Below are 72089 nucleotides of genomic sequence, written 5' to 3'. Positions count from 1 at the left end.
ATGAGAGGCAGCCTGGCTGAGTGGTCCAAGGCACTGGTGTTAGCCACCAGTCCCTTCGGAGGCGTGGGTTCAAATCTTACCGCTGGTATAATGTTTGAAATACTGCAGTGTGAAAAGACATAAAAAATGCAGTTTTTGGTGGAAAAATTTATTCTCTTTTAGAAATAATTTATTTTAGTTACTATAGATTTTTAACCCAATTAATTTCCTTTAAAATGAGCCATTGAACAACTCTCTACGATGTTCCAGTGCCAAGCTATCTGTAGAAAAGAAAGAAAAAAGAAAAAAAAATATCCCGTTTAGGCAGAATGTTGTAGTAGCTGCCACTTTTCTTGATTTTCAAGCCAATATATTTCCCTTGCTGTTCAAGCTAAGGGACTGAAAGTTTCCTATGCAGGAGTTTCTGACAAGGCGGTTCTAATGGTGTACTTTTTGTTTTGATCTGACTCCTTTTTTAGGAACTATGGTTTTTTATATTTCTTAACATTGGACGTGATCGTCTCTTACTAGGTTGCTAGCTACCGCTGCAACCCGGAAACATTCATTATTTATCTAGTAGGGTTTCAGGCAAGGTAGTTCTAATGATGTACTTTTGTTTTGATCTGACTCTATTTTTAGGATTTTTGGGTTTTTATATTTCTTAGCATTGGACTGATCGTCTCTTTATAGGCTGCTAGCTACCACTGCAACCCAGATGAAAATTTTAGTTACTATATGCCTTGGTTTGTTCTTTACTAGGTTTCAGCTATATCAGATGAAATTTATGCTATAAGATATCATAAAACAATTAATTAGCTTTCTACACGTATCTCATATGGTCCAGTGGCTTAGGATAATTGGCTTTCAACCAATTAGCTTGGGTTCGAATCCCGGTGTGGGAATTATTTTTAAAACAAAATCCGGTGAAATTAATTAGCTAATTTGACAAGACATAGGTACCTAAGGGCAAGAGGTCGTTCTTTATTATAACTAATAACCCTAACTGGCTCGTTTTCGTCATAATTGAAAAACATTGCTTTTCCTTCGCTGTTGATAGGTATGCTTGTATATATATTTTTACTGCTGCTGCATAAACTGCAATTACTCCTTCCAAAATTAATATACGAATTTTCTAAGAAGTACGCCTCCGTATATTCACTGTGTTGTTGAACATTTTCCATTGCATATATAAACTGTTCCGCAGTTGCCAATTCATACCTTGGAAGCTTTTCGTTAAACTGACAAAATTTCTTTTGGATATTACTATGAAGCTTTGCCAAGGAATTTCTAGCCGACTTTTCAACAGCATCCGCTCTTTCAAAGAGAATTTTAATATGTAATTTTGAATACTTTTCGTGATCCCGATAAAACATTCGTAAAATGTTTCTCAATTTACAAAGATCAGCCTGCATTTTTGCCATCTTCTTGTATTTCTGAATGTAATTTTTCCCTTTGTCCTTATGCGTTCTTCGGTACAACCTCGCAAAGAATTTAATTTTTTCATTATGGCTTTTGTCACCCCAGTATCTACCCATTGTTCTGGTAGCAACTTTTTTCTTATGTTTGTTTCGGTAATCTTCATCATTATCATACCGTCCCTTACTCTTTTGTTTGGCTGTCTCAATTTTCGCATGTCTATAATCTTTATCATTGTGATAACACATCTTGCTGTTTTGTTTTGCTCTCTCTCAATTATTACTTCTCGATACGCCTTGTCAGTTGAATACCTTTGCTTTTTTCTTTCCATGATGTTGTCTCTGTTTTTTGTATAGTACTGTTTTTTTAAATTACGTATAATAACTCGCTTAAAGGCATCTTATTACAAAACAAGAAATAATATTTTCATCTAATTAACACTTCTTATAACTCGTATCAGGTATCCATAACCTAACAAAAAATAAAACTAATTTTTAAATTTTCAGGTATTTTGTTAGTTTGAATGAAAAAATTAAAATTATTGCTCAGATATCATAAATATTTTTGTAGTTTACATTATAACTTTAGCGATTCTAAACTGAAAAATAAAATATATATTAAAAAATGTAATTTTTTGGTCTGAAAATACATAGTCAATCCCACATCGGGTAGTTAGAACCTAACCAAAAATAAAACTAATTTTAACATTTTAAGGTATTTTTCCAGCTTGTATTGAAATATTCAAACTATTGCTCGGATACCAAGGATATTTTTGCAGTTTACACAAGCTGCAAAGAACGCACAGGCTGATCTTTGTAAACTGAGAAAAATTTTACGAATGTTTTACCGGGATTACGAAAAATATTCAAAATTAAAGATTAAAATTATCTCTGAAAGAATAGATTTTCTTGAAAAGTCAGCTAGAGATGCTTTCGCAAAACTTCATAGTAATATCCAAAAGAAATGTTGCATGTTTAGTGAAAAGCTTCCAAGGTATGGACCGGCAACTGTGGAACAGTTTACAGATGTAATGGGAAATCTTATACATCACTGTGAATATATGGAGGCATAATTGTCCTTTACTTAGTTTCAGCTTAAATTCGAATATCGAGCCTTTATGTACTACATCCAATGACTATGACGTCACTGATCAATATTGTATATACAAAATTAAGTTTTTCGTGAAAAATAATTAATAAAAAAATTCAGTGCAAAAGGCGCTAGATCTAGAGATTTCCTTTAAAATGAGCCATTGAACAACTCTCTACGATGTTCCAGTGCCAAGCTATCTCTGGAAACAAAAGAAAGAAAAAAATATCCCGTTTGTGCAGAATAACGTTGTTAAAGTCAATTTTCTTGATTTTCAAGCCAATATATTTTCTTTTTTATTCAAGCCAAAGGGCGGTAAGTTTCCATTATAGGGGTTTCGGACAAGACGGTTCTAATGGTGTACTTTTTGTTTTGATCTGACTATTTTTCTAGGAGTTAGGGGTTTTTATATTTCTTAACATTGGACGTGATCGTCTCTTACTAGGTTGCTAGCTACCGCTGCAACCCGGATGTGACCTATCTAGAATAAATTTTTAATCTTTAATGAATTACAGCCGTATTTCAAGTATTATCTTTTTTATTGGTCATAACCTCAACACAACAACAAAAAAAACATCAAAGTACTAATCACGGTTAAAAAATAATTACGATTTTCTAATTAAATTCTAAAGCTGTATTAAACTAGGAAGACCTGTGCTTAGGCGTCAAACGTATCTTAAGCTTTTATTCGATTTTTGGGCGAGCCTATCTGAGGCCTAAGCTCTCTTTTTTTCAAATTTCTGAACCAACATTACTTTTTCCGCTCACTCGGGCCTTTATTCCCGCGCAGGTATTCCTTTGCGTTATTTCTCACTATAGTCGCCAACTTGGGCCAAAAGCCCTCGCAAACCTTTATACCGTTCCTTTACCATGACCTGTTATTTAGACTTTTGTATTTTTGTTTTAATATTTCTTAATATTTATAAAGTTTATAAATGTATAAACCAGTGTTTCCCAACCGATTTTGGGCTTCGCCTGTCTAAGCATATCTAAGATACTCATGTCCCTTGGGATATTTAAATTGTGTTACTACTACTAGTAGTAGTAATAACAACTCACCGTAGCACCAAGCTGCCTGAGGCCAACACAGCTACGCACGCTCCTCCATCCCAATCTATTCAAAGCCTCTCTTTTTACACCCTCCCTCGAAGTTCCGTGGGAGGGTGTAAATCTTTCTTTATGACGTCCTTCCACCCCAGACGAGGACGACTGAATTTTTTTATTGAAAATTTTACGCGTATTCACCAGAAAAAATTTAAAGACCATTAACTTGATATTTTTTTCCAGTAATTCTATAGACATGTTTTATAATAATTAAAATTAGTGTCTCTGTAATAAACGTTGTATACAATGCATGGCGTCATTGCAACATTATAATGTATTTTTTCGCTCTTAAAATGCACATGAATGTGATGTCTTTCACAAAAAAACTTTTATTTTTTTCAAAACTAAAGCTCAATAGTATAATCAGCCGAAAGGTGCATGTCCTGCCTAATCCGTGAAAGGTGCACCTAGTCCGCCAAAATATTTCCATAATCCACTGTTGGGGTTTGTACTCCGTGTTGGCAATCACGAATTTACAATCTAGTGAATCCATGGTTATTCTGTAAATAATTTCAAAGACCACGCCGCCTTTCCAATTTAAAAAAAACAGTTTAAATAGGGATAAATCTGTGAATTAGACAGTGAAAAACAATAGCGAAACATTTTTTTTTTATCACATGCACAGTAACCGTCTTGAGATGTGATCAACTGTGTACTTAAGAATAATACTTAGGCGCATTTTCAATCAAAATTCAAAACACTAAATTACCATTTTTGAGACGCAGAATTTCCAAATTCTGATGTTTGGCTTAAATTCCCATAAGTCGTAGTTTAGGTGAAAGAAGGATTTCCATCCTTGTTAATCTCCGTGATGACTTTTGCGGGCCCATTTTTCTACGTCCTGATATGCGATTTAGTCGCCTCCCAGCTGTACAGAAACTTTTTGTGTCAATGCTGCAGACAGATGCTGTCAGTTTGACAATACTGTCAGTTTGTCAATGTCAGTCTCTATCAATGCTGCACTTAAGTCGTTTTGTTGACTGAGCAGATAGATACTATGTAGTTTTCTTTGAATGTTAATTAGTTTGTTCTCAAGTGTCTTCCAATCCTACAAATCTTCTATAAAAATGGAAAAGGGTCTATTTAAAAAAATTATTCTTTGCTTATAGCTTTCTTCAACTAGAAAGATTGAAAACATATGAGAATTTTCTTTATTACAAATACGAGCACTATCTAATTTGAATCTATTATTGTCTAATTAGTATTAGTATTACTAATTAGTATTAGTATTACTAATTAGTAATTAGTATTACCATTATGTCTAATTAGTATAAATACTTTTATCTAATTCGAATCTTTTCTTGAAGATTCATTAAGCTCTGCTGACCTATCGAGCTTTGCTGTCTGTTTCCTAGAGCTGAAAGTTTGTTATAACTTTATCTTATCACGACAACTTGTGTGAATAAAACGATTCTAATTCTTGTTCTAATGCTTACCTTTGCTCATTGATTGTCTTCAATTTTGCATTTTTCACAATCGATACAAATTTTTGGCGGTTGATAAAAGAATCCTGAGTAATGACAGTTGGTCATATTTATTTGCAGCAATAGGGTTGGTGTTTTCCAGTCCAACGAAAGCATCCAATGGTAGCAAGGCCGTATCCAGGGGGGGGGGGGGGGTTACCCGGTTTGAACCCCCTCCCGAAATTTTTGACCGAGTCGAAAATTAGTAAAACCTAGGTAAAAATCAGTAAAATTAGTCGAAAACTGAGTCAAAAATTAGTATCTTCAAGAATCTTTTCTTGAAGATTCATTAAGCTCTGCTGACCTATCGAGCTTTGCTGTCTGTTTCCTAGAGCTGAAAGTTTGTTATAACTTTATCTTATCACGACAACTTGTATGAATAAAATGATTCTAATTCTTGTTCTAATGCTTACCTTTGCTCATTGATGGTCTTCAATTTTGCATTTTTAACAATCGATACAAATTTTTGGCGGTTGATAAAAGAATCCTGAGTAATGAAAGTTGGTCATATTTATCTGCAGCAATAGGGTTGGTGTTTGCCAGTCCAACGAAAGCATCCAATGGTAGCAAGGCCGTATCCAGGGGGGGGGTCCCAAATCTTCCTCCCCATTTGCCGAATATAAAAGTAAATAAACCGAATTTAATGGAGTTCTTTACTTTTCTTTGAAAAACTTATTTTGTGGAAAAAGTTTTTTTTAATTAATAAATTGTAAATAGGTATGGCCTTGCTCTTGTATTTCAAGCAGTTATCAGGTCTCGTGTTTTATAATTTAAAAAAAAAAGTCAAGTTTTTCAGCTGAAAGAAAGGAGCAACAGTAAAACTTAAAACGAGCAGAAACTATTACGTATATGAGGGGATTGCCCCTCTTCAATGCCTGGTTCTTCACGCTAAAGTTTTAAGTATGTTTAAAAATATTTCCTTTTGTTCTAGTGAATTGAGTCTTGTTGTTTGGGAGTCGTTCTTAAAGAACTGGGACAAAAGTCAAACTTTAGCGTAAAGAGCGAAGGTATTAAGGATGACTCAACGCTTCTCATTGGTGAAATAAGCTCTGTTAGTTTTAATTTTTGATGTTTCTCCTTACTTTCAATTGAAAAAAACTTGTTGTTTTTGTTTATTTTTTTTGAGTTGATAATAGTTCAAACATATCTGAAATTTGAGAACCAGAGGTGTTTGCTTACCAAAAAGGTGCCAAGGTGCTCTGCTTATCCATTATCTTTATTGCAACCAATAAAATGAGAAAAAATAAAGTCAATTATAGATGACAGGATACAAACCTACTAAGCATCTCGGATTTGTTTGCAGAATTTGCGTGGGACTTTTTCAAGGAGGAGTTTTTAGCTGAGGGAATTTTTTTTCGAAATTTCCTTCTCTTGAGATCGTAGCAACATGCAAGGAGTAAACTATTCTATATAAATCCGATCGGCAAGAAAACTATGAAATTTTGAGTACACTCTTAAGACAATTTTAGGTATAACCCTTCTCCAAGGGCCTCAAAATACATTTTGCTGAAATTAGAGACCACTTAACACAAATTAGTTAGAGGGGATAGGGATCCCTAAGAAAAATTCGGTTTTAATATCGATATCTATGGCTCGATATTGATATTTAGTCCGATATATCGATATATAAATGTCGCCCAATACTAGTACAGCAGTAGAAATCCTTAAATGCATCCTGACATAGATGTGAGTTTACTCAAGAATGTTCAGCAGCAGAAATCGTTAAATATGTCAACAAAACCACCATGTCATTTTTTTGAATTTTTTCAGGTCCAAGAAATCTATATAATAATAAACAAAGCTTTTAAATTTTTAAACTTTGGTAAGTTTCCTTTATTTTTTCTTTTTTTAATAATGGTCCGTTTTCTTCGTCGACCACCCGAACATTTGCTTGGACCCTCAGAGTTAAATGGACCACAGGCTGGTGACCGTTGTCTAAAGTATGTAATAACTAGAAATAAAGTTCTTAATTTTCCCCGAAAGGATGGTCACAAAAGTGACCTTTCATAGTCTGTTATGCAAGATTATCAAAAGAAGGTTCATTCGGATGAAAAAATCAAAGATCTAGGGCCCTTTTTCAGTAATTAATTTCAAAAAACAAAATATTCTGACGGAAAGAAAGAGTAATGTTGAAGCTTAAAATGAACTTAACTTATTTTGCAGTAAGTCCAAGATACACCAACAAAATTAACTCGAGTAATCTGATTCGTGATATTTTCTTGAATTTGTAGAATTCTGAAAAAAGCGAGAATTTGCTGAAAAGAAAAAATCACACATACCAAAGCATGTTGTCGTAATAGCAGAAAAGCACTCAAGTAACTATTATTGACAGCGTAATAGCGCTGCTAAGTATGAAGTGGCCAAAATGTATTGTTTATTTTTTTATTATTTACCTTTTTTCTTCAAGGAACTTTGTATACTAAGAATTGTCTTAGAAACTTCAGAAGTGGCTCATTCGATTGAAGATTAAAACTTCTACTTCCTCTATTAAGAGTCAAAAGTAATTAGAGGGCAATAAACGCTTTTCTCCCTCGTATTTATTTTCCCTAGAGACATCTTATTGAAATTTTGACATAGAAATCTTGTTCAACATAGTTGAATGGTACAAAAGCTATATCTCTGGAGATGACAACATGAGGGCCCATATGGGGGGGGCAGAGGGGGCTCCAAACCTCCCTGGCTGAATGATGCTGCCTTATAAGTAGAAAGGGGTCAGGAGGTCCCGTACTAACCACGTGGTTTATGGTTTTTCTCACTGAGAATGAAATACAGGATTTTTCTCACTTGAAAAAAACAGGAATTTTCTCACTTTTATTGATGTTTCTTGGACGGTTATGAGTTTTAGTCAATTTATTTGTTGTATTTCATGGATGTCAACAGCAATTTATGTCTGTTTTATGGTGTTTGTCAGTGAGAATGGAAAAACAGGATTTTTCTCACTTTGATGGATGTTTTCTGGATTATTGAGTCTAACAGGGACAGAGTCAATGACACTTCTTTCAAGATCTTGTTTTGTCGTTGTTGTTATTAGGCCAAGTGCACGCTAGGAGCGAATGTTAAGATCCTGGAATAGGAATATTTACCCTATTAGAAGTTGATAGTGGAGTTGATGGTAATAATACAAGAGCACCAAACATTGCGGTGGAAATCACGAGAGGATTACAGCTTTGTCTGGAATGGGATGTAGTATATGCAAGATATGTGATATCCTTGAGCAAATTTAAAATGGAGGATCAATTATGTTTCGCCGCAAAAGTTGATATAGCACATGTGAATAGACTTCAATGTGCTTTAAGTGCATTAGTGAAACATATCGAAGACAATAAACTCTATCGCTAATTGTACATGCTTAGTATTATTGTTTTTGTTGTAATTATTCAATAAAATTGTTTCGAAATAAAAAATTTTCCCTTTCTTTTCTGGTTAGGTTAGGTTAGGGCTAACGAATGTATTGTCTCCGAGGCCCCTCCCCTTCCCCTCCTCCATAACTGGGTATAGCCTGGGCAAAATAAAAAAATTCATTTATTTTATGGGTTTGCCATTCTCCTTTTAAGCTGATTTATTAACAATAATTAGTTCATAACATCAGTAAAGCTAATTTAACAAATACAACAACAGTATATTAAGTAAGCTTTTTTAATAGCTTAAGGCAAGACCTATACTTTGTTATTTTAGGGGAAGGGACTGGGAAAAATTAAAAGTGTCTAATAGACCTCATCTCTTTGCATGGGTTAACTTATTTTACTGTTTTTTTTGTGTTTTTGCTTTATAGCAACAGTTCTAGAATCAAGTCTACTATTTAGCCTAGGGGTACCAATCGAAATCTGAAGGTAGGATCTGGGTACATTTAGAATGGTGGCAATTAGACTAACATTTTTGGAGATAAAACATTGAAAGGAACATCAAATTATATTCTTTTAGCCAACAAATTAATGTAAACAGCCTAAGTTTTCCAGATATACTTTGCAATGTACATCACCAGCAACCTTCTTCTTAACTGGACATATCCTGGACAAAATAAAAAAATCACTGACTCTATGGGTTTGTTAGTATCTTTAAAAGCTGGTTTACTACTAATAATTAGAATGTAACATCAGTAAAGCGAATTTGAAAAAAAAAACACAGCATATTTATTCCATTTTTTTCATAGCCTAGGGCAAAACCTATATCTTGCCTTGTTAGGCTAAGGAGTGGGAACACATTAAAAATATCAGTAAGGTCAGGTTAGGTTATTTTACATTTTTCTTTGTGAGTTCTTTTCTAGCTCAGAAACAAATTGACTAGCCTACTCAAAGGTGTGACTGCCAGAGTAGCCTGTCCCATGCAAGTCTATATATTTAATCCAATTAATTTCCTTTAAAATGAGCTATTGAACAACTCTCTACGATGTTCAAGTGCCAAGCTATCTGTGGAAAAGAAGAAAAAAAGAAAAAAAATATGCCGTTTGTGGAGAATAACATGGTTAAAGTCAATTTTCTTGATTTTCAAGCCAGTATATTTTCATTGCTGTTCATGCCAAATGACAGAAAGTTTCTTATACAAGGGTTTCGGACAAGGTGGTGCTAATGGTGTACTTTTTGTTTTGATGTGACTCCTTTGTTAGGAACTATGGGTTTTTATATTTCTTAACATTGGACGTGATCGTCTCTTACTAGGTTGCTAGCTACCGCTGCAACCCAGATAACCGGATAACTCATTTTAAAGGTAGAACTCTTTCTAATTGATTACAAACAGGAAAAAGCCTACGGTTTTTTCTTCTTTGAAATAGTAAGAGACTAGCCTCAAACAATCAAGTAGCTAACTAAATCAAATGTATGTATTGGGTTTTTATTCCAATGACCGTCTTTTAGTGGAAAATTTTAATATATTGACCTTAAATATAATAACTGTACTAGCCTATACTATAGTTAAGTGGCCTATAAAATTTAGTATAGGCAAGAGGTCGTTCTTTATTATAATGCAGTGTGAAAAGACATCAAAAATGCAGTTTTTGGTGGAAAAATTTTTTCTCTTTTAGAAATAATTTATTTTAGTTACCATAGATTCTTAACCCAATTAATTTCCTTTATAATGAGCTATTGAACAACCCTTTACGATGTTCCAGTGCCAAGCTATCTCTGGATACAAAAAAAGAAAAAAAGAAAAAAAAAATATCCCGTTTAGGCAGAATGTTGTAGTAGCCGCCACTTTTCTTGATTTTCAAGTCAATATATTTCCCTTGCTGTTCAAGCCAAGGGAAAGAAACTTTACTATACAGGGGTTTCGGACAAGGCGGTTCTAATGGTGTACTTTTTGTCTTGATCTGACTCTTTTTTTAGGAACTATGGGTTTTATATTTCTTAACATTGGACGTGATCGTCTCTTACTAGTTATTTTTACTATAAGCGTGGTTATCTCTTACTATGTTGCTAGCTACGCTGCAGCCCTGATTTTCAATATATTTCCATAGAAAAGAAATTCAATTTTTTAATTTATCTTAGTTTTCATTTCATTATGTAAACTGCAAAAATATTTATAGTGTCCAAGCAATAATTTTTAGCTCTTATTCCAAACTAGAAAAATCCCTGAAAATTATAAAATTAGATTTGTTTATTGTTAGGTTCTTGCTACCCGATTCGTGACTTTATCTCTTCATTTTAGAACAATACATAAATAATATTCAAGATGGGGAAATTTTCACTTAATAAAATATGGCAAAGGCAGTGTTTGAGTTGTGTAAAATGCAATAAAGTGCTAACTCCTGGAAGCCATGCTCAAATACAAGGAATGCCTTACTGTCTTCCTTGTTATTGGAAACTACTAAGGGACTCTGGTCGCTCGGAGTGTCTGATCTGATCTGTTCTTTGTTTGATGTGAAATTACAAACAGGAAAAAGCCTATGGCTTTTTATTAATTGAAATAGTAAGAGACGACCTGGCGAACACCTAGGATTATGACGTAATTGATCAATCTTTCACAAGCTTTTTTGATTGAAAAAGTAACTAAAACTTTTAATTTTCGTTTAAATGAGCCCTCTCGAGACAATATAGGTTCCACTCTGTCGATATGATTACCACTGGTAGCAAAAATAGGCAAGGCAAATAAACACGCATCCGTGATACTTCTTCTGGCAAAAAATACCAAATTCCAAATTTTTGCAGATAAGAGCTTGAAACTTCTACAATAAGGTTCACTGATAAGCTGAAGCTGATGGTGTTATCATAGAATCTTCATTAAGATTCTGCGACTTTTAAGGGGTGTTTTCCCCTTTCTTTGAAAACAGGACAATTTTTCCCAGGCTCGTAACTTTTGATGCGTAAAAGTAAACTTGATGAAACTTATATATTTAAAATAAGTATAAAAATCCAATTCTTTTGATGTATCTGTTGGTAATAAAATTCTTTTTTAGAGTTTCGGTTACTATTGAGACGAGTCTCTCTTATGTAAATTTTACTAACCTATACTATAGTTAAGTCGCCTATAAAGTTTAGTATAGGCAAGAGGTCCTTCTTTATTATAATTCAGCAAGACGTGCTTCAAGTATTTTATTTAAATCTTCTAGGGTGTATGCATGTATTGTTTTATAGAGACTGTTGTTCTCTCTTAACCACAACAGTGCTTCATGGACTTTTCTCAGATCTATTAGTGCAGTCCAAACATTCTTGTTGTAAGTAGGCTGACCATTGACAATGACTACAAAACTATCAATGTTAAGAAGTTTTTCAGGCTGAATATCTGCATTTGCTTGCACATCAACAGGTAGGTATACTATTCTCCCCTTAAGAGCGTCAACAAGTTCTGTTCTATGTCTCTTCAATGCAGTTACTTGCCCTAATCTGACGATCGTAAGACAAGGCATTACAAATCGAATCATTGCCATTTCAAAATTATTTAAACACTTTATACATTCCGGTGTACAGTCTTTATGAAGGTTATTTAATACTGATCGGACATTCTCCTGACTTTTCAAAATTTTCCCAGCACAGTAATCACAGACAAAGAATGAACCTATGACATCCTCTTTCCAACCTGTACATTGAATTAGTTGTTCTCTGTCATCTTTGGGTATGTCCTGTTGTAGGTGTTCTAATATCGTGGCCATCATTACATTAAAACCTTCCTTATTTGAAAGGGATCTTAGACTCTTCAATTGGTATTTCGTCTTTATCTGCTCACAACTGTCACAATGCATTTTGGGGTATACATCCCTGATGTTAGCTACCTTATCAAGGCTCTCACCAAATAATTTTATTATTGTATTTTCATCCACAGAAACTCTAATATTGCTCTCACCGTAAATGAAGTCTTGACTATTATTACGACAGAGTCTACTTGACACTTCTTCTATATAATGACTTAGTTCCTTGTACGAGCCCTCGACTTTTAGTAGATTAATATGTTGTATAATCTCACATTTTGATACTGCCTTATATACGCTATTAATGAAACAGTTCAAGACAGGAAAATGTGGAGCTAGTGCCCTTAGAGAGCGCAAATAGCTCTGACATCCCTCATTTGGGCTACAGTATAACGAATGCCCATGCTTTCTTGTGTCCCTGTAATTGATTTCACAATAATCCAAGCCGCCAAGGTAGAAATTAACCACTTTGTCAGTTGAAAATTTTAATGCTATATTATTTTCAAGGATATCAAAAAGAATTTGACATAATTCAATATCCGTCGGATAGAGCTTGCAGATATCAGGGTGACATTGCCAAGTAACCTGCTGCCCAATTTTTGGTTTTGAATGTTTACTCAGATTGTTATAGGTGACTTCAGCCATCATAATTTCCTTGTCAGATCTAGTTTTAGAGCATTTTTTCAATAGTTGTCTCGTACTTTTCAGGACAGTTTGTTCTACTACACAGAGAATTTTTTGCCAAATATTCAGTAGAACTAAAAGGACTGTTTAAAACACAGTTAGAAATGCTTTTTTCTTGAGTCGGTGGTCCAGGAATTTGTTCTAAATCATTAGTCTTACAAACACATTTACTAATAACCCTAACAGGCTCGTTTTCGCCATAATTGAAAAACATTGCTTTTCCTTCGCTGCTGATAGGTATGCTTGTATATATATTTTTATTGCTGCTACATAAACTGCAATTGCTCTATCCAAAATTAATATACGAATTTTCTAAGAAGTACGCCTCCGTATATTCACTGTGTTGTCGAACATTTTCCATTGCATCTATAAACTGTTCCGCAGTTGCCAATCCATACCTTGGAAGCTTTTCGTTAAACTGACAACATTTCTTTTGGATATTGCTATGAAGCTTTGCCAAAGCATTTCTAGCCGACTTTTCAAACGCATCAGCTCTTTCAAAGAGAATTTTAATCTGTAATTTTGAATACTTTTCGTGATCCCGATAAAACATGCGTAAAATGTTTCTCAATTTACAAAGATCAGCCTGCAATTTTGCCATCTTCTTGTATTTCTGAATGTAATTTTTCCCTTTGTCCTTATGCGTTCTTCGGTACAACCTCGCAGAGAATTTAATTTTTTCATTATAGCTTTTGTCACCCCAGTATCTACCCATTATTCTGGTAGCAACTTTTTTCTTATGTTTGTTTCGGTAATCTATATCGTTATCATACCGTTCCTTGCTCTTTTGTTTGGCTGTCTCAATTTTCCCTTCTCGATACCCCTGATCCGTAAGATACCTCTGTTTTGCTCTGTCATATTTCATTTTCTTAAAACCTGGATCACAAGACATCTTAGTAGCAATCCTTACGCGTGTTCGAGCTTTATTGCGTTCGGTGGCATTTTTATCTCTTTTAAATAAACTTTTCTGATATTTCAGGATGTTAGCTTTATTTTTTGTGTAGTAAAGTTTTTTATTAGTAGAAATTTGGATTGCTCTATTTTGATATTGTTTTGGTTATTCTTTCTTTTTTTCCACTCGCGTGAGACCATATTTTTTCAAGGTTTAAAATTATTAAGTACACAATACCCCGTGTCGAGTACCTAAAACCTAGCATAAAAAAAACTAATTTTTAAATTTTCAGGTATTTATCTTGTTTGAATTACAAAATTAGTATTATTGGTTAAACACCATAAATATTTTTGCAGTTTACATAATAAGTTTAGTGATTCTGGACTGAAAACTAAAATAATTGCAATTATAAAACAATATCCCCGTAGTAGTTTAATCCCCGTAGTTTAATCCCCGTAGTAGCATAATATTTGTAGGCATGAATATATAATGAGTCAGAGGTAATAGACTTGAGATTGTCTGTTCAGGATTTTGACTCTTGTTGATAGAGGAGCATCACCAAGTGCTAAAAACCATGTTGTGGCCAAGATGGACCCAGGATTCCCCACAATCCCCATTCATGGAGGTCCCAGGGATTTCCTGCTACACCGTTCTAAGCCGTCTTAAGCACTTTGATGTAGACTTGAGAAGATGTGTTATCCCCGTCCTGCACTGGTATCCGGGATCATTGCTTTTCCTGAGGTGAAAAAAATTTCAATGATTTAAAGAACATGAAAATTGGAACTTGGAATATTACGACATTAAAAAATGACTATTGTATCCAAATTTTGACTGACGAAGTCAGACGATTCGAAGTGGATTTATTAGGAATTTCAGAGACTCATATCCTAGGGATAGGAAGCATGAAATTAGGTGATATAGAATTTGTTTACTCAGGCAGGAAGGAGGATGGGGTACATAGACAGGGAGTAGGGCTCATGATGAATAAGGAAGCTGCTAAGTCTTGTTTAGGCTGGGAAGGTATTAATAATAGAATACTAATTGCACATTCTATGACTAGAAAGTTCAGGGTATCAGTTATAGTAGTATACGCCCCTGTAGAACCGACTGATGGAGACACTAGTGACTCAGATGAATTTTACTTACAGTTACAGGAGCAAATAGACAAGGTCCCAGGTAGAAATATGATTTTATTACTGGGAGATTTTAACGCCCAGGTTGGTAGAAATAAGGATAGATGGTATCCCAGCTTAGGTAAATTTGGTGTAGGAAAAGAAAACAGTAATGGATACAGACTTTTGCAATTTTGTAGGTATAACAATCTAGTTATAACCAATACGGTGTTTGGTCATAAAATGGCTCATAATCTAACATGGTATTCACGTGATGGTAAGACAGCAAACCTTATTGATTATGCTATAGTAAACTGAAGACTTGCAGGATCAATACAAGATACTAGGGTATATAGGAGTGCTGTTATTGATGTTAAAAGTAAAGATCACCATCTAGTAGTGTCAAGGGTTAATTTAAAGCAGAAATATCGGAAGGGTAACTGCCTCCCGGGAAGTTATGATGTTAGTAGACTCCAGGATGAGAATTTGAGAGAAACTTTCCAGGAACAGTTGAATACTAAACTTGAGAGATTAAAATTTGATAATGTGGAAGATGGTTGGAATAATTTTAGAAAAATAATTTGTGAAGTTGCTGAAGCTGTATTAGGGAAGAAAGCTAGAACTGCAGCTAAGAATATTAGTGAAAAAGCTTTATGTTTAATAGAAAGGAGAAAGGACTTGTACAAGAATTATCTGAGTGATAGATCGCATGAAAACAAAAGAAATGTAAGGAAAGTGGAGAAAGCATTGAAATATGAACTAAGGAGGTGTGAAGTGGAGGCCATGGATAAAATTGCCGAGGATTTAGAACATGCAGCTAGACGGCATAATAGTAAAATATTGTACTGGCATGTTAACAAATTGAGAGGTAGTTGTCAATCCGGACTTTTCCCAGTTAAAGATAGGAATGGGGTGGCAATTAGCGATAAGGAAAAAGCTATAGCGAGATGGGCCGAACATTTTGAGAACTTGCTTAACCGAGATAGAGTTGCAGGAAAAAATATAGAGGAAAATGAAACAGTTTGTGATACCTTGGATGTGAAGGAAGATTTGTTTTGTGAGGAGGAATTAGCAACAGTACTAAAAGGATTAAAGAATAATAAAGCTCCAGGTGCTGATAGGGTAATAAATGAGTTTCTTAAATATGGTGGCTCTGAGGTTAGAAATAAGTTATTGAAGATTATGAATATGATTTTTGAAAAAGGGGAAGTACCTAACGATTTTAGGAAAACCTTAATTAAGCCACTTTATAAGAGAGGTGGTAAAAGTGAGTTCGGTACTTATCGTGGCATTAGTCTGGTCTCTGTAGGTAGCAAATTTCTTAGTAATATGATACTTTTTAAACTGAGAGATGTTGTAGACAAAGTTTCAAGAGAAGAGCAGTGCGGTTTTAGAAAAGGTAGAGGATGTGTTGACCAAATTTTCACTCTTCGGTTAATAATTGAGAAGTGCCTGAGTTTTCAAACACCTTTGGTCCTCAGTTTTATAGATTAAGAGCAAGCGTTCGATTCTGTTGATAGAGGAGCTTTAGTAAAGGTTTTATCCTTGTATGGTATACCAGACAAATACATTAAAGTAATTAGTGCTATGTACGAGAATAACACTGCTGCGGTTAAAGTAGGAAATGAGGTTAGCAGCTAGTTTTGTGTTAAATCAGGATTTAAGCATGGTTGTATTCTATCCCTCTTTATATGGATCATTTTGATGAACTTTGTCTTAAGGAGCACAAGAAAGGCAATGAGAGACTATGGAATCAAATGGAGAGGAAAAACTCTCCTGAGCTTGGATTATGCTGATGATTTAAGCATCCTAGATGAAAGTGTGAGCAAAATGAATGAAGTTTTAGAGGTTTTGCGAGTTCAGGGTGCTAGTATTGGTTTGAAAATTAATGTTAGGAAGACTAAGTCACAAAGGCTAGAAATAAGTGAAGATGAAAAGGTGACGTTGGATAATGAAAAGATTGATCAGGTGGGTAGCTTCACTTATCTTGGTAGTATTATTAGTAAAGATGGTAGGAGCAGTGAAGATGTTAAAAGTAGAATAGCCAAGGCACAGGGTGTTTTTTCACAGTTAAAAAAAGTCTGGAAGAATAGGAAGATAAGTCTGCAAACCAAGATTAGAATATTAGAAGCTAGAGTGATGACAGTGGTTAAACATGGTTCTGAAGCATGGGCGCTTCGAAAAACGGATGAAGATTTGCTAAATGTTTTCCAGAGAAATTGCTTAAGGATTGTTCTGGGTACCCGGCTGACTGACCGTGCTTCTAACAATAGGCTATACGAAAAATATGGTTTAATACCACTCTCTAGGTCTATAATGAAAGAAAGGTTGAGGTGGTTAGGGCATGTTGTGCGGATGAAGGATGACAGATTGCCAAAGATTGTTCTTTTCGGCCAACCATCTAGGGCTAAACGGAAAGCAGGTCGTCCCCCTCTGGGGTGGGAGGACGTCATAAAGAAAGATTTAAGGGAAATGTGAACTTCCTGGGAGGCTGCAAAGAGGGAGGCTTTGAATAGATTGGGATGGAGGAGAAGTGTTCGTAGCTGTGTTGGCCTCAGGCGGCTTGGTGATGCGGTGATTTGCTAGTAGTAGTAGTAGTAGTATAAAACAATAATATGGCTTACGGGTTACAAACCAAAAAAAGTTTGGTTCCAGGATACAATAATAACTTTGAACTGAGATGAAAAAAAATTTTCTTCCAGGAGACAAAAAGTAAAACTAATTCTAAAATTTTCATGTATTTTTGTTGTTTAAATTAAGAACTTACTATTACTGATTAGGCATCATAAATATTTTTGCAGTTTACACAATAATTTTAGCGATTAGGCCAAAAAAGAAAATTTTGGTTCCAGGAGTTTCGGTTACTATTGAGACAAGTAGCTATTATTACTATAGAGTTCATTACCATGAACTGTTTGATTGCTTCAAAATTCAAATATCTTTGAAAAGACTGCAGTATGAAAATACATCAAAAATGCAATTTTTTTGACAAAATTGATTCTACTTTAAAAAGTATTTTATTTTTAATTACAAAAGTGACTAGATGTTGCAATTTCCTTTAAAATGAGCTATTATACAGCTCTCTATGATTTTCCAGTGCCCAGCTAGCTGAGCAGGAAAAAAAGCGGAAAGAAAAAAATATCCCGTTTGTGGAGAATAACGTGGTAAAAGTCAATTTTCTTGATTTTCAAGCCAATATATTTTCTTTGTTATTCAAGCCAAAGGGCGGTAAGTTTCCTTTATAGGGGTTTCGGACAAGGCGGTTCTAATGGTGTACTTTTTGTTTTGATCTGACTCTTTTTTTAGGAGTTGGGGGTTTTTTATATTTCTTAACATTGGAGGTGATCGTCTCTTACTAGGTTGCTAGCTACCGCTGCAACCCGGACAAGTACCAAGAGCCTAACAAAAAATTAAACTAATTTTTAAATTTTCAGGTATTTTTCTAGTCTAAATTAAAAGATTAAAAATATTGTTCAGACACCATAAATATTTTTGCAGCTTATAACTTTAGCGATTCTGAACTAAAAACGAAAATAAAATAAAAATTAATTTTTTTAATTTTTACGTCACGTCGCTCATTAAGTCATATATGGTTATTAGTACACAATAGGTTTTATATATTACGTCATGTCCCTTATTACGTCCTATATGGTTATTGGTAGATAATCGGTAAAATATTCGTTCTTTATTATAATAAAAACTTCAAAAACGCATAAAAAGTTGTTCATATTCATTATGTGTATATTTTTGTATATTCAATTTCGTTTTATTAATTTTATATTCGTTATTATGAATCTGAAAAACATTTTGGGGGAGGGGGGCTCAAACCCACTAAACCCTTTGGATACGTCCTTGAATGTTACAGTTTGTCACATCATACAGAGCTATAATATACAAGTGTTTCAGCTTCGTTCCATGAAAGCCACTTTGTCCCTTTTTGGCCCGGACAACACCATGATCCCTCGAGAGGTGAAAATACTTCGTTCCTCCCATCGTAATACCGTTCTCAGAAAACTCATCCTAGTCAAATGTTGATACAAACGCTTTCTATTCAGCTGTTGTGGCAGAAAATCCCCTAGACTTTGCCAAAACTGAACCATCAACATCAATAATAGCAGCTTCTGAAATACTTTTTGATAGCGATTGACTTTTAATATGATCAATCTAAGAATTCATCTTGATAATTATTCAATTTAACAATATATTTTCACTCCATAAATCGACGTAACGAATCACTTCAAGCAAAAGGAAAACCAAACTAATTTTAAAACTTTTAGGTAGTTTTCTGGTTTGAATTGGAAAATAAAAATTATTGCTCAGGCGCCATAAATATTTTTGCAGTTTGCAGTTAAACAAAATTATTTTATTTAAAATTTTAAGGAATTATTTTAGTTTTAATTGAGAAACCAGATTTTCTTTGCGTCAAGTAGTTAGAACCCAACAAAAAACAAAACTAATTTAAAATTTTTTTGGTTCTTTTCTGGTTTGAATTAAAAAAAAATAAAATTATTGCTCAGACATCTTAAATAGTTTTGTAGTTTGCAGCTAAATTCAATTATTTTATTTAAAATTTTCAGGAATTAATCTAGTTTCAGTTGAGAAATCACTTTTTTTATGCAACCCTAAAAGAGAATTAGATTTTTTACTAAGACCCTATGAGAATTACTGCTTTTTACATAAATATATGTACATGCCTTTTATAATGTTAAAAATACTATTTCTATTTTCGTTTGCAATAGGATGTTAATAACATTAGCTACTACAGGTATATCTGATGATTTGATGATTCCTGATGTGAAATATAAAAAAGCGTATTGAAAAACACCATTTATAATTAACTATATCGGTCCTTTATGTAACCCCTTTTTTCGAAAATAGAGCAAATTTTCCCAGGCTCGTGAATTTTGATGGTTACAAGCAAACTTGATGAAATTTATATATTTAAAATCACAATAAAAATTCAATTCTTTTGATGTATCTATTGGTATTAAAATTCCGTTTCCTTAGAGTTTCGGTTGCTATTGAGACGAGTCGCTCTTACCATACAGTTCGTTACATTTACCCTATGGATCCCTTATGTATGATCTCCTAAAGATCGTCTTTTAATCGTTCTTAAAAATAACATTTACTATGGACAACAGTTCGTTCTTTAATATATTCCAATTTCCAATTGAATTAGCCCTTTTCGAAGTTCCTACGACCACTCGTTCGATACAAAGTGCCCTGGTCTAAAAGAAACAAAGAAAGAAATAAATGACACATTGAGCCAGAATTATAACTTCAGTTAATATGGACTACAGTTCACTCCTTAATGTAATAATGTAATTCGTTCTTTAATGTAAGTAATGCAACCCGGATTGACAAGCCAGATTATGTAAACCCTGATTACAAACAGGAAAAATCCTAAGGCTTTTTCTTCTTTGGAGTAGTAAGAGACGACTCTTAAAGAATAAGGGAGCTAACTAAGTCCAATGTATGCAATGTTTTGTTCTTCTAATGATCGTCTTTTAATATAATTCTTTACTAGGTTTTCAGCTATATCCAATTAAACTAGCATAGGCCCCATTTATAATGAACTGTATCGGTTCTTTATGTACGAGCCTCAAAGAATCAGGCTCAAACTAAGTCTAATATATGCAACGGTTTGTTCTTCAAATGATCGTCTTTTAATATAATTCAATTATAATCTTAGTTACTATGGGCTGAAGTTCGTTCCTTACTGTTAAACTAATTTTAAAATTTTCAGGTATTTTTCTATTTTTAATTAAAAAACTAAAATTTTTCCTCAGACACCATAAATATTTTTGCAGTTTACATAATAACTTTTCCAATCCTGAACTGAAAACGAAAATGAAAAAAAATCTTCTTATGGAAACACACATTAAATGACACGTTGTTTAGTTAAAATTAAACACAAAATAAATCTAATTCAAAAATGTTTCGGTATTTTTATAGTTGGAATTAAAAATTAAAACTATTGCTGAGACACCATAAACATTTTTGCAGTTGCCATAATAACTTTAGTGATCCTGGTCAAGAAAAACAGGAAAAAGCCGTATGAAGAAAAATTTAATTTTTTAATTAAAACTTGAAAAATACCTGGAAATTTTAAAATTAGTTTTGTTTTTTTAAGGTTCTAATCTACGTGCTGTTGTAATTAACAAAACAAATTGGTGGTTTTAACAAAATTTTGATTCTTCGACTGAAATTAGAATATTCCGAAAATATTTTAATAAAATGATTTTATTAAATGATCGACGAACCTCAAACAATCAAGTAGCTAACTGAGTCCAATGTATGCAATGGTTTGTTATTCCAATGATCATCTTTTAATGTAATTAAAGTTGGGGGGCTGCCGCCCCCAAACCCCCCGCTCTTGAACGTTCTTGTGTTAAGGCTTTTAATTCTTGAATACTCAAATCACGTCGTACATGGTGCCTCGTAATCCCTCTACGTTTTAAGGTTCGAACTTGTGACTCAGCCTCTTTAACAGCCCCCCAACTGTGCATCCTAATCCCTGTGCGTTTTAAGGGTCGACCTTGTAACTCAGCCTCTTTAACTCTTTAGAAAACGTAATGTTTTTTAAATAATTTAAAAAAAACTGAGTTTCTTTTCAAAGTCTAAATTCAGTATATAAAAATTTGCTCTGATGGTGAATCGAACCCGAGTTTTCCGCCTGACAGTCTGAAATATCAACCGCTGGACTATACAGATACAATGGTAATTGTTTTTTAGTATATGGAAGCTATTTTTGACGCAAGCAAATTTCCAAAAAACTTGATATTTGGTTTTTGGAAAACAGGGAAGAAGTGATCGAAGCTGAAATTTCGAGGATAAGCTCCCAGGCCCCAGGAAAGCTTATCCTCTAAATTTCAGCCCGATCAGACAACGTTAAAGGGGGGTTGTGGTGGGAAAAATTAACATGGGCTAATATAGGAAAACGAGGTTTTTCGTAAATGTAAATTCGGGGGATAATTTTTTCGGTCTGACAGTATCAAAAGGCCCTAACAGGTCGAATTCTGCTTCGAATGAGTCCTCATTCAACCGGATCCGTTGCCAACTGTGGCCTGTAGGCGTGGCTAAGAAAAAAAAAAGAGATGATGAATTTTAAGTGGCTATATTTGGTTTTTAGAAAACAGGGAAGGAGTGATCGGATTGAGCTGAAATTTCGAGGATAAGCTCCCGGGCCCTAGGAAAGCTTAACCTCTAAATTTCAGCCCAATCGGACAACGTTACAGGGGGGCTGTAGTCGGAGAGTCGAAACTTCCGTCCCAATTTACCCCATGAAGATAAAGTCGGAGGAGGATGAAATTTTGCAAGTTTCTTAGTTTGAGCTTGGGCTACAAAATGCGATTACCTCCGTCTCTCTGAGACCTCTAGGACCTGAAATCGCTTAACATTGTGGTGGGTCGCCTCTTTATAGAGGCACAAGTGTGCCTCCTTGACTTTTTTTAGGAGTTATGGGTTACTTTAGTTTTTACTATGGGACGTGATCGTCTGTTACTAGGTTTCTAGCTACCGCTGCAACCCGGATAATAAACTGATTACAAACAGGAAAAAGCCTATGGCTTTTTCTTCTTTGAAAAATAGTAAGAGACGAACCTCAAACAATCAAGTAGCTAACTAATTCCGATGTATACAATTGTCGTCTTTTAATGTATTTTTAGTGGAAAATTTTAATATATTGACCTTAAATGTAACTGTACTAGCCTAAGCTATAGTTAAGTGGCCTATAAAATTTAGTATAGGCAAGAGGTCGTTCCTTATTAAAATATCTGCTCACAACTGTCACAATGCATTGTGGGGTATACATCCCTGATGTTAGCTACCTTATCAAGGCTCTCACCAAATAATTTTATTATTGTATTTTCAACCACAGAAACTCTAATATTGCTATCACCGTAAATGAAGTCTTGACTATTATTACGACAGAGTCTACTTGACACTTCTTCTATGTAATGACTTAGATCCTTGTACGAACCCTCGACTTTTAGTAGATTAATATGTTGTATAATCTTACATTTTGATACTGCCTTATATATGCTATTAATGAAACAGTTCAAGACAGGAAAATGTGGAGCTAGTGTCCTTAGAGAACGCAAATAGCTCTGACATCCCTCATTTGGGCTACAGTATAACGAATGCCCATGCTTTCTTGTGTCCCTGTAATTGATTTCACAATAATCCAAGCCGCCAAGGTAGAAATTAACCACTTAGTCAGTTGAAAATTTTAATGCTATATTATTTTCAAGGATATCAAAAAGAATTTGACATAATTCAATATCCATCGGATAGAGCTTGCAGATATCAGGGTGACATTGCCAAGTAACCTGCTGCCCAATTTTTGGTTTTGAATGTTTACTCGGATTGTTATAGGTGACTTCAGCCATCATAATTTCCTTGTCAGATCTAGTTCTAGAGCATTTTTCAATAGTTGTCTCGTACTTTTCAGGACAGTTTGTTCTACTACACAGAGAATTTTTTGCCAAATATTCAGTAGAACTAAACGAACTGTTTAAAACACAGTTAGAAATGCTTTTTTCTTGAGTCGGTGTTCCAGGAATTTGTTCTAAATCATTAGTCTTACAAACACATTTACTAATAACCCTAACAGGCTCGTTTTCGCCATAATTGAAAAACATTGCTTTTCCTTCGCTGTTGATAGGTATGCTTGTATATATATTTTTATTGCTGCTACATAAACTGCAATTGCTCCTTCCAAAATTAATATACGAATTTTCTAAGAAGTACGCCTCCGTATATTCACTGTGTTGTCGAACATTTTCCATTGCATCTATAAACTGTTCCACAGTTGCCAATCTATACCTTGGAAGCTTTTCGTTAAACTGACAACATTTCTTTTGGATATTACTATGAAGCTTTGCCAAAGAATTTCTAGCCGACTTTTCAACAGCATCCGCTCTTTCAAAGAGAATTTTAATCTGTAATTTTGAATACTTTTCTTGATTCCGATAAAACATGCGTAAAATGTTTCTCAATTTACAAAGATCAGCCTGCATTTTTGCCATCTTCTTGTATTTCTGAATGTAATTTTTCCCTCTGTCCTTATGCGTTCTTCGGTACAACCTCGCAGAGAATTTAATTTTTTTATTATAGATTTTGTCACCCCAGTAACGCTCCTTGATCTTTTGTTTGGCTGTCTCAATTTTTGCTTCTCGATACACCTGGACGGTTGAATACCTTTGCTTTTGGTTTTTCTTATATTTGATGCGGTAATCTTCATCATTGTGATAACTCTCCTTGATCTTTTGTTTGGCTGTCTCAATTTTTGCATGTCTATAATCTTCATCATTGTGATAACACATCTTGCTGTTTTGTTTTGCTCTCTCAATTATTACTTCTCGATACGCCTGGTCGGTTGAATACCTTTGTTTTGCTCTCTCAATTATTACTTCTCGATACGCCTGGTTGGTTGAATACCCTTGTTTTGCTCTCTCAATTTTTACTTCTCGATGCGCCTGGTCGGTTGAATATTTTTGCTTTTCTCTTTTCAAGATACTATCTCTGTTGTTTGTGTAGTACTGTTTTTTCAACTTGCGTGCGACTTGCTTGATTGAAACCATTATGTAATTATGAATGAGAACATTTTCATCTTTGTAGTTCTTAAGTAGTAAAACCTGTACATTGAATTAGTTGTTCTCTGTCATCTTTGGGTATGTCCTGTTGTAGGTGTTCTAAAATCGTGGCCATCATTACATCAAAACCTTTCCTATTTGAAAGGGATCTTAGACTCTTCAATTGGTATTTTGTCTTTATCTGCTCACAACTGTCACAATGCATTGTGGGGTATACATCCCTAATGTTAGCTACCTTATCAAGGCTCTCACCAAATAATTTTATTATTGTATTTTCATCCACAGAAACTCTAATATTGCTATCACCGTAAATGAAGTCTTGACTATTATTACTAAAGAGTCTACTTGACACTTCTTCTATGTAATGACTTAGTTCCTTGTACGAGCCCTCGACTTTTAGTAGATTAATATGTTGTATAATCTTACATTTTGATACTGCCTTATATACGCTATTAATGAAACAGTTCAAGACAGGAAAATGTGGAGCTAGTGCCCTTAGAGAACGCAAATATCTCTGAAATCCCTCATTTGGGCTACAGTATAACGAATGCACATGCTTTCTTGTGTCCCTGTAATTGATTTCACAATAATCCAAGCCGCCAAGGTAGAAATTAACCACTTTGTCAGTTGAAAATTTTAATACTATATTATTTTCAAGGATATCAAAAATAATTTGACATAATTCAATATCCGTCGGATAGAGCTTGCAGATATCAGGGTGACATTGCCAAGTAACCTGCTGCCCAATTTTTGGTTTTGAATGTTTACTCAGATTGTTATAGGTGACTTCAGCCATCAAAATTTCCTTGTCAGATCTAGATTCAGAGCATTCTTCAATATTTGTCTCGTACTTTTCAGGACAGTTTGTTCTACTACACAGAGAATTTTTTGCCAAATATTCGGTAGAACTAAAAGAACTGTTTAAAACACAGTTAGAAATGCTTTTTTCTTGAGTCGGTGTTCCAGGAATTTGTTCTAAATCATTAGTCTTACAAACACATTTACTAATAACCCTAACAGGCTCGTTTTCGCCATAATTGAAAAACATTGCTTTTCCTTCGCTGTTGATAGGTATGCTTGTATATATGTTTTTATTGCTGCTACATAAACTGCAATTGCTCCTTCCAAAATTAATATACGAATTTTCAAAGAAGTACGCCTCCGTATATTCACTGTGTTGTCGAACATTTTCCATAGCATCTGTAAACTGTTCCGCAGTTGCCAATCCATACCTTGGAAGCTTTTCATTAAACTGACAACATTTCTTTTGGATATTACTATGAAGCTTTGCCAAGGAATTTCTAGCCGACTTTTCAACGGCATCCGCTCTTTCAAAGAGAATTTTAATCTGTAATTTTGAATACTTTTCGTGATCCTGGTAAAACATGCGTAAAATGTTTCTCAATTTACGAAGATCAGTCTGCATTTTTGCCATCTTCTTGTATTTCTGAATGTAATTTTTCCCTTTGTCCTTATGCGTTCTTCGGTACAACCTCGCAGAGAATTTAATTTTTTCATTATAACTTTTGTCACCCCAGTATCTACCCATTATTCTGGTAGCAACTTTTTTCTTATGTTTGTTTCGGTAATCTTCATCATTATCATACCGTTCCCTGCTCTTTTGTCTAGCCTGCTCAATTCTTGCTTCTCTGTAATGTTCATCATTACCATACCGTTCTTTTGCTTTCTCAATTATTACTTCTCGATACGCCTGGTCGGTTGAATACCTTTGTTTTGCTCTCTCAATTATTACTTCTCGATACACCTGGTCGGTTGAATACCTTTGCTTTTTTCTTTTCAAGTTACTATCTCTGTTGTTTGTGTAGTACTCTTTCTTCAACTTGCGTATAGCCTGCTTTGATCTAACCATGATTCTAATCAAGAATGAGAGAATTTTCAGTTTTGACTTTCCTTATATACTAATTATGACGTCACTCTATTCACGTCATAGCTCTAATATAAAACTATGATGATCTTATATAGTAATTATGACGTCACTGCATCAAAAATACAGTTTTTATTGGAAAAATTATTCTCTTTTGGAAATAATTTATTTTAGTTACTATATATTTTTAACCCAATTAATTTCCTTTAAAATGAGCTATTGAACAACCCTCTACGATGTTCCAGTGCCAAGCTATCTCTGGATACAAAAAAAAAAGAAAAAAATATCCCTTTTGGGGAGAATTACGTGGTTAAAGTCAATTTTCTTGATTTTCAAGCCAATATATTTCCCTTGCTGTTCAAGCCAAGGGACAGAAAGTTTCCTATACAGGGGTTTCGGACAAGGCGGTTCTAATGGTGTACTTTTTGTTTTGATCTGACTCCTTTTTTAGGAGCTATGGGTTTTTATATTTCTTAACATTGGACGTGATCGTCTCTTACTAGGTTGCTAGCTACCGCTGCAACCCGGATACCACTGCAACCTGGATTAGTATAGACAAGAGGTCGTTCTTTATTATAATTTTCCATTGCATCTATAAACTTTTCCGCAGTTGCCAATCCATACCTTGGAAGCTTTTCATTAAACTTGGAAATTTAAAAAAGAAACTTGTTTATTTACATTCTAGCTAAAATAATGAAGATAATATGAATGAACCACAGGGTTCAGTTTCTTTGGGCTTGAGTTCGTTTTTCAACTATAAATACAAACAGGAAAAAGCCTACGGCTTTTTCTTCTTTTAAATAGTAAGAGACGAAACTCAAACAATCAAGTAGCTAACTAAGTCCAATGTATGGAATGGTTTGTTATTTCAGTGATCGTCTTTTAATTTAAATTTACCAACCTATACTATAGTTAAGTGGCCTATATAATTTAGTATAGGCAAGAGGTCGTTCTTTATTATAATTCAAACTAATATATTTTCATTGTTTTTCAAGCCAAGAAACAGTTAGTTTCCTATATAGGGTATTGGACAATGCGGTTCTAATAATGTACTTTGTTTTTTGACCTGATTCTAGTTTTAGGAGTTATGGGCTATTTTATTTTTACTATGGGGCGTGATCGTCTCTTAATAGTTTGCTACCGCTGCAACCCGGGTTCCTCATCTATATAATTATTCGTTATAATACTTCAGCTACTATGGAATACAGTTCGTCCTTTAATGTAATATTACTATGAAGCTTTGCCAAAGAATTTCTAGCCGACTTTTCAACAGCATCCGCTCTTTCAAAGAGAATTTTAATCTGTAATTTTGAATACTTTTCGTGATCCCGATAAAACATGCGTAAAATGTTTCTCAATTTACAAAGATCAGCCTGCATTTTTGCCATCTTCTTGTATTTCTGAATGTAATTTTTCCCTTTGTCCTTATGCGTTCTTCGGTACAACCTCGCAGAGAATTTAATTTTTTCATTATAGATTTTGTCACCCCGGTAACGCTCCTTGATCTTTTGTTTGGCGGTCTCAATTTTTACTTCTCGATACACCTGGACGGTTGAATACCTTTGCTTTTGGTTTTTCTTATATTTGATGCGGTAATCTTCATCATTGTGATAACTCTCCTTGATCTTTTGTTTGGCTGTCTCAATTTTTGCATGTCTATAATCTTCATCATTGTGATAACACATCTTTCTGTTTTGTTTTGCTCTCTCAATTATTACTTCTCGATACGCCTGGTCAGTTGAATACCTTTGTTTTGCTCTCTCAATTATTACTTCTCGATACGCCTGGTCGGTTGAATACCTTTGCTTTTCTCTTTTCAAGATACTATCTCTGTTGTTTGTGTAGTACTGTTTTTTCAAATTGCATATAGCTTGCTTCGATCTAACCATTATTCTAATCAAGAATGAGAGAATTTACATCTTTGTCGTTCTTAAGTAGTAATTATGACGTCACGACGTAATGATTTTATTGACGTCATGGTGCAATGATATTATTTCATGACGTCATCAGAAACAACAATATAATTTCGTGTTTTTCTATTCACGTCATAGCTCTAATATAAAGCTATGACGACATTCATTATTTATCTAGTAGGGTTTCAGACAAGGTAGTTCTAATGATGTACTTTTGTTTTGATCTTACTCTATTTTTAGGAGTTTTGGGTTTTTATATTTCTTAGCATGGGACTGATCGTCTCTTACTAGGTTGCTAGCTACTGCTGCAATCCAAATTATAAGAGGCAGCCTGGCCGAGTGGTCCAAGACACTGGTGTTAGCCACCAGTCTCTTCGGAGGCGTGGGTTCAAATCTTACCGCTGGTATACGATTATGTTTGAAAGACTGCAGTGTGAAAAGACATCAAAAATGCAGTTTTTGGTGGAAAAATTTATTCTCTTTTAGAAATAATTTATTTTAGTTACTATAGGTTTTTAACCCAATTAATTTCCTTTAAAATGAGCTATTGAACAATCCTCTACGATGTTCCAGTGCCAAGCTATCTGTGGAAAAGAAAAAGAAAAAAGAAAAAAATATCCCGTTTGTGGAGAATAACGTGGTAAAAGTCTATTTTCTTGATTTTCAAGCCAATATATTTTCTTTGTTATTCAAGCCAAAGGGCGGTAAGTTTCCTTTATAGAGGATTCGGACAAGGTGGTTATAATGGTGTACTTTTGTTTTGATCTGACTCTTTTTTTAGGAGTTGGGGGGTTTTATATTTCTTAACATTGGAGGTGATCGTCTCTTACTAGGTTGCTAGCTACCGCTGCAACCCGGATCTCATTCAAGCCAAGGGACGGTAAGTTTGCTATATAGAGGTTTTGGACAAGGCGCTTCTAAAATTGTTCTTGTTTTGATCTGAATCTATTTTTAAGGAGTTATGGATTACTTCAGTTTTTATTATGGGGCGTGATTGTCTCTTGCTAGGTTGCTAGCGACCGCTGCAATCCGGGTCTATTGGTATCAAAATTCCTTTTTTAGAGTTTCGGTTTCTATTGAGACGAGTTGCTCTTACTATACAGTTTGTTATCACGAACTCTGTGATACCACTGCAACCCAGAGGTTGCCAGATACCGATGCAACCTGGATATTCCTATTTCTCTTACTATGATCTAAGGGTCGTTCTTTACTGTAAACCAGAAGCGCATCCAAGATTTTTGTTCGCGATGGGGGGCTACTAATTTTTTTTTCAAACCCCCCCCCCCTGGATACGGCCTTGCAACCCACGATTATGATCATCATTTATCAAGCTTGTACATAAAAATGCCGTTTGTTTTGTAAAACATGATTCTATTTTAAAAACTTTTTGTTTTTTAATTACAAAAGGTACTAAAAGTAGCAATTTCTTTTAAGATGAGCTATTAAACAGCTCTTTATGATTTTCCAGTGCCCAGCTATCTGGGTGAAAAAATAACAGAAAAAAAATGATCTAGATGCCGAATATCGTGGTTACAGCCACTTTCTTGATTTTCAAACCAATATATTTTCCTTGTTATTCAAGCCAAGGGCTGTTATTTTCCTAAGGGTGTTGGAAAAAGCAATTCTAATTTTGGACTTCTTTTTTGATCTGACTGTAGTTTTAGGAGCTATGGGCTATTTTGTTTTTACTACGAGATGTGAACGTCTCTTACTAGGTTGCTAGCTACCGCTGCAACCCTGAACTTTCACAAGATTACGCCACCGCTTTTGGCTTTGGCAATTGGACTTTTACTAGATTGCAGCTATAGCTACTACTATGATTATATAACCACTCCTCACGCCCATACACGCTCTTTATTGTAATTATTGTAACTATGGGTTTTTATATTTCTTAACATTTGACGTGATCGTCTCTTACTAGGTTGCTAGCTATCGCTGCAACCCGGATATTACAAACAGGAAAAAGCCTACGGCTTTTTCTTCTTTGAAATAGTAAGAGACAAACCTCAAACGATCAAGTAGCTAACTAAGTCCAATGTATGCAATAATTTTTTATTCCAATGATCGTCTTTTAATGTATAAAATTGCTATAAAGTTCGTTTAAACGACCTGATAGACAATACTGATGGTTAGAGTTCGGTCTTTAAGTTATCATATACTGTTAAAATTCTGTCTTATGTGAACGTTTCTTGGTGTAGTGGTTAGCACTTAAGACTTTAAATCCTGCGCTCCGAATTCAAATCCCGGTGGACGGTTCTTATTAAATGTAGCTTACTTATACTACCATTTAGGCTTCTGCCGTAATTCTTTCTTTTTAAAAATTAAATTAGTTACTATCGCATAGAGTTAGTTCTTTACCACATCGTAATAATTTGTTTTATAATAATAATTAATTTTGTTAATTACAAAAGGTTTCTACATACAGCAATTTTCTTTAAAATGAGCCATTACACAGTTCTTTACTATGACAACGAACCGTTTGATTTAATACATAAGTTACTATGGTTTAAAGTTCGTTCCTTATTGTGAAACCTAACAAAAAATTAAACTAATTTTTAAATTTTCAGGTATTTTTCTAGTCTAAATTAAAAGATTAAAACTATTGTTCAGACACCATAAATATTTTTGCAGTTTATAACTTTAGCGATTCTGAACTAAAAACGAAAATAAAATAAAAATTAATTTTTTCAATTTTTACGTCACGTCGCTCATTAAGTCATATATGGTTATTAGTACATAATAGGTTTTAGATATTACGTAATTTCACTTATTACGTTATATATGGTTATTAGTAGATAATCGGTAAAATATTCGTTCTTTATTATAATATAATAAAAAATTAAGTTTTCCGTAAAAAATAATTAATTTAAAAGAAAATTAAGTAGAAATGGTACTAGATCTAGAGATTTTCTTTAAAATGAGCCATTGAACAACTCTCTACAATTTCCCAATGCCAAGCTATCTATGGAAAAGAAGAAGAAGAAGAAAGAAAGAAAAAAATATCCCGTTTGTGGGATATTTTTTTTTTGCCGAGTGGTCCAAGGCGCTGGTGTTAGTCACCAGTCTCTTCGGAGGGGTGGGTTCAAATCCTACCACTGGTATACAATTATGACGTCATTGATCAATCTTTAATATGAAATATGAAATTTTTCGTAAAAAACTGATTCTATTTTAAAAATACATTGTTTTAAGTACAAAAAGTTTTTAACCCAATTAATTTCCTTTAAAATGAGCTATTGAACAACCCTCTACGATGTTCCAGTGCCAAGCTATCTCTGGATACAAAAGAAAAGAGAAAAAAAGAAAAAAATATCCCGTTTAGACAGAATGTTGTAATAGCTGCCACTTTTCTTGATTTTCTAGCCAATATATTTCCCTTGCTGTTCAAGCCAAGGGACAGAAAGTTTTCTATACAGGGTTTCGGACAAGGCGGTTCTAATGGTGTACTTTTTGTTTTGATCTGACTCCTTTTTTAAGAATTATGGGTTTTATATTTCTTAACATTGGACGTGATCGTCTCTTACTAGGTTGCTAGCTACCGCTGCAACCCGGATTCTCGATACACCTGGACGGTTGAATACCTTTTCTTTTGGTTTTTCTTATATTTGATGCGGTAATCTTCATCATTGTGATAACTCTCCTTGAACTTTTGTTTGGCTGTCTCAATTTTTGCATGTCTATAATCTTCATCATTGACATAACACATCTTGCTGTTTCGTTTTGCTTTCTCAATTATTACTTCTCGATACGCCTGGTCGGTTGAATACCTTTGCTTTTTTCTTTTCAAGTTACTATCTCTGTTGTTTGTGTAGTACTGTTTTTTCAACTTGCGTATAGCTTGCTTGATTGAAACCATTATGTAACCATTAGTTGAATGTTTATGTCACGTATGAAGTATCAAGAACCTAACAAAAAATTAAACTAAATTTTAAATTTTCAGGTATTTTTCTAGCCTAAATTAAAAGATTAAAACTATTGTTCAGACACCATAAATATTTTTTCAGTTTATAACTTTAGCGATTCTGAACTAAAAACGAAAATAAAATAAAATAAAATTTTTCAATTTTTACGTCACGTCGGTAATTAATTATAATTTGATTTTATTTAAAAAATAATAAGTACAAATGGCACTAGATCTAGAGATTTCCTTTAAAATGAGCCATGGAACAACTATCTACGATGTTCCAGTACCAAGCTATCTGTGGAAAATAAGAAGAAAGAAAAAAGATGCTGTTTGTGGAGAATGGCGTGGTTAAAAACAATTTTTTTGATTTTCAAGCCAATATATTTCCCTCGCTGTTCAAACTATATGACAGAAAGTTTCCTATATAGGGGTCTCAGATATGGTGGTTCTAATGGTGTACTTTTTGTTTTGATCTGATTTTTATTTAGGTGTTATGGGTTTTTATATATCTTAACATTGGACGTGATTGTCTCTTAATATGGTTGCTAGGTACCACTACAACCCGGATGATGTGAAATTATAAACAGGAAAAAGCCTATGGCTTTTTCTTGATTGGAATAGTAAGAGACGACCTGGATACAAACTATGATTATGGCATCATTGATCAATCTTTAACATGAAATGTTCTTTGCTGTAATGGTTTGTTCTTTACTAGGTATTAGCCGTCTCTAAGGCCATGATACTGATGGAAATTACATAATCGCTATTTATTTTTCATTTTTAATGGGCTAGGTGTCGTTCTTTATTGCAACAAAAATTTACTAACCTATACTATAGTTAAGTGGCCTATATAATTTAGTATAGGCAAGAGGTCGTTCTTTATTATAACATTCTCCTGACTTTTCAACATTTTCCCAGCACAGTAATCACAGACAAAGAATGAATCTATGACATCCTCTTTCCAACCTGTACATTGAATTAGTTGTTCTCTGTCATCTTTGGGTATGTCCTGTTGTAAAAATTGAGAGAGCAAAACAAAGGTATTCAACCGACCAGGCGTATCGAGAAGTAATAATTGAGAGAGCAAAACAAAGGTATTCAACCGACCAGGCGCATCGAGAAGTAATAATTGAGAGAGCAAAACAAAGGTATTCAACCGACCAGGCGTATCGAGAAGTAATAATTGAGAGAGCAAAACAAAACAGCAAGATGTGTTATCACAATGATGAAGATTATAGACATGCAAAAATTGATACAGCCAAACAAAAGACCAAGGAGCGTTACTGGGGTGACAAAATCTATAATGAAAAAATTAAATTCTCTGCGAGGTTGTACCGAAGAACGCATAAGGACAAAGGGAAAAATTACATTCAGAAATACAAGAAGATGGCAAAAATGCAGGCTGATCTTTGTAAATTGAGAAACATTTTACGCATGTTTTATCGGGATCACAAAAAGTATTCAAAATTACAGATTAAACTTCTCTTTGAAAGAGCGGATGCTGTTGAAAAGTCGAATAGAAGTTCCTTGGCAAAGCTTCATAGTAATATCCAAAAGAAATGTTGTCAGTTTAACGAAAAGCTTCCAAGGTATGGATTGGCAACTGCGGAACAGTTTATAGATGCAATGGAAAATGTTCGACAACACAGTGAATATACGGAGGCGTACTTCTTAGAAAATTCGTATATTAATTTTGGAAGGAGCAATTGCAGTTTATGTAGCAGCAATAAAAATATATATACAAGCATACCTTTCAACAGCCAAGGAAAAGCAATGTTTTTCAATTATGGCGAAAACGAGCCTGTTAGGGTTATTAGTAAATGTGTTTGTAAGACTAATGATTTAGAACAAATTCCTGGAACACCGACTCAAGAAAAAAGCATTTCTAACTCTGTTTTAAACAGTTCGTTTAGTTCTACTGAATATTTGGCAAAAAAATTCTCTGTGTAGTAGAACAAACTGTCCTGAAAAGTACGAGACAACTATTGAAAAATGCTCCAAAACTAGATCTGACAAGGAAATTATGATGGCTGAAGTCACCTATAACAATCTGAGTAAACATTCAAAACCAAAAATTGGGCAGCAGGTTACTTGGCAATGTCACCCTGATATCTGCAAGCTCTATCCGACGGATATTGAATTATGTCAAATTCTTTTTGATATCCTTGAAAATAATATAGCATTAAAATTTTCAACTGACAAAGTGGTTAATTTCTACCTTGGCGGCTTGGATTATTGTGAAATCAATTACAGGGACACAAGAAAGCATGGGCATTCGTTATACTGTAGCTTAAATGAGGGATGTCAGAGCTATTTGCGTTCTCTAAGGGCACTAGCTCCACATTTTCCTGTCTTGAACTGTTTCATTAATAGCGTATATAAGGCAGTATCAAAATGTAAGATTATACAACTTATTAATCTACTAAAAGTCGAGGGCTCGTACAAGGAACTAAGTCATTACATAGAAGAAGTGTCAAGTAGACTCTGTCATAATAATAGTCAAGACTTCATTTACGGTGATAGCAATATTAGAGTTTCTGTGGATGAAAATACAATAATAAAATTATTTGGTGAGAGCCTTGATAAGGTAGCTAACATTAGGGATGTATACCCCACAATGCATTGTGACAGTTGTGAGCAGATAAAGACAAAATACCAATTGAAGAGTCTAAGATCCCTTTCAAATAAGAAAGGTTTTGATGTAATGATGGCCACGATTTTAGAACACCTACAACAGGACATACCCAAAGATGACAGAGAACAACTAATTCAATGTACAGGTTGGAAAGAGGATGTCATAGATTCATTCTTTGTCTGTGATTACTGTGCTGGGAAAATGTTGAAAAGTCAGGAGAATGTCCGATCAGTATTAAATAAACTTCATATAGACTGTACACCGGAATGTATAAAGTGTTTAAATAATTTTGAAATGGCAATGATTCGATTTGTAATGCCTTGTCTTACGATCGTCAGATTAGGGCAAGTAACTGCATTGAAGAGACCTAGAACAGAACTTGTTGACGCTCTTAAGGGGAGAATAGTATATCTACCTGTTGATGTGCAAGCAAATGCAGATATTCAGCCTGGAAAACTTCTTAACATTGATAGTTTTGTAGTCATTGTCAATGGTCAGCTTACTTACAACAAGAATGTTTGGACTGCACTAATAGATCTGAGAAAAGTCCATGAAGCACTGTTGTGGTTAAGAGAGAACAACAGTCTCTATAAAACAATACATGCATACACCCTAGAAGATTTAAAAAAAATACTTGAAGCCCGTCTTGCTGAAAAAGCGGTTGGTGTTGATAATTTACCTGAAATACCGGAAGCTGCAATCCTTCAGAAACTGACAGAAAGCGCAAAATCTACATTGGTTGAACATTTTTCTGTCCAGCCTCTCAATTCAGCGGTTCCAAAAGACTTCATTGAAGATTTTAAGCAAATGAAAGATCTTGGTACTGACCAATTTCAAATCAAGAAACTAAAAGGTGAGAGCAAAGACTTATTTCAGGAAGAACTTGATCTAAAAGTGTTTCCAAATCTTTTCCCGAAAGGCAAATATGGCTTGCGTGACAAGGCAAGACCATTTCGGATTAGGAATGCAAAATATTTTAAATCAAGGCTTCTTAGCAGACATACTAAGTTTCGTCTTGACAAACAGTTTCTTTTTCACAGCTTCCAATTGCAAGAATTCTCTTACATGTGTAAAAGCGTTGGTCATATGTTGCGGACTGTGAAACCAAATCAAAATGCTCGTCAATTTATAGACAGGCTTCATTCCCGTGATGGAGAGATGGAAGCGACTTTGTTTTCTGTTCAATCAAAAATCAGAGGATCTCAGCAGTATTTTCAATCTCTTTCCTATAAAGTAAAGTCAATAATTGAGCAATTGGGTCCACCGACTTTGTTTCTGACAGTTTCATGTGCTGAGTGGTACTCTCTGAATTTATTGACTATTTACGGACTGTCCATAAGAACTTACCTGGTGTGGCAAAAATGACCCCAGCAGAGTTGACGTGTCTAGATCCAATTGCAGTTTCCATGCACTTTGACCAAAAATGGACACCTATATTTAATGAGCTAATTTGTTCAAAGACAAATCCTTTGTTTGGTAAAATTAAGGATCATTTCTGGCGTATCGAGTATCAGAAACGAGGTGCGCCTCATGTACACTGTGTGTTGTGGATTGAAGATGCTCCTATTATTGGGAAATCAACAGCCTCTGAAGTGATTCAGTATATCAATATCCGGGTTGCAGCGGTAGCTAGCAACCTAGTAAGAGACGATCACCTCCAATGTTAAGAAATATAAAACCCCCCAACTCCTAAAAAAAGAGTCAGATCAAAACAAAAAGTACACCATTAGAACCACCTTGTCCGAATCCTTTATAAAGAAAACTTACCGCCCTTTGGCTTGAATAACAAAGAAAATATATTAGCTTGAAAATCAAGAAAATAGACTTTTACCACGTTATTCTCCACAAACGGGATATTTTTTCTTTTTTCTTTTTCTTTTCCACAGATAGCTTGGCACTGGAACATCGTAGAGGGTTGTTCAATAGCTCATTTTAAAGGAAATTAATTGGGTTAAAAATCTATAGTAACTAAAATAAATTATTTCTAAAAGAGAATAAATTTTTCCACCAAAAACTGCATTTTTGATGTCTTTTCACACTGCAGTCTTTCAAACATAATCGTATACCAGCGGTAAGATTTGAACCCACGCCTCCGAAGAGACTGGTGGTTAATTACATTAAAAGACGATCATTGGAATAACAAACAATTGCATACATTGGAATTAGTTAGCTACTTGATTGTTTGAGGTTCGTCTCTTACTATTTCAAAGAAGAAAAAGCCTTAGGCTTTTTCCTGTTTGTAATCAGTTTATTATCCGGGTTGCAGCGGTAGCTAGAAACTTACATAAAGGATCTATAATAAAGAACCACCTTTTGCCTATACTAAATTTTATACGCCACTTAATTATAGTATAAAGAACGAGCTCTTGCCTCTACTAAATTTTATACGCCACTTAATTATGGTATAGGTTAGTAATTCAACAGATAGCTTGGCACTGGAACATCGTAGAGAGTTGTTCAATGGCTCATTTGAAAGTTACATAAAGGAACAATATAGTTCATCATAAATGGTATTTGTCAATTAGGTTTTTTATAATAAAGATTAAACTCTTCCCTATACTAACTTGCATACGCAACTTCACTATAGTTAAGATTACAGTATTTATATTTTACATCCGGGTTGCAGCGGTAGCTAGCAACCTAGTAAGAGACGATCACGTCCAATGTTAAGAAATATAAAACCCATACATCCTAACAGAGGAGTCAGATCAAATCAAAAAGTACACCATTAGAACCGCCTTGTCCGAAATACATAAAGGATCGATACAGTCTAAATGCGGACTATTTAAGGTTCATCGGATATCCGGGTTGCAGCGGTAGCTAGCAACCTAGTAAGAGACGATGACGATCACACTCCACAGTAAAAAATGAAATATTCCATAAATCATAAAACTAGAATCAGATAAAAAAAAAAATCGAAGTACGCTTAGAACCACCTTGTCCGAAACCCCTTCATAGGGAACTTACCGTCCCTTGGCTTGAACAACATGTAAAATATATTGCCTTGCAAAAAAGAAAATATATTGGCTTGAAAATCAAGAAAATTGAATTTAACCACGTTATTCTGCACAAACGGGATATTTTTTTCTTTCTTTTGTTTCCAGAGATAGCTTGGCACTGGAACATCGTAGAGAGCTGTTCAATGGCTCATTTTAAAGGAAATCTCTAGATCTAGCGCCTTTTGCACTTAATTTTTTTATTAATTATTTTTCACGAAAAACTTAATTTTGTATATACAATATTGATCAAAGATGTCATAGTCGTTGGATATAGTACATAAAGGCTCGATCATCGAATTTAAGCTGAAACTAAGTAAAGGACAATTATGCCTCCATATATTCACAGTGATGTATAAGATTTCCCATTACATCTGTAAACTGTTCCACAGTTGCCGGTCCATACCTTGGATTTACAGTAAAAAACGATCTCTCTCCCATAGTAACTGATATCCGGGTTGCAGCGGTAGCTAGCAACCTAGTAAGAGACGATCACCTCCAATGTTATTACATTAATCCGGGTTGCAGCGGTAGCTAGCAACCTAGTAAGAGACGATCACCTCCAATGTTAAGAAATATAAAACCCCCCAACTCCTAAAAAAAGAGTCAGATCAAAACCAAAAGTACACTATTAGAACCGCCTTGTCCGAATCCTCTATAAAGGAAACTTACCGCCCTTTGGCTTGAATAACAAAGAAAATATATTGGCGTGAAAATCAAGAAAATTGACTTTTACCACGTTATTCTCCACAAACGGGATATTTTTTCTTTCCGCTTGATTTTTCTCCTCAGCTAGCTGGGCACTGGAAAATCATAGAGAGCTGTATAATAGCTCATTTTAAAGGAAATTGCAACATCTAGTTTCTTTTGTAATTAAAAATAAAATACTTTTTAAAGTAGAATCAATTTTTTCAAAAAAATTGCATTTTTGATGTATTTTCATACTGCAGTCTTTTCAAAGATATTTGAATTTTGAAGCAATCAAACAGTTCATGGTAATGAACTCTATAGTAAAAATAGCTACTTGTCTCAATAGTAACCGAAACTCCTGGAACCAAAATATTCTTTTTTGGCCTAATCGCTAAAATTATTATGTAAACTGCAAAAATATTTATGATGCCTAATCAGTAATAGTAAGTTCTTAATTTAAACAACAAAAACATATGAAAATTTTATAATTAGTTTTACTTTTTGTCTCCTGGAATAAAATTTTTTTTAATCTCAGTTCAAAGTTGTTAGTGTATTCTGGAACCAAACCTTTTTTGGTTTGTAACCCGTAAAGTACGTATCTCCATATTATTGTGTTATAATTGCAATTATTTTAGTTTTCAGTACAGAATCGCTAGTATAATAAAGAACGACCTCTTGCCTATACTAAATTTTATACACCACTTAATTATAGTATAGGTTAGTAATTCAACACTTAGCATGGCACTGGAACATCGTAGAGATTTGTTCAATGGCTCATTTTAAAGGAAATTAATGGGGTTAAAAACATTTTGTAATTAAAACAAATTATTTTTATTACATTAAGAAATTTTAATTATGTTCCTTAAGAAATGATCATAAGTAAAAATTTCCCATACGGAAATTGAACTCAAGCCTGCTGGGTGAGAGCTATTCCAACCTCTAGACCATATAGGATATATTAAAATATCCGATTAATGAAGTTAATGTTAAAGAACAAATTATAAACCTAGTTAGCTGCCTGATTATTTGAAGATCGTCTCTTACTATTCCAAAGAAGAAAAAGCCATAGGCTTTTTCCTGTTTGCAATTTATTTTATAATAAAGAATGAACTTCAGGCTTTACTAACTGAAAAGTTTAGTATTTTTATATAGTAAAGAACGAGCTCTAAATGATAGTTGTAGCTATTGCTGCAATCAAGTGAAAGACAAACCAAAGCATATAGTAACTAAAAGTTTTAAATATGTTTTGGAAAATCATAATTGCTGTAGATGGCAAAACCTAGTGAAAGGCGAACCAGAGCCCATAGTAACTAAAAAGTGAAAAAACACGCTTTGAAAACTCACATTAAAAGACAATCATTGGAATAACAAACCATTGGATACATCGGACCTCATTAGCTACTTGATTGTTTGACGTTCGTCTCTTTCAAAGAAAAAAGCCGTAGGCTTTTTCCTATTTGTTTTACATTAAAGAAATTAGCTAATTTCGGTTTTTAGAGTTTCGGTTACTATTGAGACGTATCGCTCTTACTATTTACATAAAGAATCGATAACGTTTATGATAAATGGGGCCTAAGCTACTTTCAGTGGAAATAGCTGAAACCGAGTAAAGAACAAACCATGGCACATAGTAACTAAACGTTAAGATAATAAATTTAACTTTTAAATGGAAGTTTGATACGTGACTCTTTCAAGGTCGTCTCTTACTATTCCAAATAAGTTATAATAAAGAACGACCTCTTGCCTATACTAAATTTTATACACTACTTAATTATAGTATAGGTTAGTAATTCCACAGATAGCTTGGCACTGAAGCATCGTAGAGAGTTGTTTAATGGCTCATTTTAAAGGAAATTAATGGGTTAAAAAAACCTTTTGTAATTATAAAACAAATTATTTTTAATTACAGGAAAGAACAAACCCTAGCCTATACTAACATCCGGGTTGCATCCGGGTTGCAGCGGTATAATAGTAAGAGACGATTACGCCCCATAGTAAATACTAAAGTAACCCATAACTCCTGAAAAAAGGTTCAGATCAAAACAAAAAGTACACTATTAGAACCGCCTTGTCCAAATTACATTAAAAGACGATCATTGGAAGTACAATAAGGAACGAACTGTAACCCATAGTAACTGAAGTATTAAATCAAACAGTTCTAGGTCATAATAAAGAGCTGTGTAATGGCTTATTTTAAATATAATAAAGAACGACCTCTTGTCTATACTAAATTTTATAGGCCACTTAACTATAGTATAGGCTAGTACAGTTATATTTAAGGTCAATATATTACAATTTTTAACTAAAAGACGGTCATTGGAATAAAAACCCAATACATACATTTGATTTAGTTAGCTACTTGATTGTTTGAGGCTAGTCTCTTACTATTTCAAAGAAGAAAAAGCCGTAGGCTTTTTCCTGTTTGTAATCCGGGTTGCAGCGGTAGCTAGCAACCTAGTAAGAGACGATCACGTCCAATGTTAAGAAATATAAAAACCCATAGTTCCTAAAAAAGGATATAATAAAGAACGACCTCTTGCCTATACTAAATTTTATACGCCACTTATATATAACAAGAGTGTTTGGATAGCATTTATTGATATAAGGAAAATATCTAAAGCACTACTTTGAAAGAAAATAATAGTGCGTATAGGAACATTAAAGCATACACACTAGAAGAGTTGAAAGAGACTCTTGAGATTCGTGTGTATTGAAAAGAAATTTGACAAGAGCAAACTCATTAAGTAAAAGACGGAGCAATCTTATGAAAAATTAAAAATGATTCCAATTTAGACTTAGTAGAGCATTTCTCTATACAACCATTTGGTTCGTCGGTGCCAAAGTACTTTATTGATGACTTCAAGAACAAAAAAAAAACATTGAGAATGACCAATTTCAATTGAAAAGATCGTTCTAACAGTTCTTGGCGACGAACTGTATAGTAAGAGCGACTCGTCTCAATAGTAAACGAAACTCTAAAAAACGGAATTTTAATATCAATAGATACATAAAAAGAATTGGATTTTAATGTTGATTTTAAATATATAAGTTTCATGAAGTTTACTCATATCCATCAAAAGTTACGAGCCTGAAAAAATTGCCTTATTTTCAAAAAAAAGGGAAAAACGCCTCCTAAAAGTCATAGAATCTTAGTGAAAATACACCATGATATTCAGCGTATCAGAGAACCCAAATGTAGAGGTTTCAAGCTCCTATCGGCAAAAATGTGGAATTTTGTATTTTTTGCCAGAAGAAAGATCAGGGATAACGTGTTTATTTGCCCTTGATTTACTTTAATCAGTAAAAAACTTAATGGTCAATATACATAGTTTAACTAGAAGGAAAGTGAATACATAACATGATACCTTTTTTTATCCTCTCTCGTAATTTAACAATTGCTTCGGGAAGAAATTAAATTTTGAGCCCCTAATGGGGCTTCAAAAGGTAAAACAGATCTGAAGGACATTACATTTTGAGCCCCAAATGGGGCCCCAAAAGGTAAAACAATTCTTAGTAACTCAAAATTATAAATATATTCCTAAGAAAAAGTTTAGCATCTTTTTTCTTTTCTTTTTTTTCTTTTCTTCATATAGTGGGGCTCTGAAACATCGCAGAGAGCTGTTAAATAGCTCATTTTAAAGGCAATTGATGGGGTTGAAAACATTTTGTAATTAAAAAAAAATATTTTTAAAATATGATAAATTTTTCTACAATCAAACAGTTCGTGGCCGAAACTCTAAAAACGGAATTTAGATACCAATAGATACATCATAAGAATTAGATTTTTATGCTGATTTTAAATATGTAAGTTTCATCAAGCAAAGCTAGTGTGTCAACGATATACAATACAGGATTTGAATGAAAATGCTTTAGATAGTAGGACCACCAACATAAATTCTACTATAAAAAGCCGGTCGGCGGAGAAAAATCACTCAATTAAATGGAAACGTCATCGAGATCTCTGCAAATATAAGCCCATTGACATAGAAATGTGTCAGATACTCTTTTGCACAATTTCCGAGATGAAAGGAGATTCGTCAATGGATTCCCTTGTAGAATTGTATTTGGATAAATTGAGCTATTGCACAAACCAGTCAATTTGTCTTTTCACACTGCAGTCTTTCAAACATTATAATTTATATAAAGGACCGATATAGTTCATCATAAATGGTCTTTGTCATCATGTTTTTTTTTATTTAGTTATCCAGAAAAATACCTGAAAATTTTAAAATTAGTTTGGTTTTTCTTTCGCTTAAAGTGACTTGTTACGCCATTTTATCGGGTGTAGACAAATTTGACATTTGGTTTTGACTGGTATTTATTACATAAAGGATCGATACTGTAAATTGGAATGTTCTAATTACAATAAAGAATCCGGGTTGCAGCGGTAGCTAGCAACCTAGTAAGAGACGATCACGTCCAATGTTAAGAAATAAAAAAAAAACTGCATTTTTGATGTCTTTTCACACTGCAGTCTTTCAAACATAATCGTATACCAGCGGTAAGATTTGAACCCACGCCTCCGAAGAGACTGGTGGCTAACACCAGTGTCTTGGACCACTCGGCCAGGCTGCCTCTCATAAATAAATATATATGTGAATTTGGGTTGCAGCAGTAGCTAGCAACCTAGTAAGAGACGATCAGTCCTATGCTAAGAAATATAACAAAAGTCCTAAAAATAGAGTAAGATCAAAACAAAAGTACATCATTAGAACTACCTTGTCTGAAACCCTACTAGATAAATAATGAATGTCGTAGCTTTATATTAGAGCTATGAAGTGAATAGAAAAACACGAAATTATATTGTTGTTTCTGATGACGTCATGAAATAATATCATTGCGCCTTGACGTCAATAAAATCATTACGCCGTGACATCATAATTACTACTTAAGAACGACACAGATGTAAATTCTTGATTAGAATAATGGTTAGATCGAAGCAAGCTATACGCAATTTGAAAAAACAGTACTACACAAACAACAGAGATAGTATCTTGAAAAGAGAAAAGCAAAGGTATTCAACCGACCAGGTGCATCGAGAAGTAAAAATTGAAAGAGCAAAACAAAGGTATTCAACCGACCAGGCGTATCGAGAAGTAATAATTGAGAGAGAAAAACAAACGTATTCAACCGACCAGGTGCATCGAGAAGTAAAAATTGAGAGAGCAAAACAAAGGTATTCAACCGACCAGGCGTATCGAGAAGTAATAATTGAGAGAGCAAAACAAAACAGCAAGATGTGTTATCACAATGATGAAGATTATAGACATGCAAAAATTGAGACAGCCAAACAAAAGATCAAGGAGCGTTACTGGGGTGACAAAATCTATAATGAAAAAATTAAATTCTCTGCGAGGTTGTACCGAAGAACGCATAAGGACAAAGGGAAAAATTACATTCAGAAATACAAGAAGATGGCAAAAATGCAGGCTGATCTTTGTAAATTGAGAAACATTTTACGCATGTTTTATCGGGATCACAAAAAGTATTCAAAATTACAGATTAAAGTTCTCTTTGAAAGAGCGGATGCTGTTGAAAAATCGGCTAGAAATTCCTTGGCAAAGCTTCATAGTAATATCCAAAAGAAATGTTGTCAGTTTAACGAAAAGCTTCCAAGGTATGGATTGGCAACTGCGGAACAGTTTATAGATGCAATGGAAAATGTTCGACAACACAGTGAATATACGGAGGCGTACTTCTTAGAAAATTCGTATATTAATTTTGGAAGGAGCAATTGCAGTTTATGTAGCAGCAATAAAAATATATATACAAGCATACCTATCAACAGCCAAGGAAAAGCAATGTTTTTCAATTATGGCGAAAACGAGCCTGTTATGGTTATTAGTTAATGTGTTTGTAAGACTAATGATTTAGAACAAATTCCTGGAACACCGACTCAAGAAAAAAGCATTTCTAACTCTGTTTTAAACAGTTCGTTTAGTTCTACTGAATATTTGGCAAAAAATTCTCTGTGTAGTAGAACAAACTGTCCTGAAAAGTACGAGACAACTATTGAAAAATGCTCTAAAACTAGATCTGACAAGGAAATTATGATGGCTGAAGTCACCTATAACAATCTGAGTAAACATTCAAAACCAAAAATTGGGCAGCAGGTTACTTGGCAATGTCACCCTGATATCTGCAAGCTCTATCCGACGGATATTGAATTATGTCAAATTCTTTTTGATATCCTTGAAAATCATATAGCATTAAAATTTTCAACTGACAAAGTGACAGAAAGTTTCCTTTACAGGGGTCTCAGATATGGTGGTTCTAATGGTGTACTTTTTGTTTTGATCTGATTTTTTTTTTAGGTGTTATGGGTTTTTATATATCTTAACATTGGACGTGATTGTCTCTTAATAGGGTTGCTAGGTACCACTACAACCCGGATGATGTGAAATTATAAACAGGGAAAAGCCTATGGCTTTTTCTTGATTGGAATAGTAAGAGACGACCTGGCTACAAACTATGATTATGGCATCATTGATCAATCTTTAACATGAAATGTTCTTTGCTGTAATGGTTTGTTCTTTACTAGGTATTAGCCGTCTCTAAGGCCATGATACTGATGGAAATTACATAATCGCTATTTATTTTTCATTTTTAATGGGCTAGGTGTCGTTCTTTATTGCAACAAAAATTTACTAACCTATACTATAGTTAAGTGGCCTATATAATTTAGTATAGGCAAGAGGTCGTTCTTTATTATAACATTCTCCTGACTTTTCAACATTTTCCCAGCACAGTAATCACAGACAAAGAATGAATCTATGACATCCTCTTTCCAACCTGTACATTGAATTAGTTGTTCTCTGTCATCTTTGGGTATGTCCTGTTGTAGGTGTTCTAAAATCGTGGCCATCATTACATCAAAACCTTTCTTATTTGAAAGGGATCTTAGACTCTTCAATTGGTATTTTGTCTTTATCTGCTCACAACTGTCACAATGCATTGTGGGGTATACATCCCTAATGTTAGCTACCTTATCAAGGCTCTCACCAAATAATTTTATTATTGTATTTTCATCCACAGAAACTCTAATATTGCTATCACCGTAAATGAAGTCTTGACTATTATTACGACAGAGTCTACTTGACACTTCTTCTATGTAATGACTTAGTTCCTTGTACGAGCCCTCGACTTTTAGTAGATTAATAAGTTGTATAATCTTACATTTTGATACTGCCTTATATACGCTATTAATGAAACAGTTCAAGACAGGAAAATGTGGAGCTAGTGCCCTTAGAGAACGCAAATAGCTCTGACATCCCTCATTTGGGCTACAGTATAACGAATGCCCATGCTTTCTTGTGTCCCTGTAATTGATTTCACAATAATCCAAGCCGCCAAGGTAGAAATTAACCACTTTGTCAGTTGAAAATTTTAATGCTATATTATTTTCAAGGACATCAAAAAGAATTTGACATAATTCAATATCCGTCGGATAGAGCTTGCAGATATCAGGGTGACATTGCCAAGTAACCTGCTGCCCAATTTTTGGTTTTGAATGTTTACTCAGATTGTTATAGGTGACTTCAGCCATCATAATTTCCTTGTCAGATCTAGTTTTAGAGCATTTTTCAATAGTTGTCTCGTACTTTTCAGGACAGTTTGTTCTACTACACAGAGAATTTTTTGCCAAATATTCAGTAGAACTAAACGAACTGTTTAAAACACAGTTAGAAATGCTTTTTTCTTGAGTCGGTGTTCCAGGAATTTGTTCTAAATCATTAGTCTTACAAACACATTTACTAATAACCCTAACAGGCTCGTTTTTGCCATAATTGAAAAACATTGCTTTTCCTTCGCTTTTGATAGGTATGCTTGTATATATATTTCTATTACTGCTACATAAACTGCAATTGCTCCTTCCAAAATTAATATACGAATTTTCTAAGAAGTGCGCCTCCGTATATTCACTGTTTTGTCGAATATTTTCCATTGTATCTATAAACTGTTCCGCAGTTGCCAGTCCATACCTTGGAAGCTTTTCGTTAAACTGAAAACATTTCTTTTGGATATTACTATGAAGCTTTGCCAAGGAATTTCTATTCGACTTTTCAACAGCATCCGCTCTTTCAAAGAGAACTTTAATCTGTAATTTTGAATACTTTTTGTGATCCCGATAAAACATGCGTAAAATGTTTCTCAATTTACAAAGATCAGACTGCATTTTTGCCATCTTCTTGTATTTCTGAATGTAATTTTTCCCTTTGTCCTTATGCGTTCTTCGGTACAACCTCGCAGATAATTTAATTTTTTCATTATAGATTTTGTCACCCCAGTAACGCTCCTTGATCTTTTGTTTGGCTGTCTCAATTTTTGAATGTCTATAATCTTCATCATTGTGATAACACATCTTGCTGTTTTGTTTTGCTCTCTCAATTATTACTTCTCGATACGCCTGGTCGGTTGAATACCTTTGTTTTGCTCTCTCAATTAGTACTTCTCGATACGCCTGGTCGGTTGAATACCTTTGTTGTGCTCTCTCAATTTTTACTTCTCGATGCGCCTGGTCGGTTGAATACCTTTGTTTTGCTCTCTCAATTATTACTTCTCGATACGCCTGGTCGGTTGAATACCTTTGTTTTGCTCTATCAATTTTTACTTCTCGATGCACCTGGTCGGTTGAATACCTTTGCTTTTCTCTTTTCAAGATACTATCTCTGTTGTTTGTGTAGTACTGTTTTTTCAAATTGCGTATAGCTTGCTTCGGTCTAACCATTATCCGGGTTGCAGCGGTAGCTAGCAACCTAGTAAGAGACGATCACGTCCAATGTTAAGAAATATAACAACCCATAGTTCCTTACAGAGGAGTCAGATCAAAACAAAAAGTACACCATTAGAACCGCCTTGTCCGAAACCCCTGTATAAGAAACTTTCTGTCCCTTGGCTTGAACAGCAAGGGAAATATATTGGCATGAAAATCAAGAAAATTTACTTTAACCACGTTATTCTCCCCAAACGGTATATTTTTTTCTCTTTTTTTTTTCTTTTTTATTTTCCACAGATAGCTTGGCACTGGAACATCGTAGAGGGTTGTTCAATAGCTCATTTTAAAGGAAATTAATTGGGTTAAAAATCTATAGTAACTAAAATAAATTATTTCTAAAAGAGAATAAATTTTTCCACCAAAAACTGCATTTTTGATGTCTTTTCACACTGCAGTCTTTCAAACATAATCGTATACCAGCGGTAAGATTTGAACCCACTCCTCCGAAGAGACTGGTGGCTAACACCAGTGTCTTGGACCACTCGGCCAGGCTGCCTCTCATAAATAAATATATATGTGAATTTGGGTTGCAGCAGTAGCTAGCAACCTAGTAAGATTCTAATCAAGAATGAGATAATTTACATCTGTGTCGTTCTTAAGTAGTAATTATGACGTCACGGCGTAATGATTTTATTGACGTCAAGGCGCAATGATATTATTTCATGACGTCATCAGAAACAACAATATAATTTCGTGTTTTTCTATTCACTTCATAGCTCTAATATAAAGCTACGACATTCATTATTTATCTAGTAGGGTTTCAGACAAGGTAGTTCTAATGATGTACTTTTGTTCTGATCTTACTCTATTTTTAGGACTTTTGTTATATTTCTTAGCATGGGACTAATCATCTCTTACTAGGTTGCTAGCTACTGCTGCAACCCAAATTCACATATATATTTATTTATGAGAGGCAGCCCGGCCGAGTGGTCCAAGACACTGGTGTTAGCCACCAGTCTCTTCGGAGGCGTGGGTTCAAATCTTACCGCTGGTATACGATTATGTTTGAAAGACTGCAGTGTGAAAAGACATCAAAAATGCAGTTTTTGGTGGAAAAATTTATTCTCTTTTAGAAATAATTTATTTTAGTTACTATAGATTTTTAACCCAATTAATTTCCTTTAAAATGAGCTATTGAACAACCCTCTACGATGTTCCAGTGCCAAGCTATCTGTGGAAAAGAAAAAGAAAAAAAAAGAAAAAATATCCCGTTTGGGGAGAATAACGTGGTAAAAGTCTATTTTCTTGATTTTCAAGCCAATATATTTCCCTTGCTGTTCAAGCCAAGGGACAGAAAGTTTCCTATACAGGGGTTTCGGACAAGGCGGTTCTAATGGTGTACTTTTTGTTTTGATCCGACTCCTGTTTTAGGAACTATTGGTTTTTATATTTCTTAACATTGGACGTGATCGTCTCTTACTAGGCTGCTAGCTACCGCTGCAACCCGGATTACTGACTGAGAATGACATTAATATATTTTTACATTTTTTCAGTTCAGAATCGCTAAAGTTATTGTGTAAACTGCAAAAATGTTTATGGTGTTCTCCTAGAGTTACTCCTAAAGTGCGTATCTCTATAACGCTCTGCTATATTTCCGTAGAGAAGAAATTCTTTTTTTGTTGTAGTTTTCAGTTCAGAATAGCTAAAGTTACTGTGTAAACTGCAAAAATGTTTGTTGTGTCTTAGCATTAATTTAAAAAATTTTAATTCAAACTAGAAAAATACCTGAAAATTCAGAATCGGTTTTTTTTTGTTTGGTTTTTACTACTCGTCATGGGATTTTATGGGTAGAACTTTAAATGTAAGAAAAGATTCTGGTAGCAGCAATAGCTAGCAACCCCTTCAGTTTGTATGAGTATGTGTTTGTGTATGCTGCAACCCGGACTACAATTAATTCTAATTTCAATTCCTGTGAGCTAGTGTTCGTTTTTTATTATAACCGCTGCAACCCGTATTTCTACCGCTGCAACCCGTATTATGTAATTAATAGGTTGCTAGCTACCGCTGCAACCTAGATATTCGTATTTCTGTTACTATGAGCTAAGGTTCGTTCTTCACTGTAAAATCGCTGCAAACCGGATACGACGACTCCTTCGATACGAAGTGCCTGACTGAAGAAGAAAAAAACACAGTGGGCCCACATCGTTCTTTACTCAGGCAGTGCTAGCGCGCTGTCTCTGATAATAAACTGATTACACACAGGAAAAAGCCTACGGCTTTTTCTTCTTTGAAATAGTAAGAGACGAGTCTCAAGCAATCAAGTAGCTAGCTAATTCCAATGTATGCAATTGTTTGTTATTCCAATGATCGTCTTTTATTGTAACTATGTTTCAGCCATCTCTACAGTAATGATACTGATGGAAATTATATATTCCCTATTTATGTTTTAGTTAACATGGGCAAGGTGTCGTTCTTTATTGTAATCTGACTCTTTTCTCAGGAGTTAGGGGTTTTTATATTTCTTAACATTGGACGTGATCGTCTCTTATTAGGTTGCTAGCTACCGCTGCAACTCGGATGAAAAGTTAACCTAGGCTAGATGTCATTCTTTATTATGCTCCAGCTACCCCTGGAACCACCATATATCAGTTTTTATGGGCGAGGGATCGTTCTATATAATAATCCAATCACTTTTGATTATTAAAAAGGGTACGAGTGCTTTGAAATTCCAGTCGAATGAGCATTTTATGAAGTTTTTACGACAACACCTTCTATAAAAACCTTATATGCCCCCAGGGCATAAATTAAAACCCTTTTCCTGAGGATTTTGTGGGACTTTGCTCCTCAAAATCATATTTTCTATCTGCAAATCAACTACGCTGAACGAAATGGCTATCTTAAAAATTTTGATTGGATGTGTTTGGGGGAATGATGGGTGAGGGAGGGGGCTAGTTGCCCGCAAATCACTTTCGACTATTAAAAAGTATACTAGCCCTTTGAATTTCCAACCGAATGAGCTTCTTTTGAAGCTTCTACGACAGCGCCTTCTATAAAAACCTTATATGCCACCAGGGCATAACTTAAAACCCTTGCCCCGAGGGTTGTGGGGGAGTGTCCTCCACAAAAAGATATTTTCTATCTGGAAATCAACTACACTGAACAAAATGACTATCTCAAAATTTTTATTGGATGTATTTGGAGGAAAGATGGGCGTGGGAGGATAGTTGCCCTCCAATCACTTTCGACTATTAAAAAGGGCACTAGCCCTTTGAATTTCCAATCAAATGAGCCTTTTTTGAGGTTTCTACGGCAACTCCTTCTACAAAAACCTTATATGCCCTCAGGCCATAACTTAAAACCCTTGCCCCGTGGGTTGTGGGGGAGTGTCCTCCTCAAAAAGATAATTTCTTTCTGGAAATAAATTACGCTGAACAAAAAGCCTATCTCAAAATTTTGATTGGACGTATCTGGGGGAATGATGGGCGGTGGGGGATAGTTGCCCTCCAATCACTTTCGACTATTAAAAAGGGCACTAGCCACTCCAATTTCCAATCGAATAAGCTCTTTTCGAAGTTTCTACGACGACTACTTCGATACGAAGTGTCCGGGTATGGAGAAAAAAAAACGCATTGTGCCCACATCGGTCTTTACTTAGGCAGCGGTAGTGCGCTGCCTATGATTTTGATCTGAATCTTTTTTCAGGAGTTATGGGTTACTTTAGTTTTTACTATGGGGCGTTATCGTCTCTTACTAGGTTGCTAGCTACCGCTGCAACCCGGAGGATTTTTTAATCCAATGATCGTCTTTTAATGTAAACTAAGGGCAGGAGATTGTTCTATAACTCTTGACTGACAAAATTTATGATGAAATATATCGATCCGTTATAATATTCAAAGGTCAAACATCTTTGGTTTTTGTTATTACAAACAGGAAAAAGCCTATGGCTTTTTCTTAATTGGAATAGTAAGAGACGACCCGTTCTTTACTATAACTATTGAGACGAGTCGCTCTTACTATACAGTTCGTTACCACGAACTGTTTGATTTAGTTTTTACTATAGGTTGTGGTATTCTCTAAATAGGTTGCTAGCTACTGCTGCAACCCGGATTAGTAGTAAACGTGATCTCTTGCCAGTGTGCTAGCTACCTCTGCAACCCGGAATACCATGGGCAAAAGTTCGTTGTTTACTATAAAACTTTTCGAAAGACTCTTGTTTTATATTCACTTTAGTTACTATGTCCCGTGGTTTGTTCTTTACTAGGTTTCAAATATCTCTTCATCCATAACACTGCTGGCCCCATATATATTCCTTTACTTAACCATGGGCTAGTTATCGCTCTTTACTATAAAATTTAATTTGGCGTTTCTTACTAGGTTGCTAGCTACCACTTAAACCCGGATTATGTAATAGGTTGCTAGCTACCGCTGCAACCTAGATATTCTTATTTCTGCTACTATGGGCTAAGGTTCGTTCTTTCGTCTAAAACTAGCAAAAAACTTTTTAAGCCTGATGAAGATTTAACTAATGTGTCAAAAGTAACGTTGCAAGTCGACTATTTTGTTTTGGCCTTATTATAATTGGTATGGTGAAATGATAATATGCATATGGCTCTTAAATCATACTTCTTTATGGTTCCATATGGTCTAGTGGCTAGGATAGTTAACTTTCACTTAACAGGCTCGGGTTCGATTCCCGGTGTAGGAAAATTTTTAACTCTATAATCTTCTAACATTTGAACCTTTTATAATCTATAATGATGTATAATAATAAATACTGTAATCTTAACTATAGTGAAGTTGCGTATGCAAGTTAGTATAGGGAAGAGTTCGATCTTTATTATATTCTTTTAAATAGTAAGAGACGAGTCTCAAATAATCAAGTAGCTAGCTAATTCCAAAGGTATTCAATTTTTGTTATTCCAATGATCGTTTTTTATTGTAACTAGGTTTCAGCCATCTCTACAGCCATGATACTATTGGAAATTACATAATCCCTATTTATGTTTTAGTTAACATGGGCAAGGTGTCGTTCTTTATTGTATATGGACTAAGGTTCGTTCTTTCATGTAAAACTAGCAAAACATTTTTTAAGCCTGATGAAGATTTAACTAATGTGTCAAAAGTAAGGTTGCAAGTCGACGATTTTGTTTTTGCCTTATTATAATTGGTATGGTGAAATTATAATACGCATATGGCTCTTAAATCATACTTCTTTATGGTGCAATATGGTCTAGTGGCTAGGATAGTTAACTTTCACTTAACAGGCTTGGGTTCGATTCCCGGGGTGGGAAAATTTTTAACTCTATAATCTTCGAACATTTGAACCTTTTATAATTTATAATGATGCATAATATAAATACTGTAATCTTAACTATAGTGAAGTTGCGTATGCAAGTTAGTATAGGGAAGAGTTCGATCTTTATTATAACTTTCGCAAAACTTCATAGTAATATCCAAAAGAAATGTTGCATATTTAGTGAAAAGCTTCCAAGGTATGAACCGGCAACTGTGGAACAGTTTATAGATGTAATGGGAAATTTTATAGATCACTGTGAATATATGGAGGCATAATTGTTCTTTACTTAGTTTCAGCTTTAATTCGATGATCCAGACTTTATGTACTAACTACATCCAAAGACTATGACGTCATTGTTTAATATTGTATATAAAAAATTAAGTTTTTCGTAAAAAAAATTAATTAAAAAAAAAATTAAGTACAAATAGCGCTAGATCTAGAGATTTCCTTTAAAATGAGCCATTGAACAACTCTCTACGATGTTCCAGTGCCAAGCTATCTGTGGAAAAGAAAGAAAAAATATCCCGTTTGAGGAAAATAACGTGGTTTAAGTCAATTTTCTTGATTTTCAAGCCAATATATTTTCTTTGTTATTCAAGCCAAAGGGCGGCAAGTTTCCTTTATAGGGGTTTCGGATAAGGCGGTTCTAATGGTGTAATTTTTGTTTTGATCTGACTCCTTTTTTAGGAGTTATGGGTTTTTATATTTCTTAACATTGGACGTGATCGTCTCTTACTAGGTTGCTAGCTACCGCTGCAACCCGGATTTTGCAAAACTTCATAGTAATATCCAAAAGAAATGTTGCATGTTTAGTGAAAAGCTTCCAAGGTATGAACCGGCAACTATGGAACAGTTTATAGATGTAATGGGAAATTTTATAGATCACTGTTAATATATGGAGGCATAATTTTTATTTACTTAGTTTCAGCTTTAATTCGATGATCCAGACTTTATGTACTAACTACATACAAAGACTCTGACGTCATTGATTAATATTGTATATAAAAAATTAAGTTTTTCGTAAAAAAAATTAATTAAAAAAAAAAATTAAGTACAAATAGCGCTAGATCTAGAGATTTCCTTTAAAATGAGCCATTGAACAACTCTCTACGATGTTCCAGTGCCAAGCTATCTGTGGAAAAGAAAGAAAAAAATATCCCGTTTGAGGAAAATAACGTGGTTTAAGTCAATTTTCTTGATTTTCAAGCCAATATATTTTCTTTGTTATTCAAGCCAAAGGGCGGTAAGTTTCCTTTATAGGGGTTTCGGATAAGGCGGTTCTAATGGTGTAATTTTTGTTTTGATCTGACTCCTTTTTTAGGAGTTATGGGTTTTTATATTTCTTAACATTGGACGTGATCGTCTCTTACTATTATGACCTGACACTTTTTTTTAGGAGTTATGGGTTTTTATATTTCTTAACATTGGTCGTGATTGCCTCTTACTAGGTTGCTAGCTAGATTTAAAGATAGAATTATTTCTAATTGATTACAAACAGGAAAAAGCCTACGGCTTTTTCTTCTTTGAAATGGTAAGAGACGAACCTCAAACAATCAAGTAGCTAACTAAATCAATTGTATGTAATGGTTTTTTATTCCAACTTATTGTAACAACCCGGATTATAATTTATAATGATGTATAATATAAATACTGTAATCTTAACTATAGCGAAGTTGCGTATGCAAGTTGGTATAGGGAAGAGTTCGATCTTTATTATAATTGCTCTCTCAATTATTACTTCTCGATACGCCTGGTCGGTTGAATACCTTTTTTTTGCTCTCTCAATTTTTACTTCTCGATACACCTGGTCGGTTGAATACCTTTGCTTTTTTCTTTTCAAGTTACTATCTCTGTTGTTTGTGTAGTACTCTTTCTTCAACTTGCGTATAGCCTGCTTTGATCTAACCATTATTCTAATCAAGAATGAGAGAATTTTCAGTTTTGACTTTCCTTATATACTAATTATGACGTCACTCTATTCACGTCATAGCTCTAATATAAAACTATGATGATCTTATATAGTAATTATGACGTCCCTGCATCAAAAATACAGTTTTTATTGGAAAAATTTATTCTCTTTTAGAAATAATTTATTTTAGTTACTATAGATTTTTAACCCAATTAATTTCCTTTAAAATGAGCTATTGAACAACCCTCTACGATGTTCCAGTGCCAAGCTATCTCTGGATACAAAAAAAAAAGAAAAAAATATCCTTTTTGACGAGAATAACGTGGTTAAAGTCAATTTTCTTGATTTTCAAGCCAATATATTTCCATTGCTGTTCAAGCCAAGGGACAGAAAGTTTCCTATACAGGGGTTTCGGACAAGGCGGTTCTAATGGTGTACTTTTTGTTTTGATCTGACTCCTTTTTTAGGAGCTATGGGTTTTTTATTTCTTAACATTGGACGTGATCGTCTCTTACTAGGTTGCTAGCTACCGCTGCAACCCGGATGATCATCTTTTAATGGAAAATTTTAACATATTGATTTTAAATATAACTGTACTAGCCTATACTATAGTTAAGTGGCCTATAAAAGTTAGTATAGGCAAGAGGTTGTTCTTTATTATAATAATTGAAAAACATTGCTTTTCCTTCGCTGTTGATAGGTATGCTTGTATAAATATTTTTCTTGCTGCTACATAAACTGCAATTGCTCCTTCCAAAATTAATATACGAATTTTCTAAGAAGTACGCCTCCGTATATTCACTGTGTTGTCGAACATTTTCCATTGCATCTATAAACTGTTCCGCAGTTGCCAATCCATACCTTGGAAGCTTTTCGTTAAACTGACAACATTTCTTTTGGATATTACTATGAAGCTTTGCCAAAGAATTTCTAGCCGACTTTTCAGCAGCATCCGCTCTTTCAAAGAGAATTTTAATCTGTAATTTTGAATACTTTTCGTGATCCCGATAAAACATGCGTAAAATGTTTCTCAATTTACAAAGATCAGCCTGCATTTTTGCCATCTTCTTGTATTTCTGAATGTAATTTTTCCCTTTGTCCTTATGCGTTCTTCGGTACAACCTCGCAGAGAATTTAATTGTTTCATTATAGATTTTGTCACCCCAGTAACGCTCCTTGATCTTTTGTTTGGCTGTCTCAATTTTTACTTCTCGATACACCTGGACGGTTGAATACCTTTGCTTTTGGTTTTCCATATATTTGATGCGGTAATCTTCATCATTGTGATAACTCTCCTTGAACTTTTGTTTGGCTGTCTCAATTTTTGCATGTCTATAATCTTCATCATTGTGATAACACATCTTGCTGTTTTGTTTTGCTCTCTCAATTATTACTTCTCGATACGCCTGGTCGGTTGAATACCTTTGTTTTGCTCTCTCAATTATTACTTCTCGATACGCCTGGTCGGTCGAATACCTTTGTTTTGCTCTCTCGATTATTACTTCTCGATACACCTGGTCGGTTGAATACCTTTGCTTTTTTCTTTTCAAGATACTATCTCTGTTGTTTGTGTAGTACTGTTTTTTCAACTTGCGTGCAGCTTGCTTGATTGAAACCATTATGTAATTATAAATGAGAACATTTACAGTTCTGACGCTTCTTATATAGTAATTATGACGTCACGGCGTAATGATTTTATTGACATCATAGCGCAATGATATTATTTCATGACGTCATCAGAAACAACAATATAATTTCGTGTTTTTCTATTCACGTCATAGCTCTAATATAAAACTATGATGACATTCATTATTTATCTAGTAGGGTTTCAGACAAGGTAATTCTAATGATGTACTTTTGTTTTGATCTGACTCTATTTTTAGGAGTTTTGTTATATTTCTTAGAATTGGACTGATCGTCTCTTACTAGGTTGCTAGATACTGCTGCAACCCAAATTCACATATATATTTATTTATGAGATGCAGCCTGGCCGAGTGGTCCAAGGCACTGGTGTTAGCCACCAGTCTCTTCGGAGGCGTGGGTTCAAATCTTACCGCTGGTATACGATTATGTTTGAAAGACTGCAGTGTGAAAAGACATCAAAAATGCAGTTTTTGGTGGAAAGATTTATTCTCTTTTAGAAATAATTTATTTTAGTTGCAAAAGGTTTTTAGCCCAATTAATTTCCTTTAAAATGAGCTATTGAACAACCCTCTACGATGTTCCAGTGCCAAGCTATCTCTGGATACAAAAAAAAAAGAAAAGAGAAAAAAATATCCCGTTTGGGGGGAATAACGTGGTTAAAGCCACTTTTCTTGATTTTCAAGCCAATATATTTCCCTTGCTGTTCAAGCCAAGGGACAGAAAGTTTCCTAAACAGGGGTTTCGGACAAGGCGGTTCTAATGGTGTACTTTTTGTTTTGATCTGACTCCTTTTTTAGGAACTATGGGTTTTTATATTTCTTAACATTGGACGTGATCGTCTCTTACTAGGTTGCTAGCTACCGCTGCAACCCGGATTCTAATGGTGTAATTTTTGTTTTAATCTGACTCTTTTCTCAGGAGTTAGGGGTTTTTATATTTCTTAACATTGGACGTGATCGTCTCTTACTAGGTTGCTAGCTACCGCTGCAACCCGGAAAAATATAAATACTGTAATCTTAACTATAGTGAAGTTGCGTATGCAAGTTAGTATAGGGTAGAGTTCGATCTTTATTATAATGCACCAACTAACAGACAATACTCCGCTGGTATGTCCTTCCAAGGAATAGAGAGGGGATACACTTTTTCGAACATCCCATATTTGAATCACTGGCATATGATCATCCTCAGAAGCGACTGCAATTTGGGTGCCAGCTTCAGGATTCCATGCAATACTTCTATGCTGTACCCTTGCAGATTCCGATATCGTCTGGATCCCTTTCATAGAACGCACATCGGCAATAATGACTTTTGACGAAAAAGCCGACGCAAGAATATTATCACATTTCATATTCCATGCCAGATCTGTAACACCACCAGTAACTTGTGGAAATGGCAACTGCAAATGGCCATTGGGCTTTTCTAAATCCCATAAAAATACTTCCGAGTCAGCAGATCCACTAGCCAAAAGGTTTGACTGGAAGTGACTAAATCCTAAAGCTGATATTTTTCCCGAATGATCTTGCGAGACTTGAAGAGGTTGTGTATGACCTTCTAGAATGTCGGAGACGGAATATAATTCAAGCAGACCACTTTCAGATCCTGCTGCAATGACCCCGAGAGCGCCACCATGCTGTCCCCATATTAATTTTTCATACCTGTGATTTGATTTTACTGTGGCTATGGACTGCAAAGAAATATTCTTGGATACCAGATCTAACTCAAATACTTCAATAGCGCTAGAACCGTTTGCTTCGAGCTCAACGAATTGTGCAGCAGTGCCACAAACCAGATAAATGGGACTAATGTCAGAAGGCGACCAAGCCACGTTTGCTGTCCTATTTATTTCCTTGATTTTCATTTTTTATCTGCTTATAAATATAATTTTGCTAATCTAGGTTTGCAATGCTGATGATTTTTTTTTTTTTTTGTGATATTAAATTATAGTCTTTCAATATAAATTTGAATTAAAAGATTAAAATTATTGCTCAGATACCATAAATATTTTTTGCAGTTTACATTATAACTTTAGCGATCCTGAACTGATAACAAAAATGAAATAAAATTTCGTGTCGTAAGATAAACGTGTATAAATATTACATTCACTTATTGTTATATATTTTTATACGAGAAAAGCCAATCCCTTTGTATTTTTTCAACAAATTGTAAACAATAACCTTTTTCAATGTGATTATAATAGCGTTATATTCGTTCTTTATTATAACTCTTTTTTTTCGAAAATAGTGCAAATTTTCTCCGGCTCATAACTTTTGATAGGTCAGATTAAACTTGATGAAACTGATATATTATAGATCATCGTAAAAATCCAATTGTTTTTATGTATCTGTTTGTATCAAAATTCCTTTTTTTTAGAGTTTCGGTTACTATTGAGCCGGGTCGCTATTACTATACAGTTCGTTACAACGAACAGTTTGAAATTTAATTACCTCAGACATGTATCAGGCTTTTTGCTTTAGCTGTTTGGATTTATTTAAAATCAAATGTACCCTCGTATGACGTCATATATACCCACAGACCTTTTTCTTTTCCCTATTGTATCAGTTACTATGAGATAATCTTTGGTCCTTACTGTTATGCAACCCAGATTCACATATATAGTTATTTATGAGAGGCAACCTGGCCGAGTGGTCCGAGGCACTGGTGTTAGCCACCAGTCTCTTCGGAGGCGTGGGTTCAAATCTTACCGCTGGTATACGATTATGTTTGAAAGACTGCAGTGTGAAAAGACATCGAAAATGCAGTTTTTGGTGGAAAAATTTATTCTCTTTTAGAAATAATTTATTTTAGTTACGAAAGGTTTTTAACCCAATTAATTCCCTTTAAAATGAGCTATTGAACAACCCTCTACGATGTTCCAGTGCCAAGCTATCTGTGGAAAAGAAAAAAAGAAAAAAAGAAAGAAAAAAATATCCCGTTTAGGCAGAATGTTGTAGTAGCTGCCACTTTTTTTGATTTTCAAGCCAATATATTTCCCTTGTTGTTCAAGCCAAAGAACAAAAAGTTTCCTATACAGGGGTTTCGGACAAGGCGGTTCTAATGGTGTACTTTTTGTTTTGATCTGACTCCTTTGTTAGGAACTATGGGTTTTTATATTTCTTAACATTGGACGTGATCGTCTCTTACTAGGTTGCTAGCTACCGCTGCATCCCGGATATCTATAAACTGTTCCGCAGTTGCCAATCCATACCTTGGAAGCTTTTCATTAAACTGACAACATTTCTTTTGGATATGACTATGAAGCTTTGCCAAAGCATTTCTAGCCGACTTTTCAACAGCATCCGCTCTTTCAAAGAGAAATTTAAACTGTAATTTTGAATACTTTTCGTGATCCTGGTAAAACATGCGTAAAATGTTTCTCAATTTACGAAGATCAGCCTGCATTTTCGCCATCTTCTTGTATTTCTGAATGTAATTTTTCCCTTTGTCCTTATGCGTTCTTCGGTACAACCTCGCAGAGAATTTAATTTTTTCATTATAGCTTTTGTCACCCCAGTATCTACCCATTATTCTTGTAGCAACTTTTTTCTTATTTTTGTTTCGGTAATCTTCATCATTATCATACAGTTCCTTGCTCTTTTGTCTAGCCTGCTCAATTCTTGCTTCTCTGTAATCTTTATCATTATCATACCGTTCCTTGCTCTTTTGTCTAGCCTGCTCAATTGTTGCTTCTCTATAAAGTTTATCATTGTGATAACGCTCCTTGATCTTTTGTCTAGCCTGCTCAATTCTTGCTTCTCTGTAATATTCATCCTTATCATACCGTTCCTTGCTCTTTTGTCTAGCCTGCTCAATTGTTGCTTCTCTGTAATCTTCATCATTACCATACCGTTCCTTGATCTTTTGTTTGGCTGTCTCAATTTTGGTAGGTCTATAATCTTCATTATTGTGATAACACATCTTGCTGTTTTGTTTTGATCTCTCAATTTTTACTTCTCGATACGCCTGGTCGGTTGAATACCTTTGCTTTTCTCTTTTCAAGATACTATCTCTGTTGTTTGTGTAGTACTGTTTTTTTAACTTGCGTGCAGCTTGCTTTGATCTAACCATTATGTAATTATGAATGAGAACATTTACAGTTCTGACGCTTCTTATATAGTAATTAAAATGAGCCATTGAACAACTCTCTACGATGTTCCAGTGCCAAGCTATCTCTGGAAACAAAAGAAAGAAAAAAATATCCCGTTTGTGCAGAATAACGTGGTTAAAGTCAATTTTCTTGATTTTCAAGCCAATATATTTTCTTTGTTATTCAAGCCAAAGGGCGGTAAGTTTCCTTTATAGGGGTTTCGGACAAGGCGGTTCTAATGGTGTACTTTTCGTTTTGATCTGACTATTTTTCTAGGAGTTAGGGGTTTTTATATTTCTTAACATTGGACGTGATCGTCTCTTACTAGGTTGCTAGCTACCGCTGCAACCCGGATGAAGAATACTATATCATTACAAACAGGAAAAAGCCTAAGGCTTTTTCTTCTTTGAAATAGTAAGAGACGAACCTCAAGTAACTACTCCTGGAACTACCATATAACAGTTCCTATGGATGAGAGACCGTTCTTTACTGTAAACAACCCGGATAATTCACAAACACCATTTATGATGAGCTATATTCGTCCTTTATGTAACTACACCTGGAACCACCAAATATCAGTTAGTATGGGAGAGAGATCGTTCTTTACTGTAAAACTTAACCAAAAATAAAACTAATTTTCAAGTTGTAAGGTATTTTTCTAGTTTGAATCGAAAGATTCAAACTATTGCCCGTCAAGTTGCCGGTCTAGGTATGGATCGGCAACTGTGGAACAGTTTACAGATGTAATGGAAAATATTAGACATCACTGTGAATATATGAAGGCATAATTGTCCTTTACTTATTTTCAGCTTTATTCGATGATCGAGCCTTTATGTACTACATCCAACGACTATGACGTCATTGATCAATATTGTACATAAAAAATGAAGTTTTTCGTAAAAAATTGATTCTATTTTTTTTTAAATTAATTACAAATGGCACTAGATCTAGAGATTTTTTTAAATGAGCCATTGAACAACTCTACGATGTTCCAGTGCCAGGCTATCCTTAAAAAAGAAGAAAAGAGAAAAAAATACCGTTTAGGCAGAATGCTGTAGTAGCTGCCACTTTTTTTAATTTTCAAGCCAATATATTTCCCTTGCTGTTCAAGCCAAGGTACAGAAAGTTTCCTATATAGGGGTTTCAGACATGGCGGTTCTAATGGTGTACTTTTTTTATCTGGCTCTATTTTTAGGAGTTATGGGTTATTATATTTCTTAACATTGGATGTGATCGTCTCTTACTAGGTTGCTAGCTACCACTGCAACCCGGATTTGTTAACCCCCCCCCCCCCCCAAAAAAAAAAAATACTGCATTTTACATAATAATGTATAATTATATAAAAAAAATCTAATTGACAAATACAATTTATGATGAACTATATAGGTCCTTTATGTAAAATTCTTTCTTATATGAACATTTCTTGGCGTAGTGATTAGCACTTAGGACTTTGAATCCTGCGATCTGAGTTCAAACCTCGGTGGACGGTTTTTACGAAATGTAGCTTACTTATACTAACATTTAGGTTTCTGCCGTAATTCTTTCTATTCAAAATTAAATTAGTTACTATGGCCTAGAGTTAGTTCTTTACCATATCGTAACAATTTATTTTATAATAATAATTATTTTTGTTAATTACAAAACGTTTCTATATACAGCAATTTCCTTTAAAATGAGCAATTAGACAGCTCTTTATTATGACCACCAACTGTTTGATTTAATACTTCAGTTACTATGGGTTACAGTCCATTCCTTATTGTAAACCTTTTTAGGAACTATGGGTTTTTATATTTCTTAACATTGGACGTGATCGTCTCTTACTAGGTTGCTAGCTACCGCTGCAACCCGGATGATTAAAAACAGAAAAACTCATATGTATTTTTATTATTTTAAATATAATTATACGAAATAAAAAAAATAAATTAGATAACCAAATCGACTGTATACAATGATTTGTAATTCCAATGATCGTCTTTTAATGTAACCTTTTTTTGAAAATCAGCCAAATATTCTCAGGCGCGTAACCTTTGATGGGTAGCACTAAACTTGATGAAAATTATATATTTGAAATCAGCATTGACATCTGATTCATTTGACATATCTATTGGTATCAAAAAATCTATTGGTATACCCGTTTTCTAGAGTTTCGGTTACCATTGAGCCGGGTCGCTCCTTACTTACAGTTCGTTACCACGAACCGTTTGATAAAATCTTATTTTAGCTACAATGGGCTGGAAGTTTGTTCTTTAATGTAAACAAAGTCTAATGTATGCAATGGTTTGTTATTCAAATGATCGTCCTTTAATGTAACTACGTAACTCATTTTAAAGGTAGAACTCTTTCTAATTGATTACAAACAGGAAAAAACCTACGGCTTTTTCTTCTTTGAAATAGTAAGACACTAGCCTCAAGCAATCAAGTAGCTAACTAAGTCCAATGTATGCAGTGGTATGTTATTCCAATGATCGTCTTTTAATGTAACCATTGAACAACTGTACGATGTTCCAGTGCCATGCTATCTGTGGAAAAGAAAGAAAAAAAAAAAAAAATATGCCGTTTGTGGAGAATAACGTGGTTAAAGTCAATTTTCTTGATTTTCATACCAATATATTTCCCTTGCTGTTCAAGCCAAATGACAGACAGCTTCCTATACCGGGGTTTCGGACAATATGATTCTAAAGGTGCACTTTTTGTTTTGATCTGACTCCTTTTTTAGGAGCTATGGGTTTTTTTTATTTCTTAACATTGGACGGGATCGTCTCTTACTAGGTTGCTAGCTACCGCTGCAACCCGGATTTTCATGAACGTTATCGATCCTTTATGTAACAATGGACGCGATCGTCTATTACTAGGTTGCTAGCTACCGCTGCAACCCGAACAAACAGGAAAAAGCCTACGGCTTTTTCTTCTTTTAAATAGTAAGAGACTAAACTCAAAAAATCAAGTAGCTAACTAAGTCCAATGTATGGAATGGTATGTTATTTCAGTGATCGTCTTTTAATGTAATTTAACCCAATTAATTTTCTTTAAAATGAGCCATTGAACAACTATCTACGATGTTCCAGTGCCAAGCTATCTCTGGATACAAAGAAAAAAAAATATCCCGTTTAGGCAGAATGTTGTAGTAGCTGCCACTTTTCTTGATTTTAATTTTTTTTTAAATTCAAATTAATTTATTTGACATAAAAAAATACAAACAAATTTACAGCGGCCATCTCTAATAGCATCCGGGAGGGTTCAATCCAAGGGACCGAAAGTTTACTATACAGGGGTTTCGGACAAGGCGGGTCTAATGGTGTACTTTTTGTTTTGATCTGACTCCTATTTTAGGAACTATGGGTTTTTATATTTCTTAACATTGGACGTGATCGTCTCTTACTAAGTTGCTAACTACCGCTGTAACCCAGATTCAGCCATCTTTACAGCCATGATACTGATAGAAATTACATAATCCCTATTTATGTTTCGGTTAACATGGGCTAGGTGTCGTTCTTTATTGTATAACTCTATAATCTTCGAACATTTGAACCTTTTATAATTTATAATGATGTATAATAAATACTGTAATCTTAACTATAGTGAAGTTGCGTATGCAAGTTAGTATAGGGAAGAGTTCGATCTTTATTATAAAACTTCATTAATCAGATATTTTAATATATCCTATGTGGTCTAAAGGTTGGTATAGCTCTCACACAGTTGGCTTGAGTTCAATTTCCGTATGGGAAATTTTTACTTATGACGATTTCTTAAGGAATATAATTAAAATTTCTTAATGTAGTAAAAACAATTTGTTTAATTACAAAAGGTTTTTAATCCCATTAATTTCCTTTAAAATGAGCCATTGAACAACTCTCTACGATGTTCCAGTCAAAGCTATCTGTTGAATTACTTACCTATACTATAATTAAGTGGCGTATGAAATTTAGTATAGGCAAGAGGTCGTTCCTTATTATAATATCTGCATTTGCTTGCACATCAACAGGTAGATATACTATTCTCCCCTTAAGAGCGTCAACAAGTTCTGTTCTAGGTCTCTTAAATGCAGTTACTTGCCCTAATCTGACGATCGTAAGACAAGGCATTACAAATCGAATCATTGCCATTTCAAAATTATTTAAACATTTTATACATTCCGGTGTACAGTCTATATGAAGGTTATTTAATACTGATCGGACATTCTCCTGACTTTTCAACATTTTCCCAGCAGAGTAATCACAGACAAAGAATGAATCTATGACATCCTCTTTCCAACCTGTACATTGAATTAGTTGTTCTCTGTCATCTTTGGGTATGTCCTGTTGTAGGTGTTCTAAAATCGTGGCCATCATTACATCAAAACCTTTCTTATTTGAAAGGGATCTTAGACTCTTCAATTGGTATTTTGTCTTTATCTGCTCACAACTGTCACAATGCATTGTGGGGTATACATCCCTAATGTTAGCTACCTTATCAAGGCTATCACCAAATAATTTTATTATTGTATTTTCATCCACAGAAACTCTAATATTGCTATCACCGTAAATGAAGTCTTGACTATTATTACGACAGAGTCTACTTGACACTTCTTCTATGTAATGACTTAGTTCCTTGTACGAGCCCTCGACTTGTAGTAGATTAATCTGTTGTATAATCTTACATTTTGATACTGCCTTATATACGCTATTAATGAAACAGTTCAAGACAGGAAAATGTGGAGCTAGTGCCCTTAGAGAACGCAAATAGCTCTGACATCCCTCATTTGGGCTACAGTATAACGAATGCCCATGCTTTCTTGTGTCCCTGTAATTGATTTCACAATAATCCAAGCCGCCAAGGTAGAAATTAACCACTTTGTCAGTTGAAAATTTTAATGCTATATTATTTTCAAGGATATCAAAAAGAATTTGACATAATTCAATATCCGTCGGATAGAGCTTGCAGATATCAGGGTGACATTGCCAAGTAACCTGCTGCCCAATTTTTGGTTTTGAATGTTTACTCAGATTGTTATAGGTGACTTCAGCCATCATAATTTCCTTGTCAGATCTAGATTCAGAGCATTCTTCAATAGTTGTCTCGTACTTTTCAGGACAGTTTGTTCTACTACACAGAGAATTTTTTGCCAAATATTCAGTAGAACTAAAAGGACTGTTTAAAACACAGTTAGAAATGCTTTTTTCTTGAGTCGGTGTTGCAGGAATTTGTTCTAAATCATTAGTCTTACAAACACATTTACTAATAACCCTAACAGGCTTGTTTTCGCCATAATTGAAAAACATTGCTTTTCCTTCGCTGTTGATAGGTATGCTTGTATATATGTTTTTATTGCTGCTACATAAACTGCAATTGCTCCTTCCAAAATTAATATACGAATTTTCAAAGAAGTACGCCTCCGTATATTCACTGTGTTGTCGAACATTTTCCATTGCATCTGTAAACTGTTCCGCAGTTGCCAATCCATACCTTGGAAGCTTTTCATTAAACTGACAACATTTCTTTTGGATATTACTATGAAGCTTTGCCAAGGAATTTCTAGCCGACTTTTCAACAGCATCCGCTCTTTCAAAGAGAATTTTAATCTGTAATTTTGAATACTTTTCGTGATCCTGGTAAAACATGCGTAAAATATTTCTCAATTTACGAAGATCAGCCTGCATTTTTGCCATCTTCTTGTATTTCTGAATGTAATTTTTCCCTTTGTCCTTATGCGTTCTTCGGTACAACCTCGCAGAGAATTTAATTTTTTCATTATAGCTTTTGTCACCCCAGTATCTACCCATTATTCTGGTAGCAACTTTTTTCTTATGTTTGTTTCGGTAATCTTCATCATTATCATACCGTTCCCTGCTCTTTTGTCTAGCCTGCTCAATTGTTGCTTCTCTATAAAGTTTATCATTGTGATAACGCTCCTTGATCTTTTGTCTAGCCTGCTCAATTCTTGCTTCTCTATAAAGTTTATCATTGTGATACCGCTCCTTGATCTTTTGTTTAGCCTGCTCAATTCTTGCTTCTCTGTAATGTTCATCATTACCATACCGTTCCTTGATCTTTTGTTTGGCTGTCTCAATTTTTGCATGTCTATAATCTTCATCATTGTGATAACACATCTTGCTGTTTTCTTTTGCTCTCTCAATTATTACTTCGCGATACGCCTGGTCGGTTGAATACCTTTGTTTTGCTCTCTCAATTATTACTTCTCGATACACCTGGTCGGTTGAATAACTTTGCTTTTTTCTTTTCAAGTTACTATCTCTGTTGTTTGTGTAGTACTCTTTCTTCAACTTGCGTATAGCCTGCTTTGATCTAACCATTATTCTAATCAAGAATGAGAGAATTTTCAGTTTTGACTTTCCTTATATACTAATTATGACGTCACTCTATTCACGTCATAGCTCTAATATAAAACTATGATGACGTTCATTATTTATCTAGTAGGGTTTCAGACAAGGTATTTCTAATGATGTACTTTTGTTTTGATCTGACTCTATTTTTAGGAGTTTTGGGTTTTTATATTTCTTAGCATTGGACTGATCGTCTATTACTAGGTTGCTAGCTACTGCTGCAACCCAAATTCACATATATATTTATTTATGAGAGGCAGCCTGGCCGAGTGGTCCAAGGCACTGGTGTTAGCCACCAGTCTCTTCAGAGGCGTGGGTTCAATTCTTACCGCTGGTATACGATTATGTTTGAAAGACTGCAGTGTGAAAAGACATCAAAATGCAGTTTTTGGAGTGGTCCAAGGCACTCGTGTTACCCACCAGTCTCTTTGGAGGCGTGGGTTCAAATCTTACCGCTGGTATACGATTATGTTTGAAAGACTACAGTGTGAAAAGACATCAAAAATGCAGTTTTTGGTGGAAAAATTTATTCTCTTTTAGAAATAATTAATTTTAGTTACTATAGATTTTTAACCCAATTAATTTCCTTTAAAATGAGCTATTGAACAACCCTCTACGATGTTCCAGTGCCAAGCTATCTCTGGATACAAAAAAAGAAAAAAAGAAAAAAAGAAAAAAATATCCCGTTTGTGGAGAATAACGTGGTTCAAGTCAATTTTCTTGATTTTCAAGACAATATATTTCCCTTGCTGTTCAAGCCAAGGGACAGAAAGTTTCCTATACAGGGGTTTCGGACAAGGCGGTTCTAATGGTGTATTTTTTGTTTTGATCTGACTCCTTTGTTAGGAACTATGGGTTTTTATATTTCTTAACATTGGACGTGATCGTCTCTTACTAGGTTGCTAGCTACGGCTGCAACCCGGACTAATATAAAACTATGATGACGTTCATTATTTATCTAGTAAGTTTTCAGACAAGGTAATTCTAATGATATACTTTTGTTTTGGTCTGGGTTTTTATATTTCTTAGCATTGGACTGATCGTCTATTACTAGGTTGCTAGCTACTGCTGCAACCCAAATTCACATATATATTTATTTATGAGAGGCAGCCTGGCCGAGTGGTCCAAGGCACTGGTGTTAGCCACCAGTCTCTTCAGAGGCGTGGGTTCAATTCTTACCGCTGGTATACGATTATGTTTGAAAGACTGCAGTGTGAAAAGACATCAAAATGCAGTTTTTGGTGGAAAAATTTATTCTCTTTTAGAAATAATTTATTTTAGTTACTATAGATTTTTAACCCAATTAATTTCCTTTAAAATGAGCTATTGAACAACCCTCTACGATGTTCCAGTGCCAAGCTATCTCTGGATACAAAAAAAGAAAAAAAAAAGAAAAAAGAAAAAAATATCCCGTTTAGGCAGAATGTTGTAGTAGCTGCCACTTTTCTTGATTTTCAAGCCAATATATTTCCCTTGCTGTTCAAGCCAAGGGACAGAAATTTTACTATGCAGGGGTTTCGGACAAGGCGGTTCTAATGGTGTACTTTTTGTTTTGATCTGACTCTTTTTTTAAGAACTATGGGTTTTTATATTTCTTAACATTGGACGTGATCGTCTCTTACTAGGTTGCTAGCTACCGCTGCAACCCGGATCTTTATTTATACAAAATGAGCTATTAAACATAAACTGAACCATTAATAATAACCTGATTACAAACAGGAAAAAGCCTACGGCTTTTTCTTCTTTGAAATAGTAAGAGACGAACCTCAAACAATCAAGAGGCTAACTAATTCCAATGCATGCAATGGTGTGATATTCCAATGATAGTCTTAATATCTCTTCAACACATTGTAAACAGTAGCCTTTGATTACTGTAAGCATCATCTATATAATGGTTCCTTATAACACTTCAGTTACTATGGACTGAAGATATTTCTTTATTGTAACTATAATTAAGTGGCCTATAAAATTTAGCATAGGCAAGAAGTCGTTCTTTATTATAACAAGCCAATATATTTCCCTTGCTCTTCAAACCAAGGGACAGAAAGTTTCCTATAAAGGGGTTTCGGACAAGACGGTTCAATGGTGTGCTTTTTGTTTTGATCTGACTCCTTTTTTAGGAGCTATGGGTTTTTATATTTCTTAACATTGGACGTGATCGTCTCTTACTAGGTTGCTAGCTACCGCTGCAACCCGGACTAGAGATGCTTTCGCAAAACTTCATAGTAATATCCAAAAGAAATGTTGCATGTTTAGTGAAAAGCTTCCAAGGTATGGACCGGCAACAGTGGAACAGTTTACAGAGGTAATGGGAAATCTTATACATCACTGTGAATATATGGAGGCATAATTGTCCTTTACTTAGTTTCAGCTTAAATTCGATGATCGAGCCTTTATGTAATGCTAGCTACCGCTGTAACCCGGATAATCGTCTTTTAATGTAACTCTTACTAGGTTGCTAGCTACCGCTGCAACCCAGATTCCAGTTACTATAGACTATAGTTCGCTTTTTAATGTAATTACAAACAGGAAAAAGCCTACGGCTTTTTCTTCACTGAAGTAGTAAGAGACGACTCTCAAAGAATCAGGCAGAAAACTAAGTCCAATGTGTGCAATGGTTTGTTTTTGTAATGATCGTCTTTTAATATAATATTATAAAATTACAAAAGGTTTTTAACCCCATTAATTTTCTTGAAAATGAGCCATTAAACAACTCTCTACGATGTTCCAGTGCCAGTCTATCTGTAGAATTACTGACCTATACTATAATTAAGTGGCGTATTAAATTTAGTATAGGCAAAAGATCGTTCTTTATTATAAGGTTTTTATATTTCTTAACATTGGACGTGATCGTCTCTTACTAGGTTGCTAGCTACCGCTGCAACCCGGATTCCAGTGCCAAGCTATCTGTGGATACAAAAAAAGAAAAAAAAAAGAAAAAAGAAAAAAAATATCCCGTTTGGGGAGAATAACGTGGTTAAAGTCAATTTTCTTGATTTTCAAGCCAATATATTTCCCTTGCTGTTCAAGCCAAGGGACAGAAAGTTTCCTATACAGGGGTTTCGGACAAGGCGGTTCTAATGGTGTACTTTTTGTTTTGATCTGACTCCTTTTTTAGGAGCTATGGTATTTCTTAACATTGGACGTGATCGTCTCTTACTAGGTTGCTAGCTACCGCTGCAACCCGGATAATGGTGTACTTTTTGTTTTGATCTGACCCCTTTGTTAGGAACTATGGTTTTTTATATTTATTAACAGTCGCCGTAATCGTCTCTTTCTAGGGTGCTAGCTACAGCTACAACCCGTAAAAAAAAACACATTGAGCCCACATCGTTATATACACAGGCAGAGCTAGCGCGCTGCCTCTGAAAATAAACTGATCACACCCTGAAAAATCTCTCCGGATTTTTCTTCTTTTAAATAGTAAGAGACGAGTCTCAAATAATCAAGTAGCTAGCTAATTCCAAAGGTATGCAATTTTTGTTATTCCAATGACCGTTTTTTATTGTAACTAGGTTTCAGCCATCTCTACAGCCATGATACTATTGGAAATTACATAATCCCTATTTATGTTTTAGTTAACATGGGCAAGGTGTCGTTCTTTATTGTATATTTTAGCGATTAAGCCAAAAAAGAAAATTTTGGTTCCAGGAGTTTCGGTTACTATTGAGACAAGTAGCTATTATTACTATAGAGTTCATTACATGGACTGTTTTATTGCTTCAAAATTCAAATATCTTTGAAAAGACTGCAGTATGAAAATACATCAAAAATGCAATTTTTTTGACAAAATTGATTCTACTTTAAAAAGTATTTTATTTTTAAATACAAAAGTGACTAGATGTTGCAATTTCCTTTAAAATGAGCTATTATACAGCTCTCTCTGATTTTCCAGTGCCCAGCTAGCTGAGCAGAAAAAAAAAGCGGAAAGAAAAAAATATCCCGTTTGTGGAGAATAACGTGGTAAAAGTCAATTTTCTTGATTTTCAAGCCAATATATTTTCTTTGTTATTCAAGCCAAAGGGCGGTAAGTTTCCTTTATAGAGGATTCGGACAAGGCGGTTCTAATGGTGTACTTTTTGTTTTGATCTGACTCTTTTTTTAGGAGTTGGGGGGTTTTATATTTCTTGACATTGGAGGTGATCGTCTCTTACTAGGTTGCTAGCTACCGCTGCAACCCGGATTATTACAAACTATTCTTTGGAATAGTAAGAGACGAACCTTAAAGAATCAGGCAGCTAACTAAGTCCAATATAAGCAATTGTTTGTTCTTCTAATGATCATCTTTTAATTTGGCGTTTCTTACTAGGTTGCTAGCTACCACTTAAACCCGGATTATGTAATAGGTTGCTAGCTACCGCTGCAACCTAGATATTCTTATTTCTGCTACTATGGACTAAGGTTCGTTCTTTCATGTAAAACTAGCAAAACATTTTTTAAGCCTGATGAAGATTTAACTAATGTGTCAAAAGTAAGGTTGCAAGTCGACGATTTTGTTTTGGCCTTATTATATTTGGTATGGTGAAATAATAATACGCATATGGCTCTTAAATCATACTTCTTTATGGTTCAATATGGTCTAGTGGCTAGGATAGTTAACTTTCACTTAACAGGCTCGGGTTCGATTCCCGGTGTGGGAAAATTTTTAACTCTATAATCTTCGAACATTTGAACCTTTTATAATTTATGATGATGCATAATATAAATACTGTAATCTTAACTATAGTGAAGTTGCGTATGCAAGTTAGTATAGGGAAGAGTTCGATCTTTATTATAATGGTGGAAAAATTTATTCTCTTTTATAAATAATTTATTTTAGTTTCTATATATTTTTAACCCAATTAATTTCCTTTAAAATGAGCTATTGAACAACCCTCTACGATGTTCCAGTGCCAAGCTATTTCTGGATACAAAAAAAGAAAAAAAAAAGAAAAAAAAAAGAAAAAAAAATACCGTTTAGGCAGTATGTTTTATTAGCTGCCCCTTTTATTTATTTTAAATCCAATATATTTACCTTTCTTTTAAAGCCCAGGGACAGAAATTTTACTATGCAGGGGTTTCGGACAAGGCGGTTCTAATGGTGTACTTTTTGTTTTGATCTGACTCTTTTTTTAAGAACTATGGGTTTTTATATTTCTTAACATTGGACGTGATCGTCTCTTACTAGGTTGCTAGCTACCGCTGCAACCCGGACTAGTTTTACGAGTTATGACCTATATCATGTTTTACTATGGGGCGTGATCATCTCTTACTAGATTAGTAGCTACTGCTGCAACCCAGATTAACATAAAATTACAAACAGGAAAAAGCATATGGCTTTTTCTTATTTGGAATAGTAAGAGACGAATTTCAGAGAATTCTTTACTAGGTTTCAGCCATCTGTATAGCCATGATACCGATAAAACTTTCATAATCCCCAATTATAATTAACCAAACCGATTCTGTATAAAAAAAATTTATAAACGAATTTATTATCAATAGGTCTCCGAGGGTACAGCGGGAAGCATGCCATCTTGTTACGCAGGGGACCAGAGTTCGATTCCCCGTTGGAGGGAATTCTTAATATATTGACTTCAAATAAATCTGTACAAGCCTGTACTATAGCTAAGCTTCACTATTCGTTCTTTACTTCAATTGACTAATAC

General features: G+C 34.5%; 1 protein-coding gene across 1 annotated transcript; it reads right to left on the bottom strand.

Moving 5' to 3' along the window:
* Positions 1–18903: 18903 nt before the first annotated feature.
* Positions 18904–57898, bottom strand: LOC148947469 (protein transport protein Sec31A-like). Its single transcript, XM_089095899.1, has 2 exons — positions 57131–57898; positions 18904–19020 (listed from the first exon to the last, which is right to left on the bottom strand). Exons 1-2 carry the CDS (start codon positions 57896–57898, stop codon positions 18904–18906), a joined length of 885 nt encoding a protein of 294 aa, XP_088952025.1.
* Positions 57899–72089: the final 14191 nt, after the last annotated feature.

The sequence above is a fragment of the Artemia sp. Qi Xiang Cuo genome, chromosome 10 (genome assembly GCF_049724085.1).
Source record: "Artemia sp. Qi Xiang Cuo chromosome 10, ASM4972408v1, whole genome shotgun sequence".
NCBI lineage: Eukaryota > Metazoa > Arthropoda > Branchiopoda > Anostraca > Artemiidae > Artemia > Artemia sp. Qi Xiang Cuo.
Note: the sequence above shows the minus strand (reverse complement) of the source record. Positions and strands in the feature narration are given on the sequence as shown.

Coding starts and splice junctions, on each gene's coding strand:
- LOC148947469 (XM_089095899.1), bottom strand. CDS start 57,898: ATGAAAATCAAGGAAATAAATAGGACAGCAAACGTGGCTTGGTCGCCT. Junction 19,021..57,130: donor ATACCAGCGGAGTATTGTCT/GTTAGTTGGTGC, acceptor ATGAATTCTTAG/ATTGATCATATTAAAAGTCA.